General features: G+C 41.2%; 2 protein-coding genes across 2 annotated transcripts; one reads left to right on the top strand and one right to left on the bottom strand.

Moving 5' to 3' along the window:
• Positions 1-22,085: 22,085 nt before the first annotated feature.
• Positions 22,086-22,523, top strand: LOC131232702 (DNA-directed RNA polymerases I, II, and III subunit RPABC5-like). The gene has a single exon (XM_058229125.1). The coding sequence runs from the start codon at positions 22,137-22,139 to the stop codon at positions 22,350-22,352; it is 216 nt and encodes a 71-aa protein (XP_058085108.1). The 5' UTR covers positions 22,086-22,136; the 3' UTR covers positions 22,353-22,523.
• A 5,585-nt stretch (positions 22,524-28,108) lies between these two features.
• On the bottom strand, positions 28,109-36,268 carry LOC131233448 (uncharacterized). The gene is made up of 3 exons (XM_058230156.1): positions 36,016-36,268; positions 28,474-28,575; positions 28,109-28,439 (listed from the first exon to the last, which is right to left on the bottom strand). The coding sequence occupies exons 1-2, from the start codon at positions 36,142-36,144 to the stop codon at positions 28,477-28,479; spliced, it is 228 nt and encodes a 75-aa protein (XP_058086139.1). The 5' UTR covers positions 36,145-36,268; the 3' UTR covers positions 28,109-28,439; positions 28,474-28,476.
• Between the last annotated feature and the right edge of the window lie 35,821 nt (positions 36,269-72,089).

Raw genomic sequence — 72,089 nt, 5'->3', positions numbered from 1 at the left:
AATTAATATATTAAAAATAACTAGAGAAAATAAAGAGGATCCTTACTCTTGCTCAGGTGGTAGACTCTGGAGTTTCAACACCCGGTCAAGGGTTCGAGTATCCCTAGGTGGTGAAATTCCACTAGCGTGAGTGTGTGGGATGTGTGTGCGTGTGTTTTTTTTTTAAAAAAAGCTAGAGAAAATAAAGAGATAAATGCTTAATTCATCCGTATGAACAAACAATCTAAACGGATGGTCAGCAAGATGTGATTAGAAGGTTTGATCTGACTAAGTTATGATACGATAAAAGTAAAGGTAACGATTGATTGTGTTTAGCATAAGCCTGGGGCTCTTCATCGCGTTCTCCTTTTATAAACTCCAGGAGGTGGTAAAACCCTTGCTAGGTTTCCTTGATGGTTCAAGATTCTTTACGGTCATATAATTTTTATGTAGTCTTCCCATAAGACATCTTTGTAAATATGAAACTATTAGTCATCCCTTTTACATAGATGCTCCCTTATTGGAGACTTTTAGGACAATGTTGGATCTAAATTTTGCTTCATTAAAGCCATCTCCACCCTTCCACCTATCGTGCCCTTGAATATTTGTGGATTTGATAGGACTGGATCTACCATATCTTGATCAGGTTCCGATCCATTAGCTTCGATCCACTTAGCTATTGGTATGATCTTTGGATCTTCGGAATCTGCATAATCGATGCGAAAGCTGCAATCGTCACTAGAAAAATCTCTCATTTTGGAAGGATTATAATAGATGGCCTTACCAAGCATATCTATATCTATGATAGGATCCTTTTCCTCGATGGGTCTTTTATAGACATGCCACATACGTTGTCTCAATCATGCCATAGAGCTACTTGCCATTCATTGATTCATTTCTCAAAAGGCATACATATAGTTTTATATCACTACATTAATGACAGAAGATGTATTGCTGAAAAAATGGTAAAAGATAATTTTGGGTGCAAGTATGATTGTGCCAGCATTAAACCTCTAGTGACAACACATGATGACCTCTTATTGGTCCATGTCGGTGTGCCGAAAATAGGTGTAAATAGTGGTCGCTGCATGCCATCCACAAAGTGGACAACATATGCCCACACATGTGGATGATGAATGTTGAGGGTCAAATATTGTATATTAGACCCTAGTTATTACGTAATTTTACGAGCATGATACCATTTAACGCCCTATTTTAATCGTGTTTGTGACGTAAGGTGACTTTAGGAGCCTGGACTGGTAAAGGGTACTAAAAGCATGGATTTAACGTTCAAGAATCACCAAGGCAAGGGACGGACCCCAGGGGACCGAGATCGATGAATTTACACGTCCAAGAGGCCTAAAAATCATCCAGAATGCAAGATCAGAGGGTTCCCACCATCTTTTTAGCTCGAAACTTCGTAAATGGCCTGAAGACCATAAATCAACCGTACATGTAAAATTTTAGCCAATAGATCCTTGTGAAAGTGTCCCAACAGACAGATCAGCCCCTAAAATCCTGATTTGGAGCTCGCCTGATATCTGGATATGCTTCAAATTTGGTCTCAACCCCTTAAAATGGATGAGAAAGAAAATAGATGGCGTAGATTTTACATAAACATCATTGAGGACCCTATAGTGCATCATGTGCACCACACCCATCTGTGCAACGGATGTGCACCAAATCCACCAAGTCAGGTCAGCGTGCGCTGACCCGACCGCCTTCCAAATCTGGATCGGATTTTGAAATTCGCCTGCAAAAATGGAGCAGACTTGCAGCCCTTTCTTGTGGGCCCCCATCACGTTTTAGCGGTCCGATTCGGACTATCTATCAGAGTCCTACAGGCCCACTGACCAAGACCTAGGTGGAAAATTTTCAAGAAGCAGCAAGGATCTGATTTCAGCCATTCAAACGGAAGATAGACGGTAAAATAACGTAATCCATGGGCCACCACGAATCTGATCCAAAACCGATCATGTCCGACCGGTTTTTTAAGGGAAATCCAATGGACGGACTGGATTGTGTATATGGTATCAATCATGGGCCCCACCAACGTCACAATGGAAGGAGCGTGCACAGGCCCTGTTTTCGTGTCCGGTCTCTGCTCGTTTTTGCGGACGTTGCACGATCATGGAAATGATCGAATGACAGATCTGGACCGTTCATCATGTAGGCCATCCCAAAATGTCTCATGGGATGTTAATTCTTTGGAAAGAAAGCAAGGAAAAAAGAAGTTTTTGGCGCTGTCTTCCGACTGCGAAACGCGTTGCGTTGCCAGCTGCGTAAACAGCTTTCGTCCGATTTCCACTGAGTCCAGCACCCCTTACGCACTCCCAGCCAATCGACCTTAGTGGCCTTATAAAAGGAGACGTGAGGGAGAGAGAGTAATACATTCAATCCTGGGCCATCTGAGAGAGAAAGAGAGAGAATTTTAGAAATTTTACTTGTTTTTCTTTACTGTTTATTTTTCTTATGATTTTTGAGAGATCTAGCCCAATTATGTCAGGCTAAGGTGAAGCTTGTGGCATGATGGGAATGACTCTACGGCTTTAATTCATGTTAGACTGAACTAATTTGATTAATAGGAATTTTAATGGTTTAATGTGACTGAAATTATAATAGATCTGCAATAGCTTTGAGTATTGCCTTTTCATTATTTTGATTGTGAAGTTAGGAAGCTTTGTTGTTCACCATTGACCCTTGGACATAGTTGGATGATGGAATCCTGCTTAACATTCATACACCTTTATGATTAGTTGTGGATTGGTTTAATTCTATTGTTTACTTTGTCTCATGGGCATGGTTTTGTGATGGAATCAATTTTAATTCTCATACCTTTCATCTCTTTGAAAATTAGATCAATGGAAGTTCAAATTGAGTTTTAGTGATATATCTTCCAACTGGATGAAGATGGGACTCGAAGTCCAGTTGAGTTCATGAATCAAGCGTAGATCTCCCTGATCTCCACAAGTGGATCCACTGAATCCCTAGTTTCCTACCTTTGAATTTTCTAAGTTTTAGTTTACTATTTCACCTTTATTCCCTCATGTTCACTTGATTTAGATTACATCTTCTTCTAGTTCTATTTCTGGTTGCTTTCAGATTACGTACAAGGTTCAGTCCCTATGGATTCGACCTTGATCTTACTAAGATTATTACTACATTACAACCCTATACTTGGGGTCTCTCTCTCTCTCTCTCTCTCTCTCTCTCTCTCTCTCCAAACAATGGCCCAATAAGGATGACATCTAGAGTTCTCTGGATGACTCCTCTCTAAGACATGATCTATGTCATTAAGGAGAAGTTAGAGTTTCAGGTGTACACCTAATATGTGCTCCAGCTTATAAACTTCTATATACTCCACTATAAAGGAAGCTCATCGATCCGCCTTATCCAAGCATATACTTATAATTCAATTCTTTCGTTGTCATGGTTATCCACTAAATATTTATATATGATGTTGATCAAATAGTGGATGACAAATATGGGCCATTAGATCATCTTCAAATATGATCCAAATAATTTTAACAGTTAAAACAAAAACTTTAATAGTTGAAAACCTTTGAAAATAACAATAAATTACTTCATAAGTTACTCTAAGTAAACTAAGCATATCTCTTGCTGGCCAATGTAAGAATTAATGGACCGATATTTAAGTATCTACTTATACTTACTTCCTACTTTTAATAGCTTATAGGTAGCATCGTAGAAAGAGTTAAAGCCTTCTAATATTGATGTGACCCTTATAAGTTTATAGATCAATCATCTCTCGTGCAACATCAAGCTTGATAACATTGATCTTCGTTTAAGCTAATGGGGTCTTAAACTAGTGAATTGAACTTGAGTCATTAATGCAAGGTCCAAACGAAGATCATATATTCATGGCACACTTAAATTCCCGTGCAGGGTAAGAGCAAAGGCATACTAGCGACACTAAGTCGATCTTGATGGTGGAGACTGTTAATCCTAACGCAAGTCAATCTATTTATACAAAACGACTGTACATCTCATCATAATATGCACATAGGTGTGTTCAAGTACCTGTGATGGTCATGACTTAACAGGGTGTGAAGAGTAGGGTGTACACGAACTGAGCCAGCTCGATTAACTCGCTCGACTTAGCTCGAAAAAGCTCAACTCGACTCAAAGTTGAGTTCGATTTGAGTCGAGCCAGTATTCACAGCTCGAAAATGAGTTCGAGCCGAATTCAAGCTGACCCCAGCTCGACTCAACTTGGATTGATATATGGCTCGACTTGAATCTACTCGATCATATGGTGTGTGTGTGTGTGTGTGTGTAAACCCTAAATCTACCCCCCTTTCCCTTTACTTTGAAAATACACCCGCCCGGTGCCCCTATCTCCCTGCTCGTCCTTGCTCCCTCTCTCCCTAACCCTACTCATCTTGGACTCCCGCTCGGCTGCTCCTCTCAGTTCTCTAGTCTCTCTCTCTGGTCTCTGCTCGTCCCGGACTCCCGCCCGGCCGCCACTCTCAGCCCTCTACTCTCTCTCTCTCTCTAGTCTCTGGCTGCCCCTCTCAGCTCTCTAGTCTCTCTCTGGTCTCTGACTGCCCCTCTCAGATCTTTAGTCTCTCTCTGGTCTATGCTCATCCTGGACTCCCGCCCAACTCTCGACCCGGAATCTGCCCTATCTCTCTCTGCTCGTTCAGTTGCTCGCCACCCCAACATCAACGAGCCAATGACTGTGTCTCTGCCTCTTTGCTCGTCTCACCGCCCGACCAGCAAAGGCCCTCCACCTCTCTGCTCGTCCTACCACCGCCGCCCGACCAGCAGCAACCCTTTGCTCGATCAGCGACTCGCCTGCTCGACCGTCTGCAACTTGCTACTTTCTCTCCTCCTACCGCCACTCGACAGTTTGGCCATCGCTTGCCCTGCCCGATGGTAAGCACTCGAATCGAAACCCATTTTTATATACCATATATATTATATTACATGTAATTATATAAATATGTGGATGGATGAATGGATGGATGAAAATTGTGATGGATGGATGGGTTGATGGATGGATGGATGATTGGTTTGGTTGGATGGTTGAATAATGTATAATAATTAATAAATATATCATAATATATTAATATTATTATATATATGTAATTAATGTTAGATTGGTAAGTAATCATATGACTTAGGGCCTGTTTGGACAATGGTATTAAGTTGTATTAAATGAGATTACATTACTAATCCTACTTTGAAATTCGAAATGACATGTAACTTTTACAATTCTATCCACAGTAATCCCACCTAATGTAGCTGGCTAAACAGGCCCTTACCTTAATGTTATTGTTAGACTAGTTATCATTTAGGATGATTTGATTTTAAATGTTTTTGATTCTGCATAGTAAAATAAAGTTCATTTTAGTGTTATTTATTGTTATTGTTAATTGTTATTGGTAATTGTTAATTTGTTAGCAACATTTCTTTAATTGTTAATTGTTATTACTAATTATTTGTGTTATAAAACCCTCTATTTTGATGTGTGTGGACTATTAATGGATTTGATATTGAATTTGGTATACTTAATTTATATTTTGTCACTTCATTTATATGATTTACTAGAGGCCTAATTTGTAACTCCTCAGAACCCACTCTGTCATACGATATTATTATGTATGACGGTTCCCAGTAGGTTAAGTTGCAGGTTATTATATAAAGTTAATTGGATATCTTTTATTTTTATAAATGTTGTTAATAGTTAGTTGGATGATGACAGCGTGGATGATATTCAACTCCACAAATCAACTGTCACAATTATCCTTTTAGACTGCTCTTTTGTTTGCCTAGATATTAAATGTTTTATTGTTATAGTTGTAGTATAGGATAATTAGTTGTCCATTTGAGGATTTATATATTGCTAGACATATATTCAGTGTATTTTTATATGCATAGAAATTCTCAAATTGTCCATTTTTGGACAGTTCAATGTTGGATATATAATAATGTTTTCATTTATTCTAATTTCAATGCACATACTTGTTTCGGTTCATATCTCCTAAATCTCTTTCGATATATTTTTTGCATTTATTTCATCATCAAATATCTATACTTTTTATGGATAGTTGACGTGTGAATCAAATATAAGATTAATATATTCTGGACATATAAAGGGAGATGCTGCTGAAATTTTGGTATGACATTTAAATTGAATAATAAAAGCATTACAATCTATTTAACATTGAATGAATGACTGATTTAAACACTTAGAAAATTGTTGAAAATTTAGATGACATTTATACAACCATGACACACCGTAACGCCCCAGATTTCAGGGGCCGAGTAGATACTCAACTCCCGACATCCCGGGTGCCACTTATACTTTGTAGAAGCAGAATTTTATAATTTGTTTCACTTGGCATTTGAGCATTTGAGGAATTAAAATGGATCATACAACATACACTAAAATTATTGTAACTTAAACTCAAAATACAAATAACAAGAACATATATATCCAGTGTACGGGACCATATCTTAGCAAAATACATACAGTTCCAAAGTATAAAATGTCTCGACCCTAAGGCAACCTATAATGGCCCCCCTAGGAGCTGAATATATGAGAGCTCATTCTCCGACACATTAGACCCAGAACCTGTCTTAGATGCAGGTGTCATGACCCAAATCCAGAAATCAGATTCACTGGAATCCCGATCACCAAATCCGGTGCCGACAGCCTCCATAGTACCCCATTCTCGGCTCCTAGCGTCCATACGCTAGATTCCGATCCTGGGATCCTACATGGAGGATTTTCCAATGTACATTTAACTCATAATAAGCATAACCACAAGATTACCTAATTCAAAAAGGCAACATCATCATCACATATCCACTAATATAATCATTTTGGTACAATACTGAAAGGGAAATACATAAATCGAAAATCAAGCTCTAGAAGACTGTTGCACGCTCCAAGCTCAACGCTGTTGCAACCTAACATCACCTGCACGCATCTATCGTGCATAAGCTTATAGAAAGCTTAGAGGGTGGTGTAAGTATGTGCGCAAGGTAAGTGTCAAGTATTCAATGCAATGTCATATTCATACAATACCGGAATAAGCAGAGATGCTGATAAGATCATGAATTATCAAGGTAAACAGAAATACTGATAAAATCATAAATCATATGATAACAGAGTAAGCGAAAATACAGATAAGTCCATGAGTCAAGCAATATCAGAATACGCAATACAAAACAGCTATGCAAATGAGGAGTCGTAAAGAGCTAAATATTAGATGCCGAGGATGCTATGTAATATGTAGTGCAAATGGAATGACCATGCTGGAGTGTGAAGTCGAGATAATAGTACGTAGTATCGCAGGTTATAGGGTTCATCACAAGGGACTTCTATCCAAACCAGTCGCATACCTAAATTTGGATAGTCAGACTCAATGTGGTAAACTCCTGATCTCAGGTTAGTCGCACGCCCCAACCGAAATCCTGGCCATTGCGAAAGTTCATATAACAAATAGTTATGCACCACCAGCTCGAGTGGATAGTGAATGAATGAATGAGTGAGTATGCAAATCCTGCTCAATAAGTCCACATATTAGTACGGTTCATCTCTGGGATCATCACTGGGGTCTATTACACTCCAAACCAGATTGCCACCCCATCGCGCGCAACAAGGTGAGTGGAAGAGACCTCACTATCCGCCTGCCAATATCGGGCTCGGCTCGCCGATAGCGGACCCATTCCTCGAGCTGGTCAGACTCAGCCTAACAATGCCCCCTCCTCTCGGGCAGGTAAGGCCGTACCCCCTTCCAACAGACCACGACACAGTGGGAGACGCTGCCTAACGGTATACGGCCCTCATGCGCTCATACATCCACTCGGTCTAGACAATGGAGCAACCTCTGGAACCAAGAGGGTTTAGGGACTTTCACCCAGGGATATCTATAGCACCCCATGTAGAACAGATTTTCGGTGTCCTATCTGGCCATCCACAAAATACCTGTGGAGGCTACAACCCTGATGTTACTAGGGCGTATAGTGATCACAATGCAAGATGCATGAGTCATACGATCCAATCATGCATCACTCCTACGCATACCATGCGCTCAGGTGAGACAATCTCTGCCTATCAAGGAGTCTCATAACAACCTGCCCAATGACATATGCAATGGTTAACCACATCTCATAAAAAACACACAGATGATGCGTATGGGCATGTATCATGATGCTATGTTGTCACATACTCATAATCGGTATCAATAACCGGTATCGACAATCGACCTCTACAACGTGGACATTTAACCAACATTACCCCCAAGGAATGGCCCACATAAAGCCTAACATATAGTGGACCCATAGCCTCTCAAAAGGGCTAAATATACAACACCATGGGCCTCACTCAAGAGCCACATATACACAACAGGTGGGCCCTGCTCATGGGCTTCAAATACATGACATGTGGGCCCTACACATGGGTCACGAATACATCAAATGCGTCATACATCCTGGGCCTAATACATATCACAATGGCCTAGCCCATAGGCCACTAATACACCACAATGGGCCTTGCCCATGGGCCATAAATACATCACAGTAGGCCAACTACGGTTCGCATATACATCATATAGGTCTTGACAATCGGAATCGACACTCGGAATCGGCCTCAACAATAGGGGTCGGCCTATACAATCGACCTCGACAATCGGAATCGGCTTCGATACTCGGCTTCAACAATCGCGATCGATCGATAATTAGAATCGGTGAATCGGTCATGATAATCAGCCTCGATCGCTAATTAGAATCGGTAAATCGGTCACAACAATCGGATAGATCGATAATCATAATCGGTAAATTGGTCACGATAACCGGGATTGATCGATAATCAAAGTCGGCAAATCGGTCACGATAATCGGATCAATCGATAATCAGAATCGGCAAATCGGTCACGACAATCAAATCAATCGATAATCAGAATCGACAAATCGATCATGACAATCGGATCAATCGATAATCAGAATCGGCGAATCGGTCACGTCAATCAGAATCAGCAATCAGTCATGACAATTGCACCGATAACCAACAGATAAACAAAGCGGGGTCCATAAATGATCAGCCGATCAACCATAGCATAAAGATCGGCACTCGGCCGTGGTTATATCAAATCCGATAGCACGGAGCCATCCGTCTACGGCGAATGGAGCCCACTTATTTGGGTTAACCTACTAAGAGAATGATGAGAATGGGCCTAACAAGGCCTAAGGGAAGGTCACAATGTGGACATCCAACCATCATTGCCCATCAATGTGGACATCTAACCAACATTGCTCCCAAGGAGTGGCCTACATAGAAACATATAGTGGGCCTGTGACCCCATGTTACAATCATGATGGGCCTCATTTACATCACATAAGCCTCGTCATATGGGCAAACATACATCTCATCGGCCTCGAATACACAACAGGTGGACCTCGCACCTGTGCCTCAAATATATCATAACGGCCTCGCACTTGGGCCTCGTAGGTTAAGTGGGCCACATCACATGGGCCGCATTATACGGGTTGCACCATCAGGCTTCATGTATATCAAATAGGTCACGCCGGTGGCCTCATATATATCAAGTCGGGCCCGCCCTTATGTATTTTAAGACCCGGCCTATTCATAAGGTAACATAGGGATCATGAAGTGAAAACAATATCGGCTTAATTGGAAACTACCATGGCCCTTAGAAGTTTGAACGGTGGATGTCACGGTCCGCTATTTAAATGGTGGGGTCCACTTGAACTTTAGATCTAACCCGTTCTTTTGCTCACACCATAAAATGATATCACAAGTAGTTGGACGGTATGGATACAACACATGTATCATGGTGGGCCCCACCACCCAAACAATGGGCCGTGAAGATAAAACACATACTTCCTAGTGGGGCCTACACGTAGAATAGCAGTGGGTCCCACAGAACTGAACCGGTGTGAATTGTATCCACAATTACAACAGGTCCCACGGACCTAGCTGACGCCAAGGGAGCAAGAGCAGCTACATAGCTGCTGGACGTGCAGCCTCAGCTGCTTAAAGATACAGAGGTGGGTCCCACGTAGGGCCACCCTCATATGATATAAAGTATATATATATTTTTAATATATTATAAAGTCAACTGCTGTTCATGCAGCTTTTCCATTAAAAGGGAGAGGTGGTTCCACGTAGGGCCCACCATCATGAATGCATAATATATAATATCTAATATACAATATATATAATGTATAATATATATATATATATATATATATATATATATATATATATATATATATATATTATATACCAAAGCAACATCCAGGCCCTTGGACGACTTGGACAGCCACATACATCAAAGAGGGCCCCACATGGGCGTGGTCCCACCATCCAAGGACGGTGGATACATGGCATGCATAATGGTGGGGCCCATCTAAATGGATGGACGGAATAGATGGGTCCATGGCCCCACCGACATTCACACGTCACTGTTAGCCACCCGTACAAGGGAATAAATGCCAAACCTCAGTGTTGAAAAGATGTATCATTCACTCAGCCTACCATTTGAGCTAGGGACATGGGTCCCACCATCTGGACGGTCTTGATCTCATGGGGACCCACAGGATTGCTGACGTCAGATGACAGTGGTCCCACCATCAAAATAGGTGGACGGCATGTGAAAACACATATAGCATGGCTGGGATCCACCATCCATAGGCTGGATGGTGGATGCAGCGCATCCTCAAGGTGGCCCCACCGTAAAGATGGATGGACGGCTTGGATGGGTCCCATGGGCCCTGATGATGTTGCAAGACTAGCTGCTGCATGATGCAGCTTGTAGAAAACAACAGAGGTGGGTCCCACGTGATGGGCTATCCCCCTATATAATAATATAATATATTTATTTAATTGATGCAGCAGGTGATTACACCCCACTGCCAGCTAACACTTCACTGACAGCCACACCCACCATCAGTTATGTCCAGCGGCCCTGGACGGACGGTGCAGATATACACCTCATCAAGGTGGGTCCCACATGGCCCACCTGCTTTCGACCCAAAACTTCTGTAAAATCCCAAAAGGATTTCAATGGTAGATGTTTAATCCCACTGTTTCCTGTGACGTGGGCCACCTGAGCTCTATATACGACTGATTTTTTAGGGGGTCCACTGTCCCAAAGGGGACCTACCAAATGCATGGTGTTGATGCAAAACACACATCACAGTGGGGCCCACGGTTGGAACCCACGTCCCTGCCTGTTTTACAAGCAGCAGAGCTGCAGCGTCCTAGACGGACGTCAGCAGCCAGGGGTGTCAACCCCTCAATATGTAAATTTTAGTTTATTTTATTTTATTTTTATTTTTTTATAGTTTTTCATAGGTGGGGTCCGCATCAGTAAAATTCAACCCATTCATTGTCTGTGTCACACCAATTTAAGGGTCTAAACCGAGTTTCAGGTGGATTCAAGCTGCATGTGGACCCCAGCATTTGATTCCATGTGGTTTAGCATACCACTGCATGAATGGTGATGGTGTGGGCCATCCGAGAATTGTTTATGGCTGATTTTTAGAACCAACAAATCATTAAAGGGTACCTATTAAATGAATGGCATGGATGTAGAACATACATCATGGTAGGGTCCACAACTGGGGCCAAGGGGGGCCCTCCCTATTTAACGTTGGACGTCCAGACTCCTCTGGACGTCAACGTAGCAAATGCATGTTATATATATATATATATTTATTTTTTTATCTTAGGTGGGACCCACATTAACCAGATCTACTCCATCCATTGTATGAGTCCCACAAAATTAGAGGTCCAAACCAAGTTTTCAGGGGGTCCAAGCTTCTTGTGGACCCCAGCAATCATTTTCCCAAGTTTTAACGGAAAATACTAGCATTCTTAATGCCACGACCCGCCAGATGATTGGATTGGTCTCATTTTTCGGCTCAACGCCTAAGATGATCTGGGAAATATGATTGACGGCGTGGGTTGAATTCATACATCAAGGTGGGGCCTACACGCGTGGCCACTCAAAAGTTTAGAATCAAGCTAACATTTTTGCTTGTTAGGCGGTCTGCACACCACGTCGTCAATTCACATTTCTCTTCATAGCCTCGTCCAGCGTCCCCGGACGCTGGACGATTTGAATGCAACACATGTCTAAGGTGGGTCCAAGGAGGGGTGGGCCCTACCCAGGTGGGCCACCAAATGGCAGGATGGTGTGGATGAGACATACATCAAGGTAGGGTCCATCCGAGTGGGCCACACGGCCACACCATCACAAAGAAATAAGGAAAGAGAGAGAGGGAGAAAGAAGCACCCACCTTAGAGCTTGTACTTCTTCTTCTACCAATGTGATCTAGAGCTCCAAAGGAACAGGATTCGATGGTTGGGATTGATTTTAGAGGGTTGGATTTGGGGGGTGAGGAGCTTGCAAAGGGTTGGAAATGGCGAGCTCTCTTGGACGTTGGGAGCTCTCTCTTGCTAGGAAATAAAAAAAAAAGAGGGAGGGAGAGAGATAAGAGAGAGAGAAAGGAGAAATGATTGCTTCTTTTCTAGCTAGGCAATCATGAGTTGTAAGGGAGGCATGGGCTAAGGTTATTATGAGTTGTAAGAGCATGCCTAGGGCTATAGCTAGGGTGATGTCACCCCTAGGGTGACATCATCCTCATGATGATGGTTGTTAGGGAAATGTGCAATCTGGATAGGTGGGTCCCGCAACGCGCGGTCCACGACCATTATCATGCGCGGTCTACAACTTATGATCTAAGCGTCGGATTGGCGCATGAGATGCGGCGTTGGAACCACGGTGACAATGCAGTCATGACGGTATAAGTTTCGACTCGAGCCGACTCAAATATATTGGCCACAACTCAAGATTGTACGCAAATGCCGGTAAAAGATCGCGGGTTACCGAAATTCGACCGGAAGGACCGCAGAAGCCTACGGAACGATACAGTCTAGGATACAGGTCTTACAGCAGGGATCACAGAGCTCGACACACTGGATGTGATGAGTATAGACGAGGAGGAGGAGCTCTCCTACTTTCAACTTTTGGGCGGATCACCATAGGTCGTCCTAGGACTGGTAATGGGGCCTTAGGGCAATCGGACATTTGCACATTCTTTTGGACCATATATTTTGTTGGGACGTTGTTCCTTATATCACGTATACTATTTCATTTTGTTGATTATATATTTTATTAGTCACATTTTAATTTAGTAATTTAGTCGTGGTTTATGTCGCATGATCCGTTTAATTTCTCAATTGCTCATATATCAATTAGATTATATTCGCATTTTGTTAATCTGCAAGACATAAGTGGCACCCGAGATGTCGGGAGTTAAGTTTAATTCCAATAGTGAATTAAATTAAAGCAGAAGTCGATCTACTTCTATTTTGAGTACAACTATAACACTCCGGATTTCAGGGGCCGAGAACTTCTTACAAATCAGCATTGAACTTATAATGTCTGAAATTATTCCTGAAGGTTGTTTTCTGTACGTCTTCTTTCCTAACCCGCAATTGGTGATATCCAGATTGCAAGTCGATCTTTGAGAAATATTAAGCACCTCTCAGCTGATAGAATAAGTCGTCAATCCTTGCCAACGGATATTTATTTCTCATGGTGATGTGGTTCAGCCTCCTATAGTCGATGCACAACTGCAAGGTGACGTCCTTCTTCTTTACAAATAGGACTGGGGCTCCCCAAGGTGAGATGTTGGGCTGGATGAAGCCCGACTCTAGCAAATTGTCAATTTGAGTCCTAAGCTCCTCTATTTCACACAGGGGCATGTGATAAGTTAGTAGGGAGATAGGCGTGGCGCCCGGCACCAAATCAATGGTGAAATTAATCTCCCTTTGGGGAGGAAGTCCTCATATATGTTTGAATACATCAATATAGTCTCAGACGACAGGTGTGCGCATTAGTGAGGATTCTTCGTAACCTTCCTCTAAGGAAGCATAACACAGAATTCGATGGGGGTAACTGACCTGGACTGGAAACGTAAAGGACGTGCCATCGTCTTCGTGGATTGTCACAGTCCGAGTTTCAAAATCTATCTGGGCTCTAATTGCGGTGAGCCAATTCATGCCCAAGATGACGTCGTAATGGAAGACGTTTGTGACAATTAGGTCCACGTGTATTCTCTTACCCCCCCAGTCGATGGGGTAGCCTCGGTACATTCTTGTAGCTTCTGAGAAAGTCCCGGCCGCCGCGATGATTCTCACTCCCGACATGGGAGTGGTGGGTAGTTATAAATGCTTGACGGTCGTGCATGACATCAGTGACATAATGGACCCAGTGTCCACTAGAAGGAATACGGGAGTACCTCGGATATGAGCCGTCACTTTGAATGTCGTGGGCATAGGCGTGGCCACATTTAGGCCCTCTGTTGCCATTGCATGGACCCGGGCTTATTGTGATAGGTTGGGCTGATGCATAGGCTGTTGTGACGGGCTATTCTGAGGCGCAAGTGGGCGGCGAAACTATTGGGTAGGACCCAGAGCTCGCTGAGGGGGAGCTTGTATGACTTGTTGAGGTGGTCGGTTGATGTGTTGAGGGGGTGTATAGTCGTGATCCCTCATCCTGGAGAAACAGAAGGCTTCTGAATGGCCCACCTTCTTGTAATATTCATAAATGCGATCGGGTCACGCGTAGGCAGGTGGTAGAGGTGGGCATTGAGTTGAGTCAGACCGGATTGGGCCCAACTCGACTCGGTCCGAAGTTTTCAATGCCTAACCCGAACTCGATCTGATCCAGGACAGAGTTCAGGTCCTTTGACTCGATCTGATCCGTTGTACTGTTGGCCTGACCCAAACCGAGTCCGACTCGATCAGGAAAATCGAGTCGGATCGAGTTAGGTATGGTTTGGATCGAATCTTCTTAACCTCAAAAGAGTTTCAATGGTAGACGTTCAATCCGCACTGCTTTTTGTAGTGTGGTCCACTTAATCTTTAAATCTATCTTATTTTTCAGCTCAAGCCTTAAGACGAGCCTGCCAAGTGGATGGACGGTTTAGATATAACACATACCTCATGATGGGACCAACAGAACTTGCTGATGGCAACACGCCAAACCAGCTGGGCTAGTGCGTGGTATACTTGCCAATTCGCGTCCAAAGTTTTTCTTGGGACTAGGATTTTCTGCAGCCATGCGTTAGGATGCTATGTGGGTCCACAGTGATATTTGTAAGAAATCCACACCATCCATCAGTTGTTAGAGCTCATTTTGGGACATGATACCAAAAAAATAGGTGGATCCAAAGCTCAAGAGTGGTGGACGAGAGGGAAAATCGAGGAAGGTGGTCATTGAATCTACATTGTTTCCTCTCGTAAGGGCGACTTGAGTTTTGGATATACTTGGCCCCATGTCCTAAAATGAGCTCCAAAATGGATGGATGGTGTGGATTTATCACAAACATCATGGTGGGTCCCACCTAGCATCCCACGCAGGAACTTCACGTAAAAGGCTTTAGCTTGAAATCCGCTTTTGTCGTCAGGGAGCTCAGTGCTCAAGGCACCTTGAGCCACGGGTGAGAAGACAGATTGGCTACTCCCCATGCCACCAGTCAATGGATGGTAAGTAGGTGCTCTGTGGACCCCACCATGATGTATTTATTTCATCCATGCCGTCCATCTATTTTTCTAGATCATTTTATGGTATTAAAAAAATGAGGTATATCCCAATCTCAAGTGGACAACATTATAGGAAACGATGTTGAATAGACATTGTGCGGATCGAATCGGATTGGATCGGATCGGTCCGGATTGACCATTGATTCGAACTCGATTCGATTTACGGTCGGATCTGACTGGAGCAACTCGATCTGACCTGATCCTGACCTTCAGTTCGGATCCGATCGATCCCGTTTTTGCCCAGCTCTAGCGGGTGGCGAAGCTGCAGGTTTGGGAGGCGAGTTTAGGCGTGGCTTATTCCCTGTGAACAATGAGGACTGTCCCTTCGTCTTGCCTCGCGGGCCCAGCTATAGGCGGGCTCGAGAGACTTGCTCTCCATCCTGCTCAGATCGCATGGACATCTCCACCAAATTAACATATGAGTGTATACTTGCACAACATATCTTTGTGCGAATGCTGACCCTCAGGCCTTCGGTGAAACACCGCATCCGAGTCTCCTCATTTACGACAATTCGGGGTGCGTAGTGCGACAATTCGGTAAAACAGTTCTCATATTCGGCTACCGACATCCCTCCTTGTTGGAGGTGCAGGAATTCGTTCTCCTTCTCATTCCTGTAGGTTTGTGGGAAGTATTTTTAGGAGAAACGCGCCTCAAACTCTTCCCATGTCTAGACAAAATTTATAGGGGCAACCATCAACACGCTCTCCCACCACAAGTCGGCCTCTTTCTCAAAGAGGTAGGAGATCAACTTAACCTTCTCGGCCTCGGTGCAATGGAGGGGCCAAATCGTCTTGGTGACCCAGTTTAGCCAAAACTCGGCTTCTTCGGGGCAATGGGTGCCGGCAAACATAGGCGACCTGAGCCTCTGAAATCGCTCGAATAGGCTACGCGGAGCAGTAGTCGACCTGGGCTGCTCTGGCGGGTGCACATTCATGTTGTGAGCCATAATTCCCACCAGAGTAGCTAGTGTTTGCTGCTGCTGGTGCATGACGAGCAACATTTGCTCCATAGTGCCCATGGCTAGGGCTGTTCGGGGTGCAAAAGTTGCGGCCCGAATTGGCGGCACTTCTGAAATGCTGTCTTGGACGACATTCCCTATATTAGACTAATTGGTTATCCCCAAGCAGCCTTATTGCTCATTGGGAATGGAGCGGTCCCTTTCGTCCAGTCCACCAAGAGATATGCGAACTAGACAGCCATCACCCTGAGGACTCATTTCCTGAAAGATATTCCTGAAAGGTTTAGTACAATTGAGTCTACAGACATAAACATCCAAGCATGTACGCATTTCAATGGAGACATCATTCGAGTATTAAAAACAATCATCATGAATTTCAAACATCATGCAAATTTAGGTAACTCCAAGCATTTTCATTATGGCCAAATGCCATTGATATATAAGTTGACACATTACTTGTACGGGAGAAACACAAGAGTTATCAATTAATGAAAGACATAAAGAAACTATGACCTAGTCGAACAGTAATTTACTTCTACGTGCCTAACAAAAGGAGTGATCTTAATCACTTCAAACAACATGGAAAACAATAACTCCTACACTACGCTACTGATCTTCTGAGTCGGGCAAAGTAGGGGGTGCTCCCTCCTTCTGGACACAGCATAATATTGCCTTCATCGTGTGTGATAGCTTTTTGATTCTTCTTTCCAGGTTTTCCTGGTTTTCCTCCATCTTGGCCATTTGGGTGTTAAGTGCGTCCAGGCCCTCAAGTCCACCTTGAGTGACAGGTGGCTCCTCATCAGTTTCCTGGATTTCTTTCTCTTCTTGTTCTTCGTTCCCTTCTTCCTCCTCGTCTTCTTCTTCGTCTTCACTTTCCTCTCCTTTTTCATATCTAAATTCTTCAATGTGGGCCCTACACTGCTTAGGGCCCATCTTCATGTGATTCAGGGTGTCCCCGTTGATCATCTTAATTAGACGAGGGAGTCCATTTGGCTGCCTGTACCCGTAATTGTGCACTATTTTACAAATTAGATGGCCAAATGGAAGCGTAAGTTTTTCACGGGGTGCCAACGCAATCGTCACTATCTGGGTCAAGATGAGTGTGGGCAGGCAAACCTTCTCTCCTTATCCCACATGGTAGAGAAAATCTACCATAAACCAAGAACACTCTGTGTGGTTGCTAGCTCTCGGGTACACATTATAAGTGCATATGTGGTGGAGTAGGCAGTAATCAGGAGTCAAGAATTACGAGGTGTAACGCCTATCTGGAACATAGCTTGCACTTATGTCTTGCAAACAGTTTAATTCCACAAAAAAATTTAAGGATTTTTGGCAATCCAAAATAGCAAAAATTCAGGATGTTACACACACTACTTAGGAAATTCTTAAAATGTTAGAAGAAATTGTTTCATATCTTTATATTCAATTATTTAGAGATGGCTAGTAAGGATGAAGTCCCAACTACCCCTAGTACCGGTTCGTCAGCCATATCTCCTCTTATTGTTGAGGGAGAGGGGTCTTCAACTGTAAGTAAAAGAAAGAAACAGTCAGTTATCTGGGATGATTTTGAAGAAATAGTAGTTAATAATGTCGCTAAGATCAGATGTCTACACTAGAAAGCTCCGTGCAACAAAAATATTGGGGGGTCGACTACTCATTTAAACAAACATAGGCAAAGTTGTTCAAGGAGACCTAGAATTTCACCTTCAGGCCAATAATTGCTATCGTTTACAAAGTTTTGAGGAGATGCTTCTGAAGGTAAACTTACCACTAATAAGTTTGAAAAAGAGAAACTGAATGAGTGGTATATAAGGCTTATGATCGTTGATGAGTAACCATTTAAAAATGACAGAGAGTAAAGTGTTCATGGGATATAGTAAATTCCTTATTCCTCATATCGAGAAGGTCTTCCGTGTTACTGTGAAGAGGGAGTGCATGAAGATGTACGCAAGTGAGAAAATAAAGTTTAAAGCAGTTTTGGCTTTGGTTTTGAGGATAAGTTTGACTTCTAATATGTGGACGGCGCAAAATAAAAGAAAGGGATACATTTCATTGACTACACACTATGTTGATGAAAATTGAAAACTTTACAAAAGAATATTAAACTTTCGCCACCTTCTACCTCCTCATACTAGTTTGGTTATTTCATATTATATTTATAAACTATGTACGAGATTGGGGCATTAAAAATAAAGTCTCTTCATTAACTTTAGATAATGCTTCAACAAATGATAGTGTAGTATCATTTTTACATAACCAGTTCAAGGCAATCGACAACTTATTTTTTTAAGGAAAAATATTTCAAGTTCGGTGTTGTGCACACATTTTGAACCTAATTATACAAGAATAGTTGAAAACAATTGACCAAACTATAGAGAATATGAGGGAAAGTATAAAGTACATAAGGGGCTCACCTTCAAGATTGAGTATATGGAATGACAGTCCAATGTTTGAATTTGTAGTCTCCAAAAATGTTGAAGCTAAATGTATGCACATGTTGAAATTTGACTTTTGAGATGTTGGATTCGGCCGTGAAATTGAAACTTTCATTTTTAGAATATGCAACGCATGATAGAAAGTGTGCTTGGTTGCCTACTGAAGAAAATTGGATCAAAGTAAAAAAGAAAGTTCACAAGTTTTTAAAAGTTTTTTATGACTGTACAAAGATATTTTCTGGCAATAAGTTTCCTATAGCAAATATCTTTCTTCTGGCTGTATGAAAGATTAAGGAAGCCCTAAGGAAATGTGCTAGTAAAGGTCCATTTTTTTTATAACTTATAACAGGTGATATGCAAATGAAGTTTGATAAGTACTGGAATGAATGTCACTTGTTAATATCCTTAACTGTTGTTCTTGATCCTCAGTGCAAGGTGAGCTATGTTAAGTTCATTTTTATGAAGGTTTATTCTGAGGAAAAGGCAATAACTGAAGCCTTAAAGGTTCGTGACGCAATCAAAGCATTATACAATACGTACATAACCATAGGATCCATACCAAGTGTTAACGAAGTTAGATCACATGCTACTACAAGCTCTGACACTATGCTCGATGATGAATACATGTCTTTCTTAGCAAAAGAAAATACAAACACTGAAACAAAAGAATCATAGTTAGACTTGTATCTTAAAGAGTCAGTCGTAATGTGACAAGATTCAGACTTCGATGTTTTAGAGTAGTGAAAATTGAGAGTTAGTAAAGGAAAATATTTTACACTATCGGCAGCAGCGCAAGATATATTGTTAATTCATATTTCAACAGTGGCATCAGAATTTACTTTTAGTATAGGGAGTAAGGTTGTGAGCAATACTCGAAACTCTCTTATACCAAATACAGTAGAAGCATTAATTTGTACACAAGATTGGTTGCGTCCGAGTTGAGGAGGTTCTGATATTGATGAGGAATAGGAGAAGAATGTGTTTCAAGTTGCAACACATGAAACAACAACAACATGAATGGAGTTAAGTTAATATTTCTTGTTAATTTATTGGAACTTGAAAATGATATAATGGGTACTCTTTTATTTTTATTTTTATGTTATATTGATGGATATTATATGTGCAATGTATTAATAACTTTTTTTTCCATCTATAAATTGCTTTTATTTTATGTCGTATTTCATTATTGCTAAAATACTAATTTTTTCAACACAATATGTAAATATGTCTTCAAGTGAACCATCGATCGACATTTGGAACTATGGTTCCTTAGTATATTCTCCAAAATCTGGAAAGTTGAAGATTTTATGTCATTTGTGTAGAACCAAGTTTGTTAATAAAACTAATCGGCTCAAGTTACACTTATCCTGTTAAGGTGAAGATGCAAAACTGTATTCTAAAGCCCTAAAGGAAGTCCAACTTCTTTTCCAAGCACTTATTGATTCAAACAAAAAGCCTTCCACTCCCCCATCCAAACTTTATAAGGTAGAGGAGAAAGCTAAATTATTAACATTGGAAGAAGTACAATTCCAACTTGCCTTAAAGCGCAGTATGGAAGAGGCTTCTACACATTAGCGATGTCCTCCAAGATAGCATGATGTCAAAGCAGGTTCAAGCTGCACAACTAAAAAGAAGAAAAGTAAGAATTTATCTAAGTTTCTCTCTAGTCTTGGTGCGTTTTACAGGGCGTTGGGAACTACGTATAAATCTTCTCACAAAGAAAGTTTGAAAAATCTAATTTAAACTATACAAGAGGACGATAAACTATACAAGAGGATGATAAAAAGTTATCTCCACATTTTGATTCGGGAGATGTAAACAAGTATGTATATGAAGATTTGGATAGCAGTTCGAGCTCGGCAGACAAATCTCCTCTACAGTAGTGTTTTCAGTTTATATTTAATATTTTATTTTATGCTTTATTATGTAATTAAATATATGTAATAAAATTATAATTTTAACTCGATACTTCCTAGTTCCGAGTTTGAACATCGTATAATCTCGAAAACTATTATCGAACTCATATTCGAAAACTAAATTAGAAAATTAAACTCGAACTCGAACTCGGCTCAAAAGCTCGAACCTGGCTCAAACTCGACTTAAACTAGTCAGATTGCTGATCGAGCTGAGTCGAGTTGGAGATGCTGGCTCAATCATCGGGCCGAGCTGAGTTCAAGCTAGGTGTGCCTGGTGACCGAGCCGAGCCGAGCTGAGGCCAACTCGACTCGGTCTGACTCGATGTACACCCCTAATTAAGATCCATGACTCGTGATTCTCCTGCCGTTGTATCCATCTCAAGTTCTTAAAGACAGTCCAATGAGTTACTCCTCGTATAACCCAAATCCATACTGTTTAACGTGGACACTATACATTAACTAAGGCATAAATATCATCCTATCACAAGGATCGCATGGTTATCAGGTACTATGAATGAGATCGACCATATCATATTCACATGTCCAGTGGCTTAGAGCTCATAGTAGTAGATTAGAGCTCACATTAATTGTTTTTCGGGCACAGCTAGAAGGTGAACAACACTCGTGCATTGAAATTTTTAACCTTTGAACTTCTGTTTTCAACCGTGGATTTTTCCTGTGCAAGTTTAACCTACCTGATTAGTAGACAACTTCATTTTTTTATACAAGGAACGTTCAATAGGCCCAGATCTATCTAAAAATGTGTTCCAACCCCCACTTACATGAGGAGTCTTCACTGATTCACGGCCCTTTAGCTAGAGGTGCACACAGTTCGGTTCAGTCCGATTTTGGAGTGAAACCGGAACCGAACTGTTGCTTATGGTTCTAGGATTTTCAAAATCGGAACCGGACTGTTAGCACCCCAGAACCGAACCGGAACCGGATCGTGAAAACCGGTTTTGTTCTGGATCGGTTCCACGGTTCTGGACTTTTTATAATCTAGCCCAATTTGCATGTTCTATTTTATAATTTAGTCCATGTCCATTTGTGTTGTGATCCATTTGATGAATGATTTAGATAATGTATATGGCATGAAAAAATTCATTTATGAAAGCAATCAAAGGGTGCATCGTAAACCATAAATCATGAGTCAAATATACAACTAAAATATATTGTAAACTCACAATTCAGCAACTCTAAAGTCCAAAAGACGAGAGAGGGAGAGAGGGAGAGAAAAGATGATCATTCTTGTTCGTTGCTTCACATGCGAGAAGGTGATTGGTAACAAATGGGACATGTATCTTAATCTTCTCCAAGCCAATTACACTGAAGGAGATGCTCTTGATGCATTGGGCTTGGTCCGCTATTGTTGCATGCGGATGCTCATGACTCACGTCGACCTGATTGAGAAGCTCCTCAATTACAACACTCTGGAGAAAAGTGAGGCCTCATAGATGAAATGGTGGCGCTTATCGATGTGATCCTTAGCTCATGTGACTTTGGTGGCCCACTGTATATGCGAATACTAGAACTGAGATTTTGACTGGTGAAGACAGGGAGCCTTTTGCATCTGACCCTTGATTTGAGTATGAATGCAAAGGAAATTAGAATGTCTTTTGTGGACCCTTGATTGAGAGGAATATGGTTTGCTAATAGCATTTTTGGTGTATATATATATATATATATATATATATATATATATATATATAAAATTAGTAAACTCATGATTCCAGGTTCATTCGCTCGACCGTATTATACCTTTTGGTTCCAAGTTCGGTTTCACGGTTCGGATCCACGGTTCGGTTTGGTTCTACATACCCCCAAACCGGAACTGAACCGAACTAAACGATTCTTTGATTTTTGGAACCGGAACCGGAACCGGTGCACTCTAGAACTGGACCAAACCAGACCGTTTGGTCGGTTCCAGTCTCGTTCCACAGTTCTACCAGTTCGATGTGCACCCCTACCGTCAGCCAACGGATTCTTGAGTTAATACAGATAGAGTAACATCCAAAAGCACCATCATAGCCAGTTGGGATTTCAACCATCTGTAAGATGGGAAATTCTCAACCCACCAGAAAAAAATTCAGCAAGTATCCATGTTTCATTGAGAAGTATCAAAAATTTCAACGGCTATGACCTTTCAATGCAGAAATTGTTTCTAAATGGTTTGGATCTTTGACTCTGAAATATACAGCCCTGCTTTCACAAGTTAAAAACCGGACACTCTGACCCAAGCATTGTATGATGCCCGTAGGGTGGAAAACCATCCTTGTTAGTCTAAGTTCTGTATGGAACTATCGTACAAAATGTCCCTAACATTATCTGACGCCTAGAATTTTGTATCAAGTATGGTCCACTTTCCATCACCATCCAATCTTTAAGATTCTCCAATAGCGTCACTTGGATGTCGGTCCCACTTTCCGTCGCGATCGATCACAGTCTGTTGTTGATCAAATAGTGGTAGAAGATTCATATAGAGCTTGGCTTGAATGTGTCTACTTCCCACCTTCAAATCGTGCAAGAAGATTTTGAACAGCTTTAAACACTCAAATATCAATTTATAGAAATCGACCATTATCTAATCAATTTGATCTGGCAATTCAGATGGTACATCATGCAGTAAAACTCAATACCCACCAAATGTGGAATTGGATTACAGTAGAGGTGTTTGGTTGCACCAAATACCATCATATTTATTGATTAATCAGGCCAATTTGGTGCAAAATATCATGACATTTCATGATTTTTAGTGCAACCAAACACACCCATTACACATTTTATTAAAATTACACCATGTTGTAGACGTAGTTGTATTGGAAATACAGGTAACAAACTAGTGCAGGCTCCAAGAGCACACAAAAGTAATTCAAGTGGAATTACAGGCATTTATCAAATATATGTCCAACTAAAATATTATATCAAAAGCAAGTTGGGTACCGAAACAATACCAATTTCTTCTCTGTCCGTCGGCATCCCAGCTCATCACAGGAGATGAATCAGCTCTTACTGTGCCTGCTCAGTAAGTCCCATAGAAGAAGACTTGGAGACTTCCTGTGAAATCAATACATGGTTGTACCTGCATGAAGGATAACCTCATTTGGAAAGACATTCCTATTGATGTGAGCTGTCCTATGTGCACAACAGAACCAGAAACTAATTCGCACCTTCTCCTACATTGGCCCTTCATGAAGGCTCTTTGCATGAAATGCGGACTTTTGCAATAACATTCAGACTGGATAACCATCTCCTCCATTGAACGACATATAATTCAAAATTGAGACTGAAGGGATTTGTTGTTGGGAGAAGAGATCCCTTCCGTGAGCTGTACCCGAGCCGAGCCGAGTAGAGCTTGGCCTAGATCAGCTCGGCTTGGCTCGGCTAGCTGGCTACCCTAGCTCAAATTCAGCTCGGCTTGGCCAGCAGGCTATCCCAACTCGAACTCAACTCGGCTCGGTTCTCAAGCCTGATTGGCTAGCAGGCTACCCCAGCTCAAAGTTGGCTCGGCTTGTTCCTCGAGCCCGACTTGCTAGCTCAGCTCAGCTTGGTCAACGGCTCGAGCCGAGTTCAAGTTTAGGTTTTAGGGTGTGTGTGTGTGTGTGTGTGTGTAGTGAATCTAGTTCGAGTCAAATCAATTTGATCATAATCAATTTCCCAGCTGAGTCGACTCGAGCATGGACTCGGAACTTGATTATGATCAAATTGATTGGACTCGAACTGGATTTACTATATATATATAGAGGCATGCTCACCTACGCACCTATGCACGTGCGCACCTTTGCACACGTGTCATGGGTGTCAAATCCGAACGGTCCATAAGATGCGGAATCCCATGAAACTTCAGGAGGTGAATTTTCACTCTGAACTAAGATTTTGGTGGGCCATAGCAAAGAGAAATTCAAATCAAGGGAAGAAATTGTTTGCATTTTTTATGGCTCACCTAAGTTTTGGTTCAAAGTAAAAATTGGTACTACAGAGTTTAATGAGGTTCTACTTCATGTGGACCATTCAGATTTTCAAGATTCATCACATATGATGAGTTCTCAAAAAAGTTCGTATGTAGTTCATACAAATTGGTTCGTAGGTGAGCGTTCCGCTATATATATATATATATATATATATATATATATATAAAGTGAATCGAGTTCGAGTCGAATCAATTTGATCATAATCAAGTTCCGAGCTGAGTCGAGTCGAGCTTGGACTTAGCTTGACATTTTGTCGAGCTCAAAAAATCAGCTCAGCTCAGCTTGAATCCAATTTCGAGCTGAGTCGAGTTGAGCAAGTTAACTAAGCTAACTCAGATCTTGTATAGCTCTACTTCTCGACCACACAACAATACTGGTAAAAAAAAAAATTAAAAAGAGAGAGAGAGAGAGAGAGAGAGAGAGAATAGACAAATCACAACACAAATATTTCGGTACGTTTATCAATTCACATTGATCCACTATGCTCAAGGCTAAAAAAGAAACAAACCTCTATATAATGACTGACTCTCTCTCTCTCTCTCTCTCAAATGAAATAAATTAGGGTTGACATAAAACTCTGTGAAATTATAAGATTACCCTCCCGGTGACATGACCCCCGGCAAGCTCAACACAGAATTCAACCGGTGACAATGCTAGCTGGATGAAGAGTACATCTATACATTTGTCAATTGACAACCTCTGCTTCCTGGACACCACAAATTAAACTTTGATCGATCAGCTCCAGAAAAAAAAAACATAAATGTAGGTGGTTCGGTGAGCCTCTTTTGTGAGCGTCTTGGACGATTTAGCCAATCTCTTCCATTGCTCTGTGAGTGTGGCAGAGGCAACTGCACTATTTTTGGGCTGATATTTTCCTGTTTCATGTTTTAGTGAACTTTCCTTCTAGAAGCCTGTTTGATTTTTCGGCTCAACTTTAATTACCTTGTAAATAGGTCCTAGATAATTACTGCATTTTTCCCCATGCTGACAGGGAGCAGATTAGGTGTTAGGTGTTACTCCTACCGAAGGGTCCAGCTTGATGATGTGTTGTATATCCACACCGTCCATCCATTTATCCAGCTCATTTTAGGACGGTATACCAAAAACTATGAAGATCAAAATCTCATGTGGACCACACCACAGGAAACAGTGGTGATTGAGTGCCTCGCCATTAAGAATTTCAAGGGGCCATCCAACCTGTTGATAATGTCAAGAAGATCCGGATGAAGAGAAAATAGAAAGTTCAGATGTGGCCCACAAAAAGTTTGTAATGGTTACTCATCAGTATTTCCATTGGTATGATCCACCCGATACTTGGATCTTTATGATTTGGGATCTCATTAACAGATAAACGGCAGGGATATATATATATATATATATATATATATATATATATATATATATATATATATATATAACTAGTACGTACGAACTAGTTCGCACGTGAGCGTTTCCAAATATATATATATATATATATATATATATATATATATATATATATATATATATATATATATATATATATATATATATATATATATATATATATATATCAAGGTGGACCCCGCATGGATAGGGTAACAGTTACCCAGATGACAGCTAATCCACTCTTATGGAGACCGTCTCTTATTACCTTTCTTAATACTAAAATGGAGAAATTTGCGAAATAAATGCGACGCCCCCAGATGTATTTGGCTTATCTGCAATGCCCATTCGTTGTGCCGTCTGAATTTAGGATATGATCCCAAAAATGAGGCAGATTCAAAGCTCAAGTGGACCATACCAGAAGAAACAGTGGGAATCAAACACCTGCCTACAATTAAAAACTTCTTTAGGCCCCTAGAAGTTTTGGATCAAGCTGATATTTGTGTTTTCCCCTTACCCATGTAACCCTATGAAGTTAGATGACAAATAAACCTCATTGTGGGCCCAGTGAAGGGAACAACTTTCAATGTTAGGCGAAGGCCACTGTTTCCTTTCGTGTGAGCCATTGAGCGTTGGATCTGCCTCTGATTTCGGCTCATTCCCCAAAATGTTCTGATATAACAGATGGATAACATATACATTACGGTGGGGCCATGGATTAAAGTCAATACATTCGGACTGGTTTTCCAGGTGGAATAACTAACCCGTTTTCAAACTGGATGAAAAAGTAACAATTGCTTATTTATCAGGGATTTACATTTATCATGGAAAATCAAGCAGGCTTATATTTTCCTAGATACGACACCCATTATATCATGTCAAGGGAAATGAAATTCATACAATTAAAGGAGTCCTAATTTCCCGAATAATGCCAAGACCAACAAAAATTCCAAACCGTGCTCTTTTTAATGCCATCTTCTTTTTCCCAAAGAGAGGAGAATTGTGGGGCCATGTGGTCTGTGTTTGACATCCAATCCGTTCAACAACGCAGTCCACCTTCATGATCAGGCAAAACAAAAAATCAGCCAATCCAATCTTCCAAAGGACTATGAATGAATTTAGAATTTTTGGGTGATGTACATTGTTTTTTTATAGTGTGGCCCAGCTGATGATTGGATCAGCCTAGTTTGGGTTATTCTAATCATCATGCATGGATGCAGCTGGTGGACAGGTATGCGCCATGGTGGGTCCCACAATTTATTGATGTTACCACCCTTTAGAGAGAATAATTAAGGGCATTACGGGGTAGTCTCCTCGAATTTTAAAATATCCGATGGTCCAATTTCAACATACAACTGTCTGCAAATCATAGGTTAGGCTTGTTCAACCAATCTGATTTTGGGACTATCACTTAGCAACAGTGTGTTCCAAAAATTAGTTGGCCCCATTTGAGTTACAACTTAGGAGTGCCTGCATATCAAGCATCACAACACAGCTAGAGTATCAAATAACTCCCCATTCCATTTAAAAAAAAAGAAAAAGAAAAAAAAGAGAGAGCATATATGCAATTTCAATCCAGACACCCAAATTGTAGTGTTAGATCATAGACCAAGAGTTCCATTTGTAGGATGATTCCATCAAGGGGTCAAAACTAAAATGGCCAACAGTTGAAATACGACAAGACAAATCATATGGTTAACATCATTAAATCAGTGTGCATTTCAGGCCATGACCCAACCAAAATGGAATTTGGGCTAAGTTGCTGGTATGGCAGAAAAATCAATTGATTCTATTTCTGATTCTGGCTGTTAGCGGGCATGTCGTATGGACAGTCCATATTGAATCAGCCACATTGTTGGACCAATCTTTACAACAGATGCAGAAAAGAGATGTCAATTTATTGAATTCCATGAGTTTATTAAAGGAAAGGAAAAACAAGAATTACATACATTCTTTGTGGTTCCTATGCATGAGAGAGGTTTTTTGGTTTCTGTTTTCATTTTTCCATTGAGAGGTTTTTGCCCAAAAAGTCTCTTTAAAATAGCTATTTCAACATTCACGAGATTTGAAACACAGCTCGTTATATACAAGAAAACCACTCCAACTGTTTTGTAGTACCGCCAAGTGGGCCCTTAAAACTACATGAATACCATACCTCGATGAGTGCTGCCACAATACCAAGCGTAATTGTTCTTGCACATCAGGAGCCTGTCAGCGGTTATTGTTCTTGCACATCAGGGGCCTGTCAGCGGTTATTGTTCTTGCGCATCTCTCGAGCCATCTCCCGCAGCTCCTCTGGAGATGGAGGCCGAGGACCCTCTGGCGGATACACAACGTATGACCGCTGCACATTAAACAAGCACAAACGCCTGGAGGTTGGAACGGTGAATTTACAAATGTAAACACTACAAGCTTGCTTGTGAGGTGAAAACAAAATAAACAGTAAGATATCAACTAGACATTCTGGTCGATATTAAAAACATAACAGATGGTCCTGTCATAAGGGGGCCACATGTATACTAAGGAAATAGAAGATGAACTGACAAATAGTTAGAAATAGTTCACATTTCTATTTAGATCTTGCACTTAGGAGTTGTTTGGATGCCTGTGAATGGGGCAAACTGTAAAAGATTTACAGTCTGTGTTTGGATGCTGAAAAATGCCTGTAAATGATTTACAGAGTGTAAAACAGACTGTAAATCATTTACAGCTTCCAGCCCCATTTGATTTACAGGCAAAAAGCTGTGATTTCATTTACAGGCTCTCCGTTTACAGCCTAACAGCTATAATAAATGGAAAGAATGGCTCTCCATTTACAGCACTGAAATAATTTACAGGCTATCCAAACACAGAATCATTTGCAGCTTACAGCCAAACATGACAGGCTGTAAATGATTTAACACCTGTAAATCATTCACCACTTAACCATTCACAGTCATCCAAACAACCCCTTAGAAAGCACAAAACAGTTTACATGTCTGTTCAAATACTTGCACTTAAGGCTGTCAATGGGCCGGGGCCTGAGGTAGGTCTCGGCCCCGATTTTGAACTGTTTCGGGCAGGGGCATTGGCCCAGCCCTATTCAAAATTCTGATTTTAAGGCCTGAGCCCAGCCCATTGACACCCCTACTTGCACTTGGAAACAAAGAGGTTTCTATCCTGACATGCTGCCATAGGATACGTCCAGACTTTCACCATTAGATCTTGTCTTTTCTAATGATCCAAACCATTCGTGCGATCGACCTCACCATGGATAGGAGAAGGTGAGGCCCGTTTTATAAACAGCATGGATAATTGAAAGAAGACCCCAAATCCGAAGGCGGAAAAGTCCTGGCGTATAGGTTGGGATATTCTAGCAAACCTCTAAGGCCAATGGCAGTCAATATAAGTGCAAGTGCACATATCTTGACGCTCATGATTCCAGTTCAATTTCTAGGGCAATAATCAGAAGTTCCAGTTTTGGAGATCATTTAACACATTTAATTGTTTACATTTTTCTATTTTTAGTTTCAAATATTTCTTTGTGAAATTTCCCCAAAATTATCCCGACAAAAACTCCAAATTTAAGAATCTATGAGGAAATTTTAGTGCCAAGAAATAGCTGATAATAAGATCTGTCACTCCGCCTGTAACCCAACATAAAAAAAATAAATTAATCAAAAAAAAAAAAAAAACCAGCAACAGCAGCTACTCTCCTATGCTAAGAAAACAGACCTTTATACCTACCAAATTCATCCAACAATCCAACCCACACAAAAATCTAACAATCCAACAAGGAATGCAGTAACTAGAACAGAAATTCGATCAAACACAGTAATTTGGGATGAAATTCAACAAAAAAAAAATACTTAGCCAGATATTAGGAAGAAGGAGAATCCACCCCTTTCTCATCAAATTCAAAAACTTCATGTCACCCTTAGATCTTAAATACTACCCTAAATAGAGGCATTCTAAAATCTTCAATCTCCCTTACAACTTCGAATATCATTGTCCTACATGCATTTAATTCAAAGTAAAAGTACACGATTATGCCTAAGTTTAATTTATAATATATATATAACAAAACAAAAGAAGCAAAGTTCAAATTGTGCCGCAGGGGTGATTTGGCCAAATGGTGAATTGGATTTCAACTTCTCCTGTCCCCTGCCACATGTAAATAGGACTTCTGATTCACAGAATGATCTGCTCAAAGCCTGAGAATTTGGGATTCCTGTTGCATAGCGGTTAGTCTGCTCTTAACTGCATTTTTGTGTGGACATGACAGCAATGGTCTTGGAGGACCCAAGGCGAAGAAGGCCCTGATAGAGTGGGCCACACAGGTTGACGCGCTGAAGAACGCTGATCCGCAGTTTTTAGGGGTGTGAGCTGCACTGTTCTGATCTGCTATCTCAGCGAATCTTTCATCCTCAGTTTTTCTGCTTTATTGTCTTTTCTGTTTTTTCTGTTTTCTGTTTCTTTTGTTTTTCTGTGTTCCAGTTCTTTTCGTTCTATGAAATCACCTTTCATCTTTCAAAAAAAAAAAAGGCCTTGGAGGACCCTGTGACGCTACTCAAAGTATGAAATAGCCACCTCAACCGCATCAAATCTCAGCCCTCAAGTAAAAAATGACTACTAAATAGAAGGGGGGAAATACTTATTGTAGTATAGCTCTGTCTGTTTGGCCATCTTCTCAGCTGAGTTCTGCGTTTGGTTAGGACCTCAACATTCCCCTAGAATCATCCCCGAATTACTCACCTGTGTTACCTAGGCTTGGACTTAGCACTCACATTTACATCAGACTGAACATTGATATGGGGCACCACCGTGTGGATGGGCCATAAGCTATAAATCTTAGTTATTGGACCAATATGACCAACTGATTGTTATGAGCTTGCCTGGTGAATGTGGTCCATTGCTCTTTGAGTGACCAATCACCCCTTTTCAGGGAAACTGATTGGATGACCACCATGGTCTCATTGCTATGATTCTTGGGCTATCACTGTATTTGTGGCTTTGGGGAAGATTACTAATAGTTAATGTTATTTTGCAGGGTTAGGGTTGCATTGAAAAATGTATTTGGGGCAAGGTTTTGCATATCGATATCAGGCCGCATATCGGCTATGCCCAACAATGATATGATGGGAGCGGTATTAGATCCAGACACTATGAGCCTGTATTGGCTTCTTTTCTTTTTTCCAAAAACTACAGAAAATTTATTATGAATATAGGAACCAACATAGAACACCAGAATCTTTTTTTTTTTGGAAAGGTAACATTAATTTCGTTAAAAAAGAAAAAAACGTACAGACTCGAAACAGATCCGCTAATCTGCTGAGATGGCGGAAAAGCTAGGATCCCAAAAAAAGAAAGATTACAACTCTGAAACTTATCGACGGAAGAGGTCCATTCCGCTATGAAATAGATCACCCTTTGCACAATACAATCGAACGAATTTGATATTCGGTTAAAACATCTTCTGTTAGAACACCAGAATCTATCCTTTAAAAAATATTTTTAACATGTACTCAATGGTCAATCTGACCATTGTTTGATAAGAACATTGCCTGTCGGCTTGACCTGTTGAAAGTCAACCAAATAGGCCCCAATCCAACACAAATCAAGCATGACATATAGATAATGCCTATTGAAACCCAAGCCAAGCCCTCAGGCCAGGTGTAGGGGCCTAAGTCCTGACCCTTCAGGGGACCCTAGTTTGAAACCCGAAAAATGGGCATAGTTTATTTTTATTTCTTTTTGTGGGTTTTCACTGGTTTTAGTCTTAATGTCTTACCTATCGTCCTGTATTTCAACGATATATCAGCAAAATATCACAAACATCACATGATATTTGCAAATAACGATACATCAGCATATATTGACAATGTTATCATGGATACATGGGAATTTTCGCAATCTCAGATGATTACTTATCTCTCACTTGTGATATACCAAATATCAGCCAATATTTTGGGCAATACATTCAACACATTGAACACTGGCACCTAGCATTGAGATGCTCATATTGGTAGCAAAAAGAGGTTGTGGAGCTCATGGCCATGGTAGAAACAATAGGCCGATGCAGTTAGAAGACACTGAGCAGGAAATATGTCAAATATATGGCGTGCTTGAATTGGTTGTTGATAAAGGCGATAGTTTGAGCCCTTGAAGGAATGAACACGTGTATTGGAGGTAAGGAGAGGATGAAATCTTGGACATTGCCTAGTTTGAGCCCTTGAAGGAATGAACACATGTATTGGAGTTGATGTGTTGGAATTCCAATGTAAACTCCAACCCAATGAATTTGTTGGTTGCCTAGTTGATATGGAAACTCTTTGAAATTTGAATGAAAGGATTTTTTGAACCCTAGGTGGGTAAAATTTGTGGCCACACGATTGAAGTGTCATGCTTTAATTTGGTGGCAACAAGCACAAGCAAATGGGGAAAGGAAGGGGAAGGCAGGAAATACATTATGGCAGAAAATAAAATAATGTTGTAAAATAAGTTTCTGCCCATTGACTATGTTCAAGTGTACAAATGGTTTCATCATCTAAAAATATTTTCGTATTCAAGAGTATATGGAGAAGTTCTATGATTTGATGAGTCAGAATGAGCTTCACAAAACAAATGATTAATTGGTTTCTCATTATCTTAGTGGGTTGATGGCACAAATTCAAGAAAGCTGACATTGCAACAAATATTCACTCTTGAGGAAGTTGAAGCAAAAGCAAGAGGAATGTGACTAATAGATCTTAGGAACATGGATCCTCTTCAACGTCCATGAATAATGGGGGTAGGGGTAAATGAATCACGGTGGATGGCTCCAACCATAGTAAGGCTCAGGGAAAGGGATTGCAACCAACCACCCATCAAAATTCAAGATTGGTCCTCAAAGCGCCTTAATGTGCGAAGAGTGGAAGGCAAGCTTTGCTCATGGAATACAAGAGATTTGGTTGAGTGATAGGGGCCATGTTGCGACTCTTGCCTTATTATTTCCAAATCAGTGTAGTTGTTCTGCTTGCTAGCTCATGTTTGGGCTAGATTGGCCTTGGTTGTTGGTATATTATATTTCTTCTTGATAAACTAAAATTATCACTGAAAAGCAAGGTATCCCAAATCGGTTACGTATCGGCCGTAACGGTAATGGTGGGACTCGTTACGCGATACGGAGTCGAAACGGCCGTTATGGAATTATGTGACCGTAACGGCCATTACAGGGCCGTTACGGGCCATAACAGCCATTACAGACCCGTAACGGCTATTACGGGCCCTGAAAAAAAAAAAAAAAAAAAAAACCTTACCTTTTTTTCCTTTCTTTTCTTCTTCTTCTTCTTCTTCTTCTTCTCGAGCAGCTGCGGCTGCTTCCTCTTCTTCTTCTTCTTCTTCCTCTCTCTCTCTTTCACTCTCTCTCTCTCTCTCTCAATCTCTTCTTTCCCCCTTTCCCTCTTTTTTTCTTTTCGTTTCCCTCTCTCTCCATTTTTTTTTAAAATTTGCTGCAGCTGACTGCTGTAGGTACGTGTCACGCAAAGACAAGTGCTGACACTCCTCGAGCTCCGAGTTGTGCGAACGGTTCAAAGGAGATCAAAGTTAGATGGGCTCCACAGTGATGTATTTATTACATCTACACCGTTCACCTATTTTTAGAGATCATTTTAGAGCACCAGCCAAAAAATGAATTATATCCAGAGATCATCTGGACCACACCAAAAATAGCAGCAGAGATAACGATTTTCATGGTTAAATAATTTGTAGGGCGCACGGTAACGTTTATTTTCCATCCAATCAGATCAGACCCGAGTGGGCCCCACCATAATGTATATATTTTATCCATATCGTCCATCCATTTTGCCACGTCATTTTAAGTCAGGATTCAAAAAATTAGTAATATCCAAATCTCAGGTGGACCACACCATAGGAAATAGTGGTTATAGAATGCTCACCATTAAAAATTTCCTAAAGTCCACTGTAATGTTTATTTTCAATCTAACCTGTTAATTGGGTCACATTGACGTGGATGAAGGGAAAACACACATGTCAGCTTGATCTAAAACTTTTCTAGCCCTCAATAAATTTTTAACGATGAACGTTTAATAATTATTGTTTCTTACGGTGCAATCCACCTAAGCTTTGGATGTGCCTCATTTTTGGGCTCATGCCCTAAAATTATTTGGCAAAATGGATGGATGGTGTAGATATAACACATTCATCATGGGTGAGGCCCAAAAAACTTTGACACGTGTGCTGCACTTTACATCTAAGTCCCTCCTAATTCAAGCCTTAAAAAATTGTACACGAGACATATATTAACTTGAAATTTGACAATTAAATTATGGACTGCAATTGCTAACTCACAATGCCAAAATCAAATTATTTGAATAGTTTTAATTGTTAATTTGTGAACTTTTATTTTTTAAAATAGGGCCTTTTGATTATTATTATTTATTTTTTATGATTCACTATCCAATAAATGTCCACCAATTTATAAGTGGGATAATGACAATAAATGGCATGAATTTGAGGCTGATTTGGAGAATAAATTGGTCCTCCAAGTCGGCCCCAAATTGGCAACGCCATCTACCTGAATTTAATTTCATTTTTTTAAAGAACTATTGGGAGAAATGATATCAAGATGTTAAGTATATAAATTACATATTTAAAAAATTAAATATATGAATTTTGTAGTCAAATTCAAGTTACCTGGTTAAAAAATTAATCAGACAGTTCGATACAACTTCTCACCAAAGAGTGGACCGTTACACCACCATAAACATGTTCCAATTTATAAATGAATGCATATTTGGAATGCTTAAAATATTTTGGATTTAATCCATATTTTTTCATATTTTTTTGGCAAAAAAAAGAAAATTGCGCCGTTAAGGGCCGTTACGCCCCCATATCCGTATCGGTTTCGGAGGGCACCGTTACGCCAACCGATACCGATATGGGACACCTTGCTAAAAAGAAGTAGGAAGAGTGGGAATCACTCTACTGAATACCATCTTAATGGCCCTAAAAATCAGGCCAATCCATGACTTAGGTGGGCCACACCACAGGCAACAATCAAGAGTAGATGCCCACCCACTAAAACCTCCCTGATTGTTTGTAGGGCCCATTAAGAGATGGTTCAGACATCCCACCCCTCCATTGTATGTGTGCCACTTGGATGACTCGCACCAAATTTCATTCCATCCAAAAACTCAGATGGGTCCCACCAAGTGCTTCTAGATGTTTTAGGCATGATTCACGGTTTCAAACGGTGTGGCCCACCTGAGTTCCGCATATGGTTGATTATTGGGACATCCCATAACCTAGAGGGAACCCATCAAATGCACGGTATGGATCTCGAAAGCACATCAAAGCGGGGCCCACAGAGCTCAACTTCATGGGAGCTTCATAGTACTTTTTCCCTATACATCTGCACACACACACACACACACACACACACCAAAAAAAAAAAAAAAAGATTTCAAGTGCTACAGCTAAATGATTGACATGTCATATAGTGACTGGTTCCTTGGATATAGATGATACAAAGCAATGAGCTAGTTATTTCTAGATTTCAACCCTGCAACATTGAAGAAATAAGAAAAGAATATATTGAAATAAAGCATATCAACTGACAAAAGAATAGTCTGTCATTTTTTGTTCTATTACTTCATAAAATGGCAAGGAAAATTATTGCTGTCTACAAATTCTTGAACAGAGAACAACAAAAGCTTCTTAGTCACTACATCAAACAATTCCCATTAATGAAACATGTAAATCCATTGGAATGTGTGTGTGGGTAGATAGAGAGAAAGAGACTAACATTGCCCATGATTTTCTTGAGATTGTCGGAGTTGTTGGCGAATGTGTACATGAGAGTGATCGGGATCGACACATAAAGACCGAATTTCACTATCTCCAAGATTCCCTTCGACGTTCCCAGAGACGACATTCTTCTCTCTGTAACAAAACCCTATATTTGAAGAAGATGATGTATTTTCACACTCTCTCCCTCTATCTCTCTCACTTGCAAAACCCTAACATCAGAACCTTAGAAAAGAGGAGATAAAAAGAGAGAAAATGTCAGTGGTGCTATTTATAGTTCAAGGTAGATATGCAGTGTAGGTGTACACATACCAGATTAGAACCGAGCCCAGCTCTGTCCAAGTCCAGCCCACCCGAGCCCAGCTCAAGATGTTTATGCTGGGTCCGAGCCCAAGTATTCCTACATGGACGCAGATTGCGTACTGACAGCGTCAGTAGCGTGATGGCTACTGACAGTGCCCTGTGGGCCCACGATGTATGCATCCAATCCATTCCTTTCATCCATTTTTCCAAGGCTCTTTCACTATATGGCCAAAAAATGAGGCATATCTAAATTTCATATGGACCACATCAAAGGAAAAAGTGATGATTGAACACTTACCATTAAAAACTTCTTAAGAGCCACAAAAGTTTTAGATTAAGCTGATATTTACCTTTTCTTTTTATTCAAGGTATCTGTGACCCAATCAACAAGTTCAATGATAAATAAACATTACAGTGAGCCTTAGTAATTTTTTAATTGTGGATATTTAATCGCCATTGTTTTCTTATGGTGCAGTCTACTCAAGATTTGGATCTCTCTCATTTGCTATGAATATCTGGAAAAATAGATAAATGGCTTAAGACACACACATACACATAGGTACTTCCCACGGTACACATTTTATCCATACGCTCCAATCATTTTTTTTCATGTCATTTTGGGTTATGGTCAAAAAAATAAGGCATATCTAAGATTCAAGTGGGCCACACCACAGGAGAAGCGGTACTAATGATACCAACTGTTGAAACCTTCCTAGGGCCCTTTGATATTTATTTACCATCTAACCTGCTCATATGGTTATATGGACCTGGATGAAGGTAAAAAACAAATATTAACTTGATCCAAAACTTCAGTGACCTTCATAAGTTTTTCAATTGTAAGTGTTTAATTCCCATTTTGTGGTCCTCTTGAGCCATGGATCTGCATCATTTTTGGGCTTGCAACTTAAAATAACATAGAAAAATGTATGGACAGTGTGGATAAAACCCATATATCACGTGGCCCCTCAAAGCCCCAACCAGCCTCTAACAGTTTAACCAAAGGCAATGATCGGGAGAAGTAATATGAGCCTGGAAGGAAGATATAGCTAGGAAGACTATAGAAGTTGGAAAATGAGAGAGCCTTCGGCGTGGATTATAAGCTTGGAAGATGAGATGAGTTCACCCTTGATTTTTACAAGGTCGGCTATGATAAACATTTGAAATCAACCTCAATCATTCGACGTCACACTAAAATTTAAGCTTTAGACCCACAATTCAGTCCCATAGGTGATTCAGGTGGTGATGTACAGCGGGCCGCAAACCTAATCTAGCCCAAATGGATTGAAAAAAGCCTAAACGGAAGCAAACTAAATCCATTATATCTTGGCCCGGTCTTGCGTGAAGCATGATGTAATTAGGCCTCAAGCATGCTCGGATTAGATAAATTCATTTCGGATTTTAAAAAATTATCATTCAAAGCATAAATCGTAAATCAACATAACTTTTGATTTGGAATAAGTTATAGGACACACGACCCGTGAGTTTCAATTGAATTTTGGTTCTAAAGCCAATCAACAAGCAAAAGGTGTTGTGTCACTCCATTTCGTAAGAAAATGATTCATTCATATTCAAATTTTCTGATTTTCAAAAAACTTACTATTTTTTAGTAAGTTTTAGATTGGATGTAATTTTTTTATTTTTAGATTATTAGTATTTGTTGTATTCTTAGAGTTTGTTTCTTATTATGCGAAGAAATATCTTGTGCAGTTAGATTAAAACTTTCTATTTTTAGTAAGTTTTTTTATTTAAGAAAATTTTCAGTTTATTTGTATTATGATTCTTAATTAGAGTTTTATTTTATTATTTAAAAATCCATAATCTTGGTTAAGCAATGGATTTTAATAAAATATTTTTGAATTTTCTTAACTCTTGTAAATTTAATGACCATTATGCCTCATGGATTCAAGGTCTAATTGAGTTGAGGAAGATGGTGATGTTTATCTTTATCCTTTCATGCTATTCCCACACCAAGAGAAATGGTTTGGAGTATGACTAATTCTCCATCTATCCTATGGTCCTCTTGAATCACAAATGAGACTGACATTTGAACCATGCACCTAAAGTGGGGTGATTCACCCCGTGTTCCGTGCATTTCACATAAAATTATGGTGGGGCCCACCTGTGAGACTCCCCTCACTAAGTTTTATTTATTTATTTTTAATTCCCTTGCAAAATTAGTGGGTTAGCTGGAGTGGGCTGTGCTGTTGGGCTGTTGTATAGGGTCCACACCTGGTACAGTTGAAGAGCAGGTTCGGAGGGGAAGGCCCAAAAGCCCGTGGGCCAGCCACGTGCATTGACAGCCCTGAGAAGAATTGCATGATACACTTGTTTTGAATACTGACAAGTGGTACACGTTTTTCAATAATCCAGACCATTGTTCCGTTAAATCCCGCTGTGGATGGAGCCTTCCCTTAAGATATCCCAGATTGGATTATCGCATCGATAAAATGCAGTTATATTTTCTTGTTGACGGTCCATCTCTAGGACAGAACTTGAAAGGTTGAGATTGTCGTTTCGATGAGACTTTGAGGACATACTATATGGAGAGAGTACATGACATGGAGCATGCGGCAGTGGATTGCATCCGCAGCTGCTGATAACATTCGGCCAGAGAAATTTAACAAAGTTAGATTAAATAGGTTATTTTTATTTTAATTTTTTAAATGATAATTTTTATTTTATTTTTTTAAATGATTGAACTGCTTATCCAAACCTTGTCATCTTTGCCACCATGAGATGCTGCTGGCACGAGTGCTGTTTAATTTAAAGAAAATGAAATTTTACAAAATAACGCCTCATTAATATGATATTTATATAATGGTACCTTTTTTAAAATTAAGTTTAAGCTACTTAATCAAGTTATTGTTGAACTGATACCTTCAGATTTTTTTTAAATTTTTTTTAATTTTTTTTTAACACGCACACACACCCCCACACACTCACGCCGTAGTGGGATTTCACCACTTATGGATACTCGAACCCTTGAACGGGTGTTGAAACTCCCGAGAGTCTACCACCCAAGCAAGAGTAAGGATCCAAACTGATACCTTCAGTTGGTTTTATCTAACGTCTGTAAGTTTAAATTATGATTTTTGCCTAGTTAAACAAACCAAGAGCCAAATGCAATCCACTGCCGCGTTTAAATTATGATACCTTCAGTTAGTTTTATCTAACGTCAGTTAGTTTTATCTACTTTATCAATCAAGTTATTGTCAAACTGACCGGGAGAAGCTTAAAATGCTCACAGAGTGTGGAAGATCACAATACTTTAAAATTTGGAACCTTGTCAGTGTCAATGGACTGTTTTTGCATTTTTTAATCTTAACCATCTATTTGTACATCTTCCAAGAAATGCTTAATTTGCAAAACTAATTAACCCATTTAGGCTATTTCATGTTGTGAAGAACAAAAAAGAATGCAGGTTAAACAAACCAAGAGCCAAATGCAGATTATCTAATCCCCTTAAAATCTTGAATAGTACAAGTATCTGAAGCAAATGTTTTCACACCCAAACTCACAAGTATCTGATGCAGATGGATTTGTAGCCACAGTGGCGCATTTGGATGCTCAATTATATTGTATTGAGATAAATAAAGAGTGAATTTCCAAACTGGCCATGACACCATTCTAAGAAGCCCAAGTTGCAATTCCATGCATTTCACGTTGTGTTCCAAATAATTTTAAAGGTCATAGCAGCAGATATGGGGCCCAGCTCCACATTGTTCAGTTCCTTCTTTATCAGCTTGAGTTATTGCAATGCAGTTATATATATATATATATATATATATATATATATATATATAGACACGCGCGCGCGCGCCATTCCTCAAACGAACATCATACATATTCTACTATGAAATGGTTGGTTTTTCAGAGCAACAACATTCCCTGGACAATTAAGTTTACAATGTTATGATAGTAGGAAATGCAAGTCGTTATGTAAGGTTATATGATGATCAAACAATGGGTGGGCCATAACAAATCTTTTGATGTTAAGTGAGACCGTTAATAAAGTGGGATGTATTATCTGCGAACACGGGCTGCAGCAGATGCAATAAAATTCAATGCGGATAACTCTGTTCTCAAGGAAAAGGCGAAGGCAATGGATGATGATCTTGAAGCCAAAAGGGCCCTGCTGGTTTACTCCTTGGAAATCGAGAAGAATGTATGGCCTGTGGAAGTTAAATAATATTTCTCTGAGTAATATTTGTAATATTGTCCATTATGAATCAATCTTTATGCTGAGGCTGATGGCAGTAATTGTGAAAAGTCCATTACAGTGGGAAGTGGGTTTGGTTGAATAGTTCATGCGAAAGATCTTGCAGAGCATTTGTACAAATGAGCCCTGTTTGCAGTGTGGGCAGATTTAGTTGATCAAATGTGAAGGCCAAACTGCCTCGATTTATCATAACCTTCTTGTAAATTTATTTCAATATTATAGCACTATAACAAGTATTGCTCTTTTATGCAAAAAAAAAAACAATACAAGTTTTTTTTTTTTTTAAATAAAGTAATAAAAAAGAGGGGTGAAAAGGAAAAACAGAGACAATCATAGATCCAGAAAACATCAAGTACCCTGATTATATCTCCTAGCTAAAAAATGTAGGCTCTTTCACTCCTTAAAAGCCTTTTTGTAGACTTTCCATGCCTGAGGAGCAGAACAACCTAATTTTCAGGGTAGAATCGTGGGCCCTGGAATACGATCTAATCAGTTGGATGCAGAATCCGGACCTCGCATGCATGTGCCCACGTGCAGATGTGTAGGGCTCTGTGTGCGTATGGAGAATGCAAATTCAAATGAAAAAAAAACCATTTTCTCATTCTAATCTTCCGAAATGCAGACCCTATCTCTAGATCTAGCAAATCTCCATGAAAAAGGCAAAAAATATCCATAGAAATGAATTCAAACGCCTTGAGTCAATGAGCTTATTGATCAAACGCATAGTTCAAAAACGCATATAAACATGGAGAAATAGAATCATGTGGAGCAGTTCTCGTAAGCCTATAACACAAAGGTCAGCAGGTATCAAAAGATCATGAATGGGCCTTTCTGCCAAACGTTTGTATGCTTGCAACATCACAAGAAGAAAAGAGAAAAAGCAATGACAGATGGAAGGGATTCTGGAAAAAAAACAGCAAGAAGAGGAACAATCGGCGAGGAAAATAAGGGATTTCGAGAGAAGCTCACCTATTTGAGATATATCTGCATGGCACGAGGAAATTCTTCAAGGATTGAGAGCTCTGGTGAGGAAGATTGCGCCGTTCGGAAGAGGGAAGAGCTCTGGCGATGAAGATCGCCCGTTAGAAAGAGGGAAGAACCGTGCGTTTGGAAATCCCTCATCTGAAATGAGGAGATACTTTCAAATCCGGGACTTGTGTGTTTACCATCATTTATAACATACATCATATTACTATCCGTACATGTAAGGGACCATTTAAAGGATGGTTAAGATAGTTTTATGTAATAAAATATATATATATTTCCCATCTGCAACTATACCCATTATTTAGTTAGTCTGGATAACCCTATATCATTACCACTATTGATATAAACGAGTCACCACATTTTTACAGAAAATGAAAAACTCACACATATTTATTAAAAAAGTACCTTGAGTGTGGGATCTGATAGAGCCCTATGGGCCCCACCATGATGTTTTTGTTTCATCCACGCTGTACATCAATTTCTAAACATTCTTAAAAGAATGATATCAAAAAATTATCTCTAAATAAATCTCGGCTGAACCACAACACATGCTTAAAGTAGAGATTGGACGTCCACCGTTACAAAAGGGAATTAGTAGGTTTCAGCTACGGCTTTTAGCCGCCCGTCATACCGAGATCTTTTTGCCGTAGCCAAAACCTTCCCTAGCCCGTCGGCCTTACGCTGTTTTTTGGTAGTGCCTAGAATGATGAAAATGCCCACCAATTAATGAGGCTGCTTTCTAAGAAATAATGTGTTATTATATTTTTAAAAAAAGTAACAAAGGGAAAAAATAATAATTCTAGTAATAGGAAGTGGCTACTGTTTTGTGGTCTGTGGGACCCCCCATTATATATGTGTTTAATCTACATAGTTCAACCAATTTGGCAGGTCATTTTAGGTAATGATCCAAGAAATGAGGCAGATCCAAATCTCAAGTGGACCACACAGCAGGAAACAGTGGTGACGATAGCCTATCATTAAAGACTTTTTGTGAGCTACCAAAGTTTTGGATCAAACTGATAGTTGTTTTTTCCCTTCATCTAGGTCTGTGCGCCTTGATCAACGGTTGAATGGCAGATAAACATTATGGTGGGCATTACATTGGACCTTAGAAAGTTTTTAACGGTGGGCGTTCAATAACATCGGCTTCCCACTCTGTGGTCCAGATGAGATTTGGATCTACTTGATTTTTGGGTCCATGCCCAAAGCTGAAAATATGAATAGATAGAATACATGCATCAAGTTATCAAGTTAGGCCCCATGGTCAGGCCCTTGTTGGGTGAAGCTGAGCCGGTCTGTTTGATTTGCTAATTATCAAGGTAATGCATTGCAATTATGCAATGATTCCCATTTACCACACACTGACAGAGCTGCAACAGAAATTACAACGAATGTGTTTGGTGTGTATGACCTCGAAGTTTAGGCAAATTACCTAGAAAGTTACGACATTCCATATATCCTGAGAGTTGCCTTCTGACATCTTTTGAATTTTTTTCAGACGAAAATGCCCCTGTCCTTAGTTCAAAAGTCGTACGGTCCTAAAGTGAATAAGAAATTACCACCTTTTTTAAAACTCGAGAAAGTGACGAATTGGTTACTTCCCCTACCACCCGCCAGTGGCTGGTGCTCGGTGGTCTATGGGCCCCACCACCATGTATGTGTTTCATCCATGCCACCCATCCTTCTTGCCATGTCATTTTAGGGCTAGGGCTCAAATTTCAGCTCGATCCAGTGCTCATGTGACCCATATAATAAAAAATAATGGTGACTGTTAAAACTTTTCAGGCTCACTATGATGTTTGTTAGAAGTGTACACTGCTCATGTAAGGACTTTTTAGGCCCACGGTGAGTTGGGTAACAAGGTGGATGGATCGGATCACCTCATTGTGGGCCTTAAGCTATGGTACTAGTAGTTTGGTAGAAGAAAAAGTGAACACGTGGATACCACGATCCATGCAACATGACAACCACGATCCATATAACATGACAACTATAACTCATGCAAACAATGACCCATATGGGCCCACATTGATATATGTATATAATCCATGCTGCCCATCCTTTTTGTCGTGTCATTTTAAGGGTAAGGCCCAAATATCAGCCTGATCCGGTGCTCGTGTGGGCCAGAAAATAGAAAATAATGGTGACTGTAGAAACTTTTCAGGCTCACTGTGATGCTTGTTAGAAGTGGATACTGCCCGAGTCAGCACTTTTTGGGCCCACGATAAGCTGGCCGACAAGGTGGATGGATCGGATCACCCCATTATAGGGCCTTAAGCTATGGTACTAGTGGTTTGGTAGAAAAGGAAGTGAGCACATTGCAAACCACGACCCATGCAACATGACCACCACAACCCATATAACATGACAACTATGACCCATGCAAACCACGACCCAAATGGGCCCACATTGACGTATGTGTATAATTCATGAGCCCACTGTGATTTTTGTTAGAAGTGGATACTGCCCAAGTTATATGGGTCGAGGTTGTCATGTTATATGAGTCGTGGTTGTCAAGTTATATGGGTCGCGGTTTTCATGGGTTGTGGTTGTCATGGGTCGTAGTTGTCATGTTATATGCGTTGTGGGTATCATGTTATATGGGTCGTGGTTGTCACAGGTCGTAGTTATCATGTTATATGGGTTGTGGTTGTCATGTTATGTGGGTCGTGGTTGTCATGTTATATGGGTCGTAGTTGTCATTCGGGTCGTAGTTATCATGTTATATGGGTTGTGGTTGTCGTGTTATGCGGGTCGTGGTTGATATAGGTCGTAGTTGTCATGTTATATGGGTCGTGGTTGTCATTCGGGTCGTAGTTATCATGTTATATGGGTTATGGTTATCATGTTATATAGGTCGTGGTTGATATAAGTCATGGTTGTCATGTTATATAGATCGTAGTTATCATGGGTTGAGGTTGTTACGTGACGTGTGCAGTTTGTGGTTGTAACGTAATAAGGGTCGATGTTGTCATGTTATAAGGATCATGGGTCTTATCGTGATTTATGTGTCGAATCCAATCCATCCATTGGATTTAGAATTTTATTTAACATCATGGGCTAAAAAATGAGTTACATCCAAAATATTTATGCCTCAAAAGGTTTTCAATGGTAGGCTTTCAATTTCACTGCTTTCTATGGTGTGGTCTACATGAACCTTTGATATGCCTCATTTTTTAGCTCATCCCTTAAAATGATCTTTCAAAATGAATGGACGGCATGGATAAAATATATACATCACAGTGGGCCTAATAAGACCATTCATCTCTACATATATAGGGCTGCGTAAGTTATTAAAAATAACCCGACGTACTAAAATAACCTAGCTCCATAGTAGACCTGTAACACCCCGCACCTCTGGTACACAGGTGTTACTATTTAAACCAACATCAACAAAAAAAATCCAAAATTGACTAACAAATAACTCGAACCCAACGTATGTAGGATGAGACTTCCAGGCATCATTAAAACCATCCATTAGAGGCCCTAGGAGCTGGAATGCACTCTACATCAGTCAAGGATGTAACCTTGATCAAGCACCTTAAATCAGGATAGTTCTAAATCAACTAATTGTAGCAATACTCGAAAGATCGATCTTCGAAGGCTAGTGGATAGCCAATTGAACACCCATTTCGTTTTAAATCCACAATTAGTCGTTGAAATTAAGTATCAAACCGATCTAGCCGTCGGATCAGCATATATGAAGCTAAATAGAGCCTAAGATGTATGATACGACCCACCTGGGCCTCAGCCCCACCCCAAACTGGGTGAGGATCCCTAAGATGATTAGACGGAGTGGATCTGACGTAAACAGCCCCGCCCCAAACTGGGTGAGGATCCCTAGGTAGGACCCCTAAGATGATTGGACGGAGTGGATCTGACGTAACCATCACAGTGGACCCCCACAATGGTGTGCGAGTACACCTTAAGAACTCATGCATGATGTGCACTGGACGCACCAAGCAGGTCAAACCGGCTTTGACTGATCCAACACAAAAAAAAAAAATGACATCTTCTCCCGCCAACGTTCATTCAAATCTGGTGGACTTCAGCCTCCAAAGTGGCCCACCCTGGGCACTATCCGAATGATCCAAACCGTTCATTAGGCTCGTGGGAACTGTCTAATCATTACCCTATAGGCTTTTAAGCTCATGCAAAGAGACAAAGATTTTGGGGTAGAACCGTTCAAAGACTCACACGTGGCTAGGATCTGAGATATGGGACCTATCTGTGGCTGCATGGGTGGCCCACGATCGGCCTAATCGTGCCACCCCAGCCATCCATTTTTCAGGTTGAGTCACGCTCTCCCATTCCCGAAAACAGCCAAACAATAGCCTACATAAGAAAAGAAAAGAGTAGAACTTCCCTTCTGGGGAATGGGCTCTAGCACGCCCCTGGCCGTTCCCTGGGCCACATGGGGCAATCCTAACCCTTCCCTGGGAGGTAGTATGAAATGAGAGAAAAGAGCATCTCATCTCATGAGAAAGTGATGAGAATCAGACTTTCTCACGAGATGAACCGAAAATGACATTTGAGGTCTAAAGAGTGGGCCTCATGCTAATCAGAAGTCCCATCTGGTCCACTCAAATGGGCCAAATCATGTCTGAATGCATGAAGTAGTGATATGCTATTAATGGCCAGATCATCTTCCTCGATAACCCACCCGAACCTGATCACAAGATGGGCCCTAGCAGACCTAAGAATTTCCTTTTCTGATAGGCCAGGGCATCGGCAATCCATCCCTAGGCTCAGATTGGCCCCATGCATAGCTGATTTTCAGTGGTGGGCCTTGCAAGCGTCGTTCCTTTCCAACCGTTGGAGCCCTCTCTCCCCTGCCTATAAATAAGGCACTTTTGCCCTTGGGATTCACACTAGGGAGAGAAAGGAGAAGAGAGAGAGAGAGAGAGAGAGAGAGAGAGAGAGAGAGAGGTTGAGTGAGCGAGTTGGAGCTACCCAGCTCGACTCGACTTGTCTCTAGCTCGACTTGGTCGAGTGAGAGAGCTATTTTTCACTGCATCCCGAAATTTGGACCCATCAGGTATAAACCCTACATTTGCTTAGTCATTCCCTTTAATCCTTACTACCATGCTAATCTAGGAGTGGACGTTCATAGGGGTCCTCGTTGTAGCTACTACTGAGTCAAGCTAACTCAGATAACGTCGGAACTGACCAGGTAATGAGTTACCTCTTCTCGTTTTTTCTTTCGCCCATTGACACACTGACATGAGAGTTATAGTCGGCTAAGATTGAAAGGCATGATGTGAGCTGAAACCAGCCTCCATCAGGCAGTGAAAACGGGTTGAACTGAGCTCCATCGGGCCATGGAGACGGACCAAAACCAGGCCAGGGATATGGCAGAAGACGAGCCTCTGTCGGAGCTTAGGAGTAAGCCGGAAACAGCCTGTAACTAGGCCAAGAGGAGTGCTGGAAAACAGTTTCCAGCGGGGCCTCTAACGTGCCTTGAAACGGACCAAAGCCCGGGCTTTCATCAAGTCTTGTGAGACCAATAATGTGGGCCACTGATTATTTGTGGCCAGTCATCAGATGACTAGGATCATCTGAGGGGCATCCAGCAGGCGAACTGGGCCGGAATCATGCCCAGTTTCAACCTCAAAACTAGGCTGAGAATGGACTCCAGATGGGCCTCACCATGAAATACAGTGGGCCGTACGCTGTAGAGCAGATGGGTCGCACCTCATCTGAAGATCACGAGGGCCAAGCTAGCCCAGCCAGCCCATCTCAGGGTGGTGTTGCTGCTGGGCCAGAAGTAGCTCAGCCGGCCCACCTCATGGTTGTGTTGATACTGGGCCGGGGGCAATCCAGCCCAGCCTATGGACCACTTATATACAATGCTGGGCCAAAGTGAGCCTAGCCCAACTGAATCTGGGACTGAGTAAGGCCACCACTGTTGGGCCAGGAAGGCCCAGTCCAATGGACCGGTTAGCACTGGATCTTAGCCAGTGATTTGTGCTGATATCGGCCCTGAAACTGGGCCGAAGTTAGTCCTGATGATGGGCTGAAAACGGCCCAAGTTCGGGTCCTGCACGTTGCAACTGGGCCACGCCCTGCAATAGTGCAATGGGCTGCACTTGAGCCAAGCTCAGTAGGCCGCAACAGTTAGGCCAAATCATGTTAGTTAATGGGCCAGGACGAGCCCAACCCAGCTACCTCCGTGGGGCTTTGGACGTGTAGCAACTAGTGGGCCTAGATATATCAGCCCACTCAGTTTCTGGGCTTCCTTGTATAACATAAACCAGGCACAATTCAGGCCTTAGTTTGGAGCAAATTCCAGGCCCAACCTGGGCCATCAGTGGGACAGAAATCTGATGGGCCTAGTCACTCTAAAAGCGGGCCCAAGTGATCTTATTTATGGCCTCTTCAAACCGCACGAACTTTCAATATGCATTAAAACCTTAAGAGTTGTTGTCTGATACAAACTAATCTCTAGGGAGCTACTTGCGTAACTTGGAGCCACTAGCTACACACGGGGATTCAGATCAAGGGCATGACTATAACAATTTAGGTGATGATTTTCTTCCCCTTGGGCTTTCCATCCCTAAACTGGGCTAAGGGTAGCTTTTATGGTAATTACGAATGATAATCCAAAAATGATAAATCATTATGTTGTTGCTTAGGACTTATGATTTATAAGTGGTTTGATACTTGGTTAATTTATCCAAACTTATGTTTTAAAAAGTGATTAGGGTGTCTGGATAGCTTAGAATGGATTGGAATTGTTTAAAATATTTGCTTAGTTAACTATTCACATGTCTTAGAGATGACTAAACTATCGGATGAGTTTATCTAGTATTTAATGAGACACTCGGTTAGTTTAATTTGAAAGCATGCCCTGGGTTTATATTTATACTTGATTAGTTCATTTGAGCATGTGCGCTAGACTTGTCCAAGTTATTTAACTAGCTACTCATCATATGAACTATGTGTTTAACTTCCTTGAGTACATGCCTTAGAATTGGAAAATTTAATTATGCGACTCGTGCATTATATGAGTACATGTATTCTATTTGGTTATTTAATCATGTCTGGTTTCCATGCCATGCTTTTATATTATTGCATTATTTGTAAACCACATACTATTGAAATCTCTCCATGGAAAACTCTATCTAGGAAGAGTCCGTGTTTAGGGTGTAACTAGATTGGTTATGATATAAGTAGACCCCCAACATGGAGGTTATGGCTGGTGACATTCGATTATGGGGCTTACCATCTATGGAGTGATTATATTTACCTGACTATGGAGTGAACCTTGCAATATATAACACCCCGATTCTCGAAACCCGAGTACACTACTCGTTTTTCAAAAACCCGAGTGTTAACCTTTGGTGATAGCCAATTTCATGTACTTTTTTTTTTCTTTTATCAGAGTTAGTAATATAGCGAGATGGAAACAATTCAAGTAGAAGAGGGAGTTCAAATATACATAACCATATAGAGGGAGCTCAATATGGGCCGCAGGGACCTCGTCTAGCTCCTCATCTACTCGATTTGCTCTAGCAACCCAGTGAGTAGCACCGGCTCGCTCTATACTTGCATCAACTGTTACGGTTTGATAGTGTCAATGGCTATCATAGTGAGGAGCACCCTCTAAGATTACACACTTATTATTTAGAATCCAACATAAATCGCAATATATGAGAAGGGGCATTTTAAACAACGCAATTCAAGAATCATGATCATGCATTTAGAATTAAGTTAGTTAATACAATTTCAACATTAAGGGAATGTAATGAAAGCTGCAATGCAAGGGACGTGTCCAAATAGTCAAACCATCAATCTTACAACCTCCATAAAATGACTAGAAAACTAAGCTTCAAACGTCTGCTTCACCCGGAATCATATCGTACGGAACACTGTAAGATGGCTAGGAAATTGCTAAGTGAACACCCGCTCCACCTGGAAATCATGGTACTATTGAACATTATAAGATGAAGAGTCAAGCAACATACAAGCTCTACACCACTTGGAAATCATATCGTATGTGAACACCGTAAGATGGCTAGGAAATTACTAAGCGAATAACTACTCCACCTGGAAATCATAGTACGACCGAACACCGTAAGATGGCTAGAAACCCAAGATGCAAAACTCTACTTCACCCAGAAATCATATCATATGTGAACACCGCAAGATGGCTAGGAAATTGCTAAGCGAATACCCGCTCCACCCGAAATCACCATACGATTGAACGCCGCAAAATGAAGAGAGAATCAATTAGCCACAAAAGGCACCAATGTTCCATTAAGGCCACCAAGGGCAAATTAACGGTCCAAGCCACATGGAGTAATTATGTGGTCCAATCCATGTAAGGCAAAGTGTGGTTCAAGGTATATAAGGCAGGTGTGTGATCAAGCCCGTATAAGTCAAATAGGGACCGCAAGATGGTAAGTCCTTAACATGCTATATTCAATCCATAAGATAATCACAACAATAACATTTGGTTAATTAGTAAACTTTACAACATGTGGCAACCGAATCATCCATGTTACAAGCATTTAAGAGACACAACATTCATACATTACATGAGCCAATCATGCACCATATTAGCATATTTATGTAATGAAATAAGTAAACTAAATAATTTAGAGTTACTAACTATATAGAATTAAAGTATCGTTCATGTCCAGGTTGGTGAATTTAAGTGAGAAGCCCAAAGGGTGAGTCCTCACCTTAGAACGCAGATTTATTTCTTGCTTAGTTGAAGCTCATCAAAGGGCCCAAAACACTCGATTAGCCTAAGACACCACATGTCAATGGTTAGGATAGAATAGTTTTGGATGCGCCCAAATGATTAAGGTTCCTAATGTGTATACAGGTTAAATTCAAATTGGTGCAGTTAGGTAAACTAAAGGGTAATATAAATCCGAGAAATGTGTAATCTCAAATCCTGAGACTAATTAGCTATAATGAACATTCTAGATAAAGTGTTGCCCGCTTACCGAAATCCAAGTCAACTTAGATTTAGCTTGGCTCAAAATGATCTATCCTTCTCCACGAAAGTGATTTATACCAAAATCATTCACATTCTTACTACTAAGAAACTGACTAAATATCTAATTCCATTAAACCAGGATTAATCATTATAAGAAGATAAGTTGACTCACCTCAATCTAATTCAACCCACTTGGGTTGGGTAAGCTCCAATCGAGTAGGCTCATCAGGCCCACTCACCCTCCTCTTCTCCTTTCTTTCTCTTTTCCTTCTCCTTCTCCTTCTCTTTTTCTTTCTTTTCTTCCTTCTTTCTCTCCCAGCTAGGACTCCAGTAAGATCCAACCTGAAATAGGTCCAGACCCGTCGTAGCCCAGTTAAGCTCGGTTTCAGCCGAGTCGACTCGGTTATAACCGGGTAACAGCTTTCTCTGTAATGCCCCAGTTTTCGAGACCCGAGTATACCACTCGTTTCTTAAAAACCTAGTGTTAACTGATAGTCAAGAGGATAATCAACCCAATCAAAGTGCGATTAACAGAACCAAGCGCAGTATAAATGAAGCTCAAGCAGTAGCAATATCCTGGGTCACTCAGCCGGGGCCCACGTACAAAACTTCAAATCCTAAAATGAATTGAAATGATAATAAGCAAGGCTCCTCCTCATTGTAAGGCTCCTCCTTGACTACAACCACTTCTGGATCTGCTGCAAGTCCATCTGTCCCTGTATCCTTTGTACGGTTGAACATTGATAAATGAGTGGTCAGCTCAGTGTGATCTATCCTCAAGATTATACACCGCCGCCCTAAACAAGGAATAACAAAAATATATAATCTAAAAGACAGTGGATGCAATCTTATTAGGTGCATGGATGTATAGAATGTAATCATCGCTCCGGGGATGCTAATCTATGCAGACAGTAGGCTCGTCACCCATACAATCATCAAACCTGGGACATATCATCCAGTCAGAACAATACGTACATCACGTACGATAGCAATAGATGTTGGTCTGTACGATGTATGCATGATTAGCTAGTCCATTATTAATCTAATTTCACTCAGCCATTTTTAAATAAGCTCACGGTCACTACGGGGAGTTCGTGGCCCAACGTAAGCCGACGGCTCGGGCTTAGTATCCCATGACTATCATCCTCGGCCCATGAGGCTACCATCTCAGGATGCGTGTAGTACCCACCAACATGTGGTCAATCAATTCAACATAAAAGGGCCACCACCAATGTTGACTGGGAATGAAATGTTGAAATTTTCAAACGCGGTGATTAAAACATGACGTCATGAATGGTGCAAAGACGAGTAAATAACGATATTTAGAAAAGGTTGTGAAGTTCATCCCAAGTCAATTAGGTGAAACCTCACATGGATGGTAAATCCCATAGTTAAACACCATAACCAAAACCTCCATGTCAGGGGCCTACTTAGGTCACAACTAGTCTAGTTTCACCCCAAGCACGGACTCTCCTTTGCTAGGACTTCCCATGGAGAGATTTTAGCAAAATGTGTGTTATATCAACATAGTTCGTAATATAAAAAGAAAATGAGGAACAATACATATATTTCTATTAATACACACTAACTGAGTTAATGTAAGATACATAACATGAATGACTAGATTATTCACTTAGGCAGTTTAGAGAAGTCAAGAATCTAAACAATAGTAAGCATGATAATTATCATGTTAAATAGATAAATCAAGTGAATGTAGTTTATTTCCACATGTAGTTTATCATTAGTCTAGCTAGCCATTTACCCTAATAAAGCTACTATTTCTGATCTAGTTAGGGATGGAAAGCTTAAGGGGAAGAAAATCATCAATTGTAGGGTCGTGTTTGCGAACTCAGTTCCAGTCTTCTTGCGGCCCGAGGTCACTCAAAGAATCTCCTATAATCACAGTTTATATTTGTCAAGTATTCCTATAGTTTTGTCCAACCAACATCAGGGTTCGAAGAGACAAATAACAAGGCCCTTTTAAGCTTGTGCTAGAGCGAACAGGCCCACCATATATTTATCCAACAAGGTGGCCCTACCAGGCTCAAGTCCATCATTACTAGGGGCTAAACTGAGCCTCACACGTGGATCTCATACGCACCAGGTGGGCCTTATGAATGGGCTGCACTACTTACACCATTTAGCTATTTTTAAGGGATCACTTTAGAATATTACCCCAAGGGATGAATTCTGTTTGAAAAGGGTCATCTGGACCATATCACCAACAGCAATGGTGATCATGATCTCCACTGTTGGAACCCCACAGGGCCCACCATGGTGTTTTATTTTCCATCCAATCTGCTCATAGGGTCACCATGACCTGTTTTAAGAGGTCAAGCAAATATCTTATTTTTCCAGAATCCTGGTGCTCCAAAGGCGTTTCAATAGTGGACGCCTACTTCCCACTATTTATGGGAGTGTGGTCCATTTGATAACTAGATCTGTCTTATTTTTCTCCTCAGCCCCTTAGGACGAGCTCACCAAATGGATGGATGGTTTGGATGAACCACACATATCAAGGTGGGGCCTCCCACTTGTTGCCAAATAGATGAACGGCTTGGGCTAAACACAAGCCGTGTATTCGTACCCCCGCTAATTATCTCACAGGTGGGTCTCACGTAGGGCCCATCACATATATATGTAATATCATATATATATATTATCTGATATATATCACTTATATATATATATATATATATATATATCTTCAACACCGTTCAGCATTGGACGGTCTGGACGTAACGTCCCTTGATGGACGGTCCCCTGCAGCCTAGTGTGGCCCACCATCAGTGTAGTCCACCTGGTATATATATATATATATATATATATGTGTGTGTGTGTGTGTATATATCTTATATTATATATGATAAAATATTATTTTATTTTGGTAGGATGCACGTCCAGGGCCTGGACGTCTGCTGACAGACGGCCTGGATGTGCCTTTTGCACAGGGGCGTGTACCCCACACGCTGCCATGGTGGGAGCGGCCCACCTGTTTGTTGTAGGGCGTGGCCCACCTGGCATCAGCATGAGGTCCACCAAGAGATGCAAGGTACCACCCACCTGCAGTTTGGTGAGGCCCAACACTGCAGCCCACCTGCATTTTGGTGAAGCCCAATGTCAATGCAGCCCACCTGCAACTGTCAACGTAAATGGCTTCCTGCTGCATGCATTTCGAAACCATTTCCGGCCCTGATCCTAGGCTCAAACATGGCCCATACCTGGGCCATTTTTCAACCCGCATCACCGCTCGATCGGAGGTACGGTGGCTGCCGTTTTCATCGTCAAAGAATGGCCCGAACTATAGCCATTGATTGGCTCAGTTTCGGCTCGAACCATGGCCACCGTCTGGCCAGTTTTCCTAACTCAAAACAGAGCTCGACAGAGGCCTGTTTTCTGCTTAATAGATGACCATTGTTTGGCCTGATCTTGGCCCTAGACAGACGCCACCGTTGGGTCTGATTTCAGCCCCAAGGTACTGCCATTTGCATGGCCTGTCTTCAGCCTAAAACAGGGACCAAACTTATTGTTTCCTCAGACCGACTCACAGCCATTGATTGACTGGTCTCCAACCTGAACCTGAGCTAGTTTCGAAGCTCTACAGAGAGCTCAAAATAAAGCTTCAAATGGGCCTATAAATCATGGCCATTGCTTGGCCTGATTCCGCCTCATATGTGGGCCTTGTTTGAGAGCTATTCCCAACTCTTATAATGGCCTGATTGAAAGCACGTTTCCCGCTCGAAACAGACCTCCATTTGGCCTAACGCATGACCATTATTTGGTCATGGTTTTAGTCCATACAGAGTCTGGATAAAACCTTGTTTCTCAGCCCATACCGCAACCACTAAGAAGGCCGGTTTTGGGGCCGGAATGGCCATTGCTGCTAGTCTCAGTCTGAGAACATGGCCATTGCTTGGCCATTGCCGGTTTTGGGTGCTGCTAGTCTGATATCAGTTTGAGAACATGGCCATTGCTTGGCCCATCTCAGTCTAGTGTGTAACATTAACCGGCATGGCTCCGGTCCTTGAAACATAGCCATTAGTTGGCTTGACTCTGGTTCACACAAGTGCTTCATTCACCTTAACAAAACCCACAAAAAAGATGGTTTACCTGCCTCAACACACCCACACGACCTTCATCTCCTTCTCAATTTTCTTTCTCTTTCTCTCTCTCTCTCGTGCGAATCCTCATACCTACAGGGACCTTTATATAGAGGGAGAGAGAGAGAGAGAGAGAGGAATGGCTGAGGATGCTCTTAGTGTGGACGGGTGAGATTTCACCAGCCACGGTCTTTCCCAAAGAGGAAAGTTTATCCTCTGCTTTTCATATGCAAGCCGTTGCTTGGCCGATTTTGGAAAGAAGTGAGCACCGCCTCTGCTGAGAAACGGACGGTTGCGATGGCCAGACCGGAACGATCACTAGCCGTTCACGCGGTCACAGATGGGTCCTATCTTACTGATGCCTGCCACGCGTAACCTAATGGATGATGGCAACCCATCTCCCCCATCCGCTTAAAAGAGATCAAGTGGCTATACGGTTTTGATCGTATGGGCCCCACAGAGAGTTTGGACGGGTCAGATGACTCAGAAAGTGACCATGGTGGGTCACTTAGGGGTCCGAACATCACTGGTTTAAACAGGAATGGAAGGCAGGAGAAATGCCGTTTTCAAGTTTTTTTTTTGAGAGGTACTTGGTAAAAGCCAGTTTGACCGAGCCAGCGGTTACAGTGCACCTCGTGCACAAGCACTCTTAGTGCACATGCATCATGTAGGGGCCCACTGCAACATTTTTATCATAATCTACTCTATCCATTTGTATTGGGGGACACTACACAGGGACCCTGGCCCATTTTGGGTCGATAGTGAGCCCTAGGTGGGCTGTTACATACCCCTTTAGGCTATTATTGGCCTATGTGACGCGATCTATTGATCAGGTGGGCCTGATATTTGTTTTCAACGGTTAATATAAGGTACTGGTTATGATAAAGGCTTGGTTTGTCACTAACTGATTTTCAAGTGTTAGTGACAGGTGTGTTGTACCAGTATTAATCGAACAATGGCTTTAATTTAAAGTGCTCGAATATCTTCACCTTCCCGACCGTTGTAGGGCATGTTCTGGCTTTTAGAGACCCTGATGGATGGCTTTAATGTTGACCGGAATCCCCATCCTATGTATGTCGAGTTCAAGTTCTTGGTTAATCCAATCTGATTTAGGTTAATGTGGGTTTAAAATGTAACACCCGTGTACCAGTGGTACAGGGTGTTACATTCTCTCTATCTTTTCTTCCCTTCTTCTTCTTCCTTTCTTCCTCCCTTTCTTCCTCTTCTCCTTCTCACTCCTCTTCTTCTAGTAGCATACCTAACAACAGCCCCAGCCTAAAACATGGCTTCTGACCCAGCTGAGTACCGGACTGAGTCAGGTCAGCGAGTCGGCTCAACCCGCCAGCACCTCTCTCTCTGCCCTCTCTTCCCCTGTTTCTCCCTTTCTCTTTCTTCCGTGTCCTTTCCTTCTTTCTTTTTCTTCTCTCCCCCCATTTTTGTACTGTCCAGCAACCTTGGACTAGACCAAGAGTGGTCCTGACCCAGCCTCTGCTGGCTTGACTCGAGCTCTAACTCTGCAACGAGCAGCGAGCAGAGAGGACGACACACTCTCTCTCTCTCTCTCTCTCTCTCTCTCTCTCTCTCTCTCTCTCTTTTCCTTTCTTTTCTTTTCCTTCTTCCCTCGTTTCTCTCCTTCTCCTCACTTTCTTTCCTTCCTCTTTTCTTCTCTGATTTCTCCTACTTCTCTGACGGGCAGACGGGCTATGCATTCAGCCCAAACTCGATTCGGGTGACATTGGTGCGGCACGGCGCTCTTCTCATTTTCTTTCTCTCTCTGTTTTTTTTGAAATAGGTTGCCCTAAAGGAAAATGGCCATTTATAGCCTTTTCTCGGCCCTGAGATAGTTTGGAACTAATCCCTGGATTAGTTCTCGTGGATAGCGGCTATTCAGAGCTTAACTCGGAATGTTTGTCGCCGAACTCTGTTGGTTTCGGCCACCATCATATGCCTGGGTATATGGCATTGACGTGGATGAGATCCTATGGCTATGGCTCAAAGGAACATTCCAGATCAAAGAATGGGGCCCACCCAGACAAGTGAAAGTGCTAGCGAGGCCTTTGCGGACTTGAAGAGGGCCGTGACGGAGGAACCTTTGAGGACTTGCAGAGGGCCCTGTTCCATGAAGGTTGACGAAATGAAAACTGGAGACTGGCCAAATCGCTTTTCTAGACTTTTCTGAGACACAAGCAGCGACCTCTCGTCCTCAAAGCCTGGAAATAACAGATTAGGTTAGCATGTATCTTGACCCAATGGAGAAGTGTGACATTACCATAAATAAGAACAACTGCCATCTCCTGATGTACGTGCACCTGGGCATATGCATGCCGCTATACATACACATAGTGCCAAGAACGGAGTAGTGAACCTATTATTAATGATGGGCCTGTCCATGGCAGTTTTTCACTGGATGGCTCATTGTCCGATCTGGAACTTTTGGAAGGACCGGATTGGTCCCTAGGTACTTGTGGGACCCACAAAATGGGTGGCTATTAGCACATTCCAATGGTCTAGCTTCAACAGCGACAACGGGTGTAACTTGGGCTGGCTATGAAGTAAGCCCTAGTATGAAGGGCTTGGATGAGTTTTCAATGGAGGGCAGAGATCTCAGGAGAGACTTTCACGCGGATTGCAAGCGTGGAAAGTAGAAAAACGGATTTCTTTCCGCTTTTGGAAACCGGGTGTGCTTGTAACATGATTTGCGGCTAAATTTGTGTGCACATGCATGCAATCCAGCGGTGGATCGACCATGCTTCTGTTCATCTTCGGGTTCTCTATAAGATGGACAACTCAGATCGTCCAGATGGATGATCATGGTGGGCCATGGTCGGTCGAAAATGGACATTGTCCGCCTGCTGCCATGGCGTACGAAATTTCAAAAGAAAACGGAGGGAAATCCCTACCTCTCTTATATTTTACGGGTAAAATCCGATTGACTGGCTCCTCCAGTCCGGTGCACGGAAGGTGCACGCACGGTTCGTGCACACGCATCTATGATGGGGGCCACAGAGATGTCCTGAAAAAAATCCACTCCGTTCATTGGCTTTGTCAGCAAGCATTAGGGCCTAGCCTAAAGTATGAGGTAGATCCAAGTCCTAGGTGGGCCACTCACCTATGTTTTGAGCCTTCACTTATGGGATTTCCTCGATCTGATAGTCAGATCTCCCCCTCTTTAAGCATTGGTGGTTAAAAAGGGTCTTAGGGCTCATTTAAGTGGGTTTCAACGGTACATTCTATTATTAGAAGTTAGGATAAGGGCAATCGATTAGTGGGCTATGAACTTGAGTGTTGCAAGCCCTTTAACGGTGTGGGTGTATAGTTAGACTCCTAACTCAACGATCAAATTGGCCTTGAATTAGAGTTGGAGTGTCTACGGGGCTTCTCCTCAAGGATCAATAGTCGGATGGTTTGATTAAACCAAAACAAATGATCACTTGGGTTCCTTAGAATCCTACGGTGTGAATGCATGGGTAGATCCTCAGATCGACAGTCAGTTCACGTAACCTATGGCTAGATAGCTTCAAAGAGACCAATTTATGGTCTTAGGATTCTCTTAGAGGTGCCCAAATGGAATTGATTTACCTGATCTAAAACCAAATGGTTGTCCTAATGTGAATTCTAAGCAGGTATGGTATAAATCGGATTTTATAGTTTCTAGGATTGTCTAATTGTAACCTAAAAATTCAATTTACAACTTGGTGGTTGGATTAGGGAATTCGAGTGTTAGAGTGATTGACAAAATGTTATGGATTTGATGAACGGTGGATCTCGAGATTCAGATTTCCAAATCTACGGTGAATGATTGGATTGATCTATCCAAGAGATGGAAATCTTGAAAATAGGTTCCTACCTCAATGTGGAGGTACATTTTGAAAATTAACATATGGATACCAAATTAGAATTCACCGTAGCACCCGAGTATTCCAAGTACGGGGTGTTACACTCACTAAGCTATAAGGAAGATGAGGCTCACACTTAGATGTTACGTATACTTAGGCCCGAAAATGAGGCCGATTATGTTCAGTATGCTAAGGGTTGTGAGGCTTGCCAAAAGAATAGACCAGTACAGCATGTACCTGCCGGAGAAATACATTCTATAATAAAACCCTGGCTATTTTCAAGGTTGGGTGATCGACTTGATAGGACAGATTCACCCACCTTCATCATGGATGAATTCATTTATAATTGTTGTGACCGATTGCTTCCCTAAATGGGTAGAGGTAAAACCCATGAAACTGATTGGTCATTGTGAAATTATCGAATTCATTGAGAGTAGTATTATCTATCAATTTGGAATCCTAGAATCCATTACGATAAATCATGGTGCAGTTTTTTCGGCCAAGGAAGTGTGAGCAATGGCTAATAAATTTGGAATAAAGATTTTACACTCGACACCATATTATGAACAAGCTAACGGTCGGGCCGATACTAGTATCAAAGTAATAAAAAATATCCTAAGAAAAATGATTGAAGAGAATTCTTTGGAATAACACACCAAGTTATCAGAGGCTCTTTGGGCCTATAGGAATTCACCTCATACAAGTACTAGAATCAGTCCATTTGCACTGATATATGGACATGATGTTGTAGTGCCTTCAGAAGTTACTTTGCCATCGTTGTGGACCGCCTATCAGGCCAAGTTATCTGATGAATTCATAAAGACAATGTTAGCCTGGTTTGAAGGACTAGACGAAGTTCGAATGAAAGCCCTTAACTCGACCGTCCCCCATAAAGTGGTTGTTACTCGTGCTCATAATAAAAAGGTGAAAAGGAAATCCTTGGGTTGAGATATATGGTATGAAAAATGATACTGCTTATTGATTCGAAGGATTCAAGCTCTTGGTAAGAAATGGTCTCTCACATGGAATGGACCATACATTGCCGTCCAAGTTCTCAAAGGGGGAGTCTATGTTCTGAGGGATATGAATGGAAAGACTGCAAAGGCTCTAATAAACAACCAATTCCTGAAACCTCCCTCGTAATGGGAAGTTGTCAAAGAGCAGGCCGAGAAGAATTAACCAAAAAAAGAAGAGAATAAGATGTTTCTTTATAAAGAAGGCCCTGAAATAGAGGTCAGTTGATTATAAAAAAGAAAAAGAAAAATATTCTCGGCTAATCGGCCGAATTGCATGTGAGCTACCTGGAATTCTTTAAATCTCCTGGAAGCTGACTCCTTGGCCTTTAAGGCCAGCCTGTGCTTGCTTCTCTACAAAGGCTGTTGGTCTGTCAGCTTATAGAGGAGATTACTAACTTCATCGAGACGATAACCGATGACCGCGTACGCCTGCTTAGTCGTCAGCCTCTCGGACTTGTTAGACTTCACATGAGCCTGATAAAGTTTTATATGGGACTTGATGAAGTCTCTCAAACCCAAATTATGCGGCCGATCAGGGTTTAGATAGAGTTGTTGGGCTTAAGAGAGGTCGGCGAGGAAGTGGCAAAGTATAACCTCCATGGATTACAACAACTCTTCATCTAGGTGATGTTGGTGAATCTAATGCAACCAAGTCTTCCAGATGCATCGTAATAAGATGAAAGGGCTGCAGACTTTGCACGGAGAGCCAATAGCTCCATTAATAGATGGGCACATCGATTGAAATCTGAGTCGGCCCTGAAGTACGTTTCTCCAAGCTGCTGGAGTTTTGAGATGATCTTAAGGACCTCTTTGGGGGGTCCATGTTCTTGGATGCCTTGGTCGCATCCCTGAGAAAAGGGTATGGTTGTGGAGGAGAGATGAACGAGAAAAGGGGTTAATCCCTTCTTAAAAAAATTCTTCTAAAATCTATAAGGATTAGGAGAAGAGGGAAGAAGAACTCATGGCTTCAAGGTTTGTTGCTGCTGGAGCTTCCTGTTCGTAGCGTGCTATAAATATGAAAGAGGAGTGCTTTTTATAGACTTGGAGAAGAGTAATTAATGTGTACATTCTTCTCTTGCGTCGATGCCCAATTTGCCCCCTTCTTGATGATAATCGGCAGAAGGTGAAGCAGTTGGTCGACATGAATGCTGCTTGAGAAAACCTTCTTCTCGGTTGCCCTCTTAGCACAGAGGATTATCCTTCAACCGCGTTTAGTATATAATGATCTGTTCGTCCAAGAACGAAAGATCTTCTGGGATGACCACATCCTTCGCCAAAAAAGAACATTCTCATTCCTTGAGTTCTTCTACCAACCTAGTTCAATAAGCTTATAGCGCGCAGAGCATGGTGCGATTGAATTGGTGCGTCTGAACCCATCACAACCAATCGTTCCATGCTAATTCATGAGTTTTGATTATTTCTGCAGAATCTTCTTTGGCTGATGCTTGTTGGCAAAGGTATCTAAAGGTCATCTCACTATCGAATGTAAGCTCAAGATAACATACAAATGTTTTAGCTTTTTAAGGAGTTCCCCAAGCGCGGCTTCTGATTCGGCCGTTGTTGATGCCTCTCTAACGAAGTAATTTGCATTAAAGAGTAGCGAGGATTGAGAAAATTCCATCAATCCCCACTCAAAAATCTCTTTCAAAGTAGCTTTTAGCACCAATAATTAAGGAAGAAGGGTTGGAAGCCATGAGAGCAAAGTGGAACTGTAAGGAGAGATTAGTATGAATTCAAACAAAGGTTTGAATCAATTTAAATAGGTGGTCTGGGCACCCACAATCTAGAGTGATTATGGCAAAGGAATCGTTGAAAGTTCCGAGCAATCAAGAACGTGTAGTGGTTAAGGCTTTAAATTCAGAACAAACTCATGATGTACTGAGTTTTAAGGGCCAAGTTAGTAGTTAGTTACAAGGATAAAAGAGCAAGAAACAAACTAAGGCATAACAAAAGTATAAAATAGGATAGACGGCCAATTATATTAATAAGTCAAATACAAGTTACAAGTCGAAAGAGGAAAAACGCTGCATCGACCCCATTGTCATCTCCAATTGGTTTTTTCTTTGCCCATAAAGTAGCCTCCTATTTGACCACCGATTGACGTAGTCAAGTGATGGTGACTGTTTGAGACTTAACAGATGTAGCCAATTGCTCGACAAATTCTTTCAATGTATGTGCTCAGCTTGTGCCTTCACAAACTCCTTCTTTAGAGCAAACAGCTCTGCCTCCAGAGCTGTAATTCTCACCTCCATGTTCACGACCTAATCTCAGAAGCCTTTAATTCAATGCTCCTTGTCGCAAGGTCCTTGGCAATATACTTTGTAGATGTCATTTGAGACTCGACTCAAAATGCTCTGCTTTGATCCAGTTGATAATGGCACGAACATAGTGTGTGCTTTAATAAGTCACAGAAACTCTTGAAGACTTGGTACTTTATCTACCAAATTGGGATTATACTAAGACTAGATACGGTATGACTCGACCAACCGATCGAGTTTGTCGACCATCTCAACATTTAGGGATTCGGATAATCCCATTTGTAGGAGGCTTTGAAGCTCTGCCTTGAGATCCTATAGGCTTGTCGAAAGAGAAGGTGACTTAGCCACAACAATATCTCTAATAAGAGCCTTCTCGAACGAAGAAATGATATCGTTGTATGAAAGGCCACCCTCATCAGGAGTAGCATGAGTTGAAGCCTCACCCATCGATGCTAGTCCTGGAGCAGGCGACAGATGGGAGTTGGACTCTATTACTTTGACTGTTATGGCTTCCTCGGCCACGACAACAGTTTCTTCATGGACTAAAGATTCTTCAACCGCTAGAGAAACCTCTTTCTCATGAGGGGGGACTATTGGTTGGAAAGATGGTTTCTCGGTCGAGGAATGAAAGAGTGACGCTTCATCTTCTCTTTAATCAGCTGTAGTAAGAGGACTTGGGGGTATAGTGATCATGTACTCAAAGTCGGTGGGGAGAGTTGTAAATTCTAGTGGATTGTGAGAAGGGAGAACCTCAGCAATGACCGTTGTTTCATAATCAATAGCTTGAACTTCAGTAATCTTAGTATTGTCGGCTGCTGGTGGGCACTAGCTGTTGCAGCAGTTGCGCCACTATAATCTGTTTGTTGGTAGTTGTCAGCTCTCGAGTGACTATAAAAAAAGAGATAGTCAGCATATAGGAAGACAAAATAATTTAAGGTAATTATATTTATAGTTAAGTAATTTCCACCTAAGTCAAATCGAATGACGTAAGTGATGAATTGCTAGCGCTCGTTTTGAAGTAAGGAATGATGGCAGATTAGGATGATAAGGGGTAAGATATTTTTCATCTAAAAGGAGATCATGGTAATTTAATATTTCCCTATCCCGCCACAATTTATTCCATCATTTGTTATAATGGGCTCTTTGTGATATTTCAAGCCTTTCTTAATTTCTTTTGAGTAATCGGCGATGGAGAGACCTGACGAATACTTGATTTTGAAATATTTTTCAAAAGAACATACAACCTTGGTCAAGGAAGTACCTGATGCACATTGTGATTGTGGAGAAGTTAGTAGTGGTTGATCCTCAGTTGTTGTTGGTGGAGAAGGATTAACACATTGGAGAATCAAGATAGGAGGCTTTGGGGGTGGACCAAGTGGCTAAGTTTAGAATTCTCTTTAGAGCTGGTGGAGGTGCAGGAGCAGTAAAATCCTCGTCACGACCTCCTAGCATGTTGGAGCAGCAATAACCCTGGTCGATGGAGCTTTAGAAGAGGATGTCATGGCCGATCTCGTCTTCGGCTTGCTTATTTTTTGGCTCGGTGTACTGGCTTATGAGGGCACTGCCTCTTCTTTCCTTTGGGCTCAAGTTGTGAAGAAAACAAAAAGTACAATCTCTCTTGGAGATCTCTTCAACAACCTCTTGTAATGATTCTCCCACCAATTAAGAAAACTATCTATCACCTGTGGTCAATTTGGATAACAGGGGGGGTCGAGAGCACGACTGACTTCTTAGAAAGAAGAGACTAGAGATTGGTAAAGGTCTAGATTGTTTGTAACCCGCCGACTGAAGGGTTGTTGGTTGCAGGACTTCTGATAAAGGGGGTAAGGGATGCATTTAACAAGACCGAGTTGCCGAGTAAGCAAGTTCGGGAAGTATTGTTCTATCCCAGATTTGGCATTCTTACCGGACTCAATCAAACCTCCGTAAGGAAGGTCACAACCGATGAGGTAGCTCTCCCAAGCCAAGAGCATTTGGATTGATGCATCATCGTCCTCTAGAGCATATCAACCGGTAAGTCAACCAGGACCATACTCTCCCTCAGAGAATGACATGAAGGACTAATTCTTCTTGCCCTTGCCCAAAGAAAAGAATAGTGTATCCATGTACACTGTAAAGGGGTGAGTTTCTTAGAAAGAATGGATGATGCGCTCACCATAATATGTGTAGACGGTGTTAGAAGGGATGGAGTGGTGTATGAGAGAAGGGTAAAAGTATTCATATATCCACATCTGAAGAAGTTATATCGGTCCTCCTCTAGAATATAGACTTTTATGGGTTGTTGCGCAGCATGCCAACAATGCAGTGAACCGAGATCCAATCTTCGGTCCCACCCACAAACGATAAACGGAAAGAAATATAAACTAGAAAAAGAATCAAAGCATTCCAAACAAACCACAAGACAAGATATACGTGAAAAAACCCCAATAAGGGTAAAAAATCACGGATGCAAACTTCCACTATGAAGAAAAATGAAGATTACAAGGCAATATACTAACTTCTCCCTCGGAAGTACAGAGAAAACCCTTTGCCCACACCTTATAATTATTTCCCATTCCCTAGAAAATCCGTAGGGACCCCTATTTATAGTTTAGGCAACTCCCCTTTCGCACCCTTGCGAAAACCGACTCAAAAATTCGTAGTCCGCATCAAATTCGAAAAGGAATCTACGTAACCTTAACTGGCCGAGTAGGCTACTCGACCGGTCAAGCACCTCGGAACCCAAAATCTAATGCTCGCTTGACTTTGAGTCAAGCCAGTCCTCGACTAGTCAAGCCACTCGACCGGTCGAGTAGGGTACTCGACTGGTCGAGCGGCCCCTAGATGTGGCTCCATATCTTAACATGGGTGACTTCATAAATCCCCCTGTACAAGTAGCCGAGCACGAAAGGTGCTAAAGCAAGCTTGCGGCCATGGGCAAGGGCCTCGACCAGTGAAACATATTCAGTGGTGATTTGTTCACACCCCAAGTATATGGTTGTGATGTAGTAATAATCTCGGTAGGACCGATGTCAATTCCACAGGGACTGAACCTTATACGTAATGTGAAAGTAACTAGAACTGGCACTAGGAATAATTGAGGAAATAATTTTGATTAAAGTGAGTAAAACTAATGAAATTAAAGGTGAGAACTAGGGTTTTCAAGGATCCACTGGTAGAGATCAGGAATATCTATGCTTGATTCATGAACACAATTGGAATTAGAGCCCCATCTTTATCCAGTTGGAAGATGTATATCATTAAAATCCAAATCTGAACTTCCTTTAATATAGTTTTCAATAGAATATAGGTATCAGAATTAGAATTGATTCCATCACAAAACCATGCCCATGAGACAAAGCAAACAACAAAATTTAGTCAATCCACGTCCAATCTAAGAGAGTTATGAATATTAGGAGGGGTTCCATCATCTAACCATGCTCGTGAGACAATGGTGAACAACAGGGCTCCCATGCTCACAATCCTTGTAATGCAAAGAATATACCCGAAGCTATCGTAGATCCATTGTAATTTAAGTCACAATAAACCATTAAAAACTACAAATATTCCTCATAATCAAACTATCATAAAAAAGAGTTCAATAAACATGAATCAAGGCCGTAGTAATCATCCCATCACGCTACAAGCTTCACCTCTTAGCCCTAGACAAGAGGTTTAGCCTGTCATAGACATACTAAAAGCTCTTAAAAACATAAAGGAGAGAAAAAAACTAAAAAGGAAAAGGATAGAAGAACTCCAGCCGTCTGCACATCTTGCTCTCTCTCTCTCTCTCTCTCTCTCTCGCCTTGCTCTTTCTTCCCACGTGCATGGCCTCCACGGTTGCCCAAGATGCTTTCTCTCTCTTCTCCTTTATATAGGCACTGGGGGTAGTGCTATGGCTGGGAGGCTGCTGGAGTCGGTGCGTAACTCGTATGCATGTTGCCTGCACAGCGACAGCGAAACACAAACCAAGTTACATTTAGATGTCATTTTTGGCAAGAGAAGCGCCGAAAAATGGAGTTTTTCTCCATGATTGGGGTAAAGACCCCCTTTTCAGACTTCTGTATGGTTTGGATCTTACATCCGATTACGATTTGGGCTATACAACTCCCCGCAATGTCTGATTTTTCCGGATGTGCGTTACCTGCGAAAATCCTACGCTGACATGTTCGGTGGGCCCCACAGTGATGTTTTCGAAGAAATCCACCCCATTCATTGGATTCCTGGTGAAATTTCGGTTGGAAAGGAGTGGTTTTGGTCGAATTTTGGTGCGACCCACTGTATCAAATTACCCCACTGTTCATCCTGCGTTTGACGGTGATCTGCGTGTGTATGCATGCATGGAACCAAAAGATCATCTTGGGTATGGTCGGCCCCACCCCCTGAACACTTTGGGCGGTCCAGATCGACCAAACGATGGACATTGGTGGCCCACTACACATCTCAGAGGCCGGATGTGCGACCTCTATTGGGTTTTAAATTTTTTTTTTAAAAAAAACATCGATCAGCACACGTTGACTGGTTTTGTAAATTTTGGTGCTCTGCTAAAGCGTGCATACTATGCACATGCACACTCTCAAGTGGGGTCCACTGTGATGTATATGAGAAATCTGCTCCGACCATCTACTTTGCCACCTCATTTAAGGGTTTAGAACCAAAATCGAGGCATATCCAGGTATCAGGTGGGCCCTAAATCAGAGATTTAGTGGCTGATCTGTCTGTTGGGCTACTTTCACAAAGATTTAAGGGCTGAATTTCGACGTGTATGGTTAATTTAGGGTCCTCCGGCCAGATATAAAGTTTCGAGCTGAACGAATGATGAGAACCCTGTGATCTTGCATTCTGGATGATTTCCAGTCCTCTTTAGCGTGAATGACTTGATTTTCTTGGATCTCTGGTGTGTAAATTATTCGATCTTGGTCCCCTGGGGTCCGTCCCTTGCCTTGGTAATTGATGAGTGTTAAATTTATACTTTTAGTACCCTTTTTCAGTCCAGGCTCCTAAATTCACCTTGTAACACAAACACGATTAAAATAGGCCATTAAACAGTATCATGTTCGTAAAATCAGGTAATAACTAGGGTCTAATATGCAATATTTAACCCTCAACATGATTTGCATGACATTCACATAAAGTAGATGCCGACAGATCCAAAGCAATAAGAAATCGGTATGCTTTTCATAATTGACTAGTTCGTTGTGATTACAGTAGCCTGCCATGAAGTGAGAATAGACTTTGTTAGCCTTGTTCGTGAAATGATTGTCATCTTTTTGCGCGAAGCTTGGGTAAATGACTTCACCAAAAGGGAGTAGTTGGGTTAAGGTGGAGATATCAAATATGGTGACTCATGAGATCGAAGCCGAAGAAGAAGGTGTTGGTTGACAAGATCCAGAAGAAGAGCTGGATTTGCTGGATAGTCATAGACGGAGAGTTTGATGCACTCATAGATGCCTAATTTTCTCCATGACACCTCATATTGAGAAGATACACGAGTAAACTAAGCCTCCCGTTCTATTAGTGGTTTCAGCCATGCCTGATGATTCTTTAAGGCATTCGCGACGTCGGGGATGGAATCAGATTAGATTAGCAATGTCTCACTAGGACAGAGGGGAAACATGGGATCCATTATACTGACTTCCTCCACTTTCATTGATGAAATGAATGTTGGACCCAAGTAGAGGTGATCACTGAGGGGTGATTGAAATATTGTCTTATCGACGCACTTGTCAGCAAGTGCATCCATCACTGTGATCAGGTCGTGTTGATGGAATGTAGGAGTAGAAGATGAAAAGGAAGCCATTGCTTGTGAAGTGAGAAGAGAGTTGGGATTCAGAGTTTCTTAAAAGATGAGTAAGTAATGAAAGAGTAAGAATGAAGAGAAATTCGAAACGACGCTTATATTGGCCGAGGAAAGGGAGCATTTTTTAGGGCATCATTATAGTTTTATTAGAAAGGATGTAAGAACATGTGTTGACATGGGGTTCATTCCTTATTTCAATAAAGTGCGGCTGTCGCCAACGTGTTGCAGTGAATTGGACGAAGTCAATTATTGTCTTGTTGATATGTGTAGGCAATAAATGCCACATTAATAAGGGGCCGCACGTCGCTTTCACCTTTTTCCAAGGGCAAAGTGACTTGGGGGGCAATGTTCATCCCCATTATCGCCATTCCCTTCGAGAACCAATTAGGGAAAACTATGTGTGATTTATATGGATCCACATGGTGTATTCGAAGATCTACAAATATGTATGGAGAAGATTTTTTGATAATAGTAGTTGGAGAGTATCAGATGGTGTTGTATATTGTTTGAGCGACCGATGAAGAAGCAATCGCGTGAAAATGGTTATAGGAAAGATGACAAGAGGAAAAATGGAGGAGTTTAAGTAATGGCAAGCGGTTATGGTAACCGTCAGAATGTGAGAAAGATCTAGATGGGTGAATCAAAGTTATAAATAGTAAAGAAATTTAGTAAGAAAAGTTGTCTCATACTTATCCAAACGAACCAAATCTATCCTTCAATTACCTTTTAAATTATCAGTCAAATTACATTCCATAGTGTAATCTTTTACTTTTCCTATCAAGCGAATTACATTTCTTAGTGTAATGTTTTACTTTTCAGCCTACTGTTTACATTCCTAGTGTAATTCGTAGTGGCAACCAAATAGCTGATAATATTTAGTTATAATTTGAGTCTACGCTCATACATTGGATTCAACATCAATTGGAAAGGTGTTCCGTAGCTGTTCTCCTCGACCAACTGTAAGGATTCTCTTCTCCTTTTACTTTATCTATATCAAAAAGTCCTTTTGTACAGAAGGCAAAGGTGTAACCCATCATCAGAGGATGAATCCCACCCTCTGAATATTGCCTAATCCGATTTTACACATTGAGCGAGTGGTTGAATAGGCGATCGATCTTATCAAATCTCGGTCATACACTATGTGTCTATCTATCTTGGCACTTGGGGTCATTGTCGTTCGATTTGAATTGAACCCGTTATTTCAATTTTGGCACGCCTGCACACCTAGTGCTGAGAATGACACCAACATGAGTCACATTTTGGTCAACTTAGAAGTTTGAATAGAAAAATGCGAGTTGAGTAGCAACCAGTCATTTCAAAATCTAAACTCATAGATGATCCTAGAGTGACCATAAAGTGAGGATACCTATCATATTTCTTCGGTGTATTTGATTTGCATTCTGTTAAAAGTACAATTGATGTAGACACTTAAATTAGAATGAATTGATCTACTTTTAAGCTTGACCAAAATGGTGAGGTGTTTAAAACTTTATCATTAAGTTGCACACCTCTACTAAAGAGCGACATTTATAGACACCCCACTTGGTAGTGGAATAATCAATCACACTTGATAAAAAAATATTACATTTCATATGAAAACCCTGGGTCGCATACCTTGTCCAAGTCCACATACGTCAGTATAAGTGCATCTAAATCCCTCCAACCTAATCCTAACTCATTTAGGACCCAATTTAAGCCATCTAACCTTTAAAATAAGGCTAAATTGGCCATTTGGTAGCCAAAAATCTAAAATTTACTCCACATTTGCCCACCCCCCCCCCCCCCTCCCCCCTTCCTTTTTTTTTTCTAAAAAATTGTTAGGTGTCCTTACAACCAATGGGTAATCAATTAGATGTTAGATATGATCAAAGATCACAAAAAAAATGAATTTCGGCTTCTTCATGATGACCTAATTATAATATCATCTTCTCAAAATATCAAATTTACTATTATCTCCTCCCCTTATCATAACCATCTTCGAACCTTATTAACAAAAAGCATGAAAGAAAAATCTTTTTACGCTTTCACCCTTAAACCTTACCTAGATACAAGTCTTATTACCTTGATTAGCTAACGAGAGAGTGTCACATATTTAGGAGCACCTAAGAGCCAATCACAATAAGTCATGAGGTAGTTTCCCCTCACCTATCCACTAATAACCAAAATGCAATCACTCTTACCTATAAACATCCCTCCCCTCTCATTTTAACAACACACAAATAAATCACAGTTAAGAAAACCCTTGGAGAAACGTGTGAAATGTTTCCCTCTCTAAGGGTGGACATCTCATGTATTTGGGTTCAAAAAACTAAGTGAGGATATCTTGGAGAAAGGCTAAAATGTTCTGCATTATAAGATCTCCTCTCTCAAGTTGTCTGTGCGAAGATCCTAAGAGTAGGGCTTGAATCAAAGAGCTCCAATCATCTTCTTTAATCGAGTAGTTATAGTGTTCTTCTTTCTCCGCTTACATTTTTTTTTTTAAATCAAGGTCTAAGCTCTGATTGGTTAATCCAAATAGCTTATTTACTGTATTTGTTTACATTTTGTCTACTACATTGTTACATTTCATTTCGCATACACTCTTTTGCCGCAAATATATTTTATTTTCTCTATTCATTTATTTAATTTCAAGCAATAATTTAGAGCTAAAATCTCAAATAATCTTAAATCTTGTAAAGTAGAGATTATTAGTTTGTATGGGTGGGGAGGAGTGATGTAGAGTGGGTTGCGAACACTTTCATGTCCAAGAAGGACCAGAGAAGGCCCGATCGGATGTGGAAGTGATCATGACATCAAAACCCTACAACATTCATATCTCGCAAACTGGAATTAGTTATTTGATGTACCTTATATCTCACAACCCATGAAGTCTAGTAGAAATCATGACCATCTATAAATAGAAGTTTACTATTTATAGTAAGTCACATTTTTTTAGGGAGTTTGAGTTGGAGTTTGATTCTGAAACTTCTTCCTATGTTTGGTATCACTATTTAGAGGATTGTAAATTAGTTTTTATCATCATTCAATCTATTTTCGAATTTATTAAAATTTATTTCTATTTTCTATTTTCCCTCGTGGATTCGAGGAATATCTGTGAGGAGTCTAGAGAAGCTCCATGAATTCAGACTAGTTATCTCCTGAGGAAGACAGTGATTGACCTCATCATGTCCATCCCTACATCAAAGATGTCTCCCGCTCTCCTTTCATATAATTGAGGCTCTTAGAATATGCAGAAGTAGATTACATGAATTATTCAAATCCAAATGGTTCCTCTTAGCCTTAGTCATTTTGGTTCTATGATTTGTAGTCCACAGTAAATTATGATATTTTACTAGTTGCAATTTTATAAAACATATTTATCCAGGGGTGATAAAGTCAGAAGCGGTTAAATTCTTTGAAGCGGCTTTTAGGTCGGTCGATGCCTCCCTACCAATTGACCTCTCTTCCACCATTTCCCTCCTAGTTTTTGCTCAAGAGAATGATATTCTAACTGTCACTCCATCCTTGGATGAGGTTCAGCGGGCGGTGATAAGCATCCCAAAGGATGGAGCTCTGGACCCAGACGGCTTCTCAAGGGGATTTTTCGCATCCTGTTGGCACGTTGTTGGCCAGGATCTGCATAAGGCTGCGGTGCCCATGTTTGAAGGCAACCCCCTCCCTAGAGCTTTCAACTCCTCTCTCCTTTGCTTAGTCCTGAAGGGAGCAACAACGTCAAATTTCTCTGATTTCCGCCCTATCAGTCTCTGCAACTGTATCTACAAAGTCTTCGCCAAGGTGCTAGTGTCTAGGCTAAACAAGTTGCTACTAAAGATCATATCGGTAGAGCAGGGTGCTTTCATTGAGGGTCACTCAATAGTGAAAAATATTGCTTTAACTCAGGAGATGGTTAGGGATATCAACAGAAAGGTTCGAGGTGAGAATGTAGTTCTCAAGTTGGACATGAAAAAGGTCTATGATAGGGTGGAATGAAATTTTCTGAAGCAGGTCCTCTACTACTTTGGGTTTGCCTTAGAAGGATCTAGCTGATGGAATCGTGTTGGGTCTCCAACTGGTTTTTAGTGCTCATTAATAGAGATGCGGTTGGATACTTTAGGTCATCCAGAGGCCTTTGACAAGGAGACCCTCTCTCCCTAGCTCTATTTATTATTGCGGTTGAGGCATTAAGCAAGGGCTATAAATAGCTAGTTGAGAGAAGATTTTGCCTCCCCTTCACTAGGGATATCCATCGATTACCCATCAACTCTTCATGGATGACACTCTTCTTTTCCTGAATGGGGGCCAAGCGTTGCTTCAGGCGGTGTTAGTTTTCCTCCAATCATTTCAAGCATTGTCTGGCCAAAAGATTAACTTCATAAAGAGCTCTTTCTTATGTTCTGATAGCTTGTCAGCTGGTAGAGTGCGGACTATTGAGAGCATCCTTGGAGTGAAAAAGCCTTGTCGAAGACCAGATATCTGGGAGTGCCGATATTGAGAAGTAGAGAAAAGTGAGCCGATTTTCAATTTCTCTTGGATAGGATTCATTCCAGGGTATCGGGGTGGAAGAGCAGATTTCTGTCTCAGGCGGGGAGAGTTACGCTCATTCGGCATATCTTGGGGAGAAACCCCATTCATGTCTTGGCAGCAA

Source organism: Magnolia sinica, chromosome 18, assembly GCF_029962835.1.
Source record: "Magnolia sinica isolate HGM2019 chromosome 18, MsV1, whole genome shotgun sequence".
Taxonomy (NCBI): Eukaryota; Viridiplantae; Streptophyta; class Magnoliopsida; order Magnoliales; family Magnoliaceae; genus Magnolia; species Magnolia sinica.
The sequence above is the reverse complement of the archived record's forward strand: the minus strand, read 5'-3'. Positions and strand labels throughout refer to the sequence as shown.

Coding starts and splice junctions, on each gene's coding strand:
- LOC131232702 (XM_058229125.1), top strand. CDS start 22,137: ATGATCATTCTTGTTCGTTGCTTCACATGCGAGAAGGTGATTGGTAAC.
- LOC131233448 (XM_058230156.1), bottom strand. CDS start 36,144: ATGTCGTCTCTGGGAACGTCGAAGGGAATCTTGGAGATAGTGAAATTC. Junction 28,576..36,015: donor TCAAGAAAATCATGGGCAAT/GTTAGTCTCTTT, acceptor TTTAATGTGCAG/CGGTCATACGTTGTGTATCC.